General features: G+C 42.2%; 1 protein-coding gene across 1 annotated transcript; it reads left to right on the forward strand.

Moving 5' to 3' along the window:
• The first annotated feature begins 21,514 nt into the window (after nt 1-21,514).
• Nucleotides 21,515-51,711, forward strand: bahd1 (bromo adjacent homology domain containing 1). The gene is made up of 7 exons (XM_014210038.2): nt 21,515-21,677; nt 35,361-37,014; nt 44,759-45,156; nt 47,656-47,815; nt 48,224-48,303; nt 49,120-49,211; nt 49,937-51,711. Exons 2-7 carry the CDS (start codon nt 35,865-35,867, stop codon nt 50,124-50,126), a joined length of 2,070 nt encoding a protein of 689 aa, XP_014065513.2. The 5' UTR covers nt 21,515-21,677; nt 35,361-35,864; the 3' UTR covers nt 50,127-51,711.
• Nucleotides 51,712-72,089: the final 20,378 nt, after the last annotated feature.

Here is a 72,089-nt window from a genome sequence, read left to right on the forward strand (position 1 = left end):
CAGGGGGAGGTTGAAAATGTCAGTGAAGACACTTACCAGTTGGTCAGCGCATGCTCGGAGTACACGTCCTGGTAATCCGTCTGGCCCTGCGGCCTTGTGAATCTTGACCTTGTTAAAGGTCTTTTTCACATTGGCTGCGGAAAGCGTGATCACACAGTCGTCCGGAACAGCTGATTCTCCCATGCATGTTTCAGTGTTACTTGCCTCGAAGCGAGCATAGAAGTTATTTAACACTTCTGGTAGGCTTGTGTCACTGGGCAGTTCTCAGCTGTGCTTCCCTTAGTAGTCTGTAATAGTTTGTAAGCCCTGCCACATCTGACGAGCATCGGAGCCGGTGTAGTACGATTCGATCTTAGTCGTGTATTGGCGCTTTGCCTGTTTGATGGTTCATTGGAGGGCATAGCGGGATTTCTTATAAGCTTCCGGGTTAGAGTCCTGCTCCTTGAAAGCGGAAGCTCTACCCTTTAGCTCAGTGTGAATGTTGCCTGTAATCCATGGCTTCTGGTTGGGGTTTGTGCGTACAGTCACCGTGGGGATGACGTCATCGATGCAATTATTGATGAAGCCAGTGACTAATGTGGTGTACTCCTCAATGCTATTGGAAGAATCCGGAACATATTCCAGTCTGTGCTAGCGAAACAGTCCTGTAGCTTAGCATCTGCGTCATCTTACCACTTTGTTATAGACCAATCATTTAAATGATTCAACCAGTGTGTGCCCAGTTGGAAAATTCCACACAAGTTCCCATGTGGTTCTCTATAAATGGTTTGACTTCTCTGTTATCCTGTTTAGGATAGGGGGCAGTATTGACACGGCTGGATAAAAAACGTACCCGATTTAATCTGGTTACCACTCCTACCCAGTAACTAGAATATGCATATACTTATTACACATGGATAGAAAACACCCTAAAGTTTCTAAAACTGTTTGAATGGTGTCTGTGAGTATAACAGAACTCATTTGGCAGGCAAAAACCTGACAAGGTTTCAGGGAGGAAGTGGCCTGTCTGACAAGGTGTCGTTCTTCTTGTCTCTGTTTATTGAAGAGTGAGGATCTTAGCTGTCCCGTGACACTTCCTACGGCTGCCATAGGGTCTCAGAAGGCGGCAAAAAGCTGAATCGTGGCTTTGCAGGCTCTGGCTGAAACAAAGTAGAGCGTTTGGGTAGTGGCTGGTTACAGTACTGTGAGACTCAGGCTCGTGCCCGCGTCGACCGAAAGCTTTGTTTACTTTCCTCAGTTTAGCTAAATGGACATTCCCGGTCGGATTATTATCGCTTTTCTACGAGAAAAATGGCATAAAAATGGATTTTAAACAGCGGTTGACATGCTTCGAAGTACGGTAATGGAATATTTAGATTTTTTTTGTCACGAATTGCGCCATGCGCACGACCCTGATTTACCATTTCAGATAGTGTCTGGGACTCACGAACAAAACGCCGCTATTCGGATATAACGATGGATTATTTTGGACCAAACCAACATTTGTTATTGAAGTAGCAGTCCTGGGAGTGCATTCTGACGAAGACAACAAAAGGTAATCAAACTTTTATAATAGTAAAGCTGATATTGGTGAGTGCTAAACTTGCCGGGTGTCTAAATAGCTAGCCCGTGATGCCTGGGCTATGTACTTAGAATATTGCAAAATGTGCTTTCCCCAAAAAGCTATTTTAAAATCGGACATATCGAGTGCATAGAGGAGTTCTGTATCTATAATTCTTAAAATAATTGTTATGCTTTTTGTGAACGTTTATCGTGAGTAATTTAGTAAAATGTTAGCGAATTCCCCGGAAGTATGCTAGTTCTGAACGTCACATGCTAATGTAAAAAGCTGTTTTTTGATATAAATATGAACTTGATTGAACAAAACATGCATGTATTGTATAACATAATGTCCTAGGGTTGTCATCTGATGAAGATCATCAAAGGTGAGTGCTGCATTTAGCTGTCTTCTGGGTTTTGGTGACATTATATGCTAGCTTGAAAAATGGGTGTCTGATTATTTCTGGCTTGGTACTCTGCTGACATAATCTAATGTTTTGCTTTCGTTGTAAAGCCTTTTTGAAATCGGACAGTGTGGTTAGATTAACGAGAGTCTTGTCTTTAAATAGCTGTAAAATAGTCATATGTTTGAGAAATTGAAGTAATAGGATTTTTAAGGTTTTGAAAATCGCGCCACAGGCTTCAAGTGGCTGTTACGTAGGTGGGACGAATTCGTCCCGCCTAGCCCATAGAGGTTATGTCAGTTCATGGCAATATTTTGGGAAGGCTCAAAAATGTTTGTACACATTAACATGAATTAGCTTAATTCCGTTCTCAGGACATGAAGAAAACTTCACATAAAAACCACAAGAAAACATTCTTAGAACATTCTCTGAATATTACTAAAGTAATTTAAAAACATATGCATTCCGTTCTTAGCATCAACAAAACTCTCTCTATCCTCTGTCTTGTTAATGTGTTTGCTGCGCCTACTAATTGGCCACACCTGATCTTAATGAGTTATTGTTTCTATTGAAATTAGGTCTGTTTGAATAGACTAAACTGAACAGCTTTGTATGCGTAAAAAACATTGTACGCTAGCTCCATCCTGGTGGCGCAGTGGACTAATTCCATGGATAGAACATAGGTGCTGTGTCACATGTCTTTTCTCTATGTGTCCTATCTGTGCTTGGAGTTCAAAAAAGTTTACCCAAAATAAGCTAGCAGTGTTATTAAAAGTCTTATTGAAACATTCAGTGAGAGTTTTAAGGAAGTTATTCTTTTGTTCAATCAAGTTTATATTTATATCAAAAAGCAGCTTTTTACATTAGCATGTGACGTTCAGAACTAGCATTTCCACCGAACACTTCCGGTGAATTTACTAAATTACTCACAATAAACGTTCACAAAAAACATAACAATTATTTTAAGAATTATAGATACAGAACTCCTTTATGCAATCGCGGTGTCTGATTTTAAAATAGCTTTTCGGTGAAAGCACATTTCGCAATATTCTGAGTAGATAGCCCGGCCATCATGGCTAGCTATTTTGACACCCACCAAGTTTGGTACTCACCAAACTCAGATTTACTATAAGAAAAATTGGATTACCTTTGCTGTTCTTCGTCAGAATGCACTCCCAGGACTTCTACTTCAATAACAAATGTTGGTTTGGTTCCAAATAATCCATAGTTATATCCAAATAGCGGTGTTTTGTTGTGCGTTCAAGACACTATCCGAAGGGTAAAGAAGGGTGACGCGCCCGACGCGTTTCGTGACAAAAAAATTCAAAATATTCCATTACCGTACTTCGAAGCATGTCAAACGCTGTTTAAAATCAATTTTTATGCGATTTTTGTCGTAAAAAAGCGATAATATTCCAACCGGGAAACCCTGTTTTCGTTCAAAGACTGAAAATAAAAACATGGAGTCGTCTCGTGCACGCGTGCGCCAGTCTCATTGTTCTCAGATCGACCACTTACCAAATGCACTACTGTTTTTCAGCCATGGCCTGCAAAGTCATCATTCAACGTTCTGGCGCCTTCTGAGAGCCTATGGGAGCGTTAGAAAATGTCACGTTACAGCAGAGATCCCCTGTTTTGGATAGAGATGATCAAGAAGGCCAAGAAATAGTCAGTGAGGGCGCTTCCTGTTTGGAATCTTCTCAGGTTTTGGCCTGCCAAATGAGTTCTGTTATACTCACAGACACCATTCAAACAGTTTTAGAAACTTTGGAGTGTTTTCTACCAAAAGCTAATAATTATATGCATATTCTAGTTTCTGGGCAGGAGTAATAATCAGATTAAATCGGGTACGTTTTTTATCCGGCCGTGAAAATACTGCCCCCTATCCATAACAAGATAACATAATGTCCTAGGAGTGTCATCTGATGAAGATCATCAAAGGTTAGTGCTGCATTTAGCTGTGGTTTTGGTTTTTGTGACATTATATGCTAGCTTGTGTGATTATTTCTGGCTGGGTACTCTCCTGACATAATCTAATGTTTTGCTTTTGTTGTAAAGCCTTTTTGAAATCATACAGTGTGGTTAGATAAAGGAGAGTCTTGTCTTTAAAATGGTGTAAAATAGTCATATGTTTGAAAAATGGAAGTTTTCGGATTTTCGAGGAGTTTGTATTTCGCGCCACGCCCTATCATTGGATATTGGAGCGGTGTTCCGCTAGCGGAACGTCTAGATGTAAGAGGTTAACGAGAAGTGTATCTTTAAAATGGTGTAAAATAGTCGGATGTTTGAGAAAGTTGAATTATGACATTTTGTTGTTTTTGAATTTTCCGCCCTGATATTTCACTGGCTGTGTCCCGCAGACGCTAGCGTCCCACCTAGCCCATAGAAGTTAAATACCCACGAACCATTCCCACATTCTCAAAAATATAAATATTGTTTAATTCTCCAATTTTGGGGATTAGGAGTTTTGGCAAGAGAAGCTCTTTTTTCTCCATAGGCTCTCTCCCTCAATACCGCATGGCAGTGAAGAGTTTTCAGACAGGAATTTACGAACGAGGTAATAAAACCTGTGGTGGGAGAGAGAATGAAGAGGGGGGCACAATATACACCCAAAAGGGCCACGTCGTGACAACCGTTAGCACCAGATTCAAGTCTTCGTGGACTCCGAGGCTGCAGAGAATTTCATTGATCAAGACTAAACCAGAGAATTACAAATCCCCTGCGTGAAATGTCCCATCCCTCTGCAGATTCAAGTTCTCGATGGACACCCCAAAGGCTCTGGCCAGGTGGAATATCAGACCAAGCCTCTTCTACTGCAGGTTGGGGTGAATAATTCACTTTTAGTTTCATTTGATCATGGCTCCCGAGAACCCCCTTATTCTAGGGTACCCCTGGCTAGCGCTACATAACCCACTATTCTCCTGGTCCACGGGACACCTACTAGACTGGGGTAAGGACTGCCAGACCAAATGTCTAAGAACCCCACCATGAACCTCGCCGTGTCCTCCTAAATCCGTTGAAGACCAAGACTTTTCTCCCTCCCAAGTACTCCAAACCTCCGGGAGGCCTTCAGTAAGAGGCAATCCGCCACCCTCCCTCCCTCATCGTCCATACGACTGTGCCATAGAACTCCTAACCAGCTCCACCCCATTCCCAGGGCCGTCTGTACTCCCTCTCGATCCCTGAAGTAACAGTCATGGACAATTATATCCGGGAGTCACTGAGGCAGGTTTCATTTGCCCCTCTACATCCCCAGCTGCTGTAGGCTTCTTCTTCGTGGGTAAGAAGGATGGAGGCCTGCGTCCCTGCATTGATTACAGAGGACTGAACTGGATTACGATCAAGAATCGTTACCCCCTACCCCTGATGTCCCCCACCTTGGAGTTGGCCCAAGGGGTCCAGTTCTTCACCAAACTGTACCTCCGCAACGATTACAATCTGGTGAGAATCAGGGAGGGAGATGAGTGTAAAATTGCCTTTAACACACCTAGTGGACACTATGAGTATTTAGTCATGCCTATCGGATTATCGAACTCACCGGCAGTCTTTCAAGCATTGGTCAATGACACTTTTAGGGATATGTTGAATAGGTTCGTCTTTGTTGACCTTGGCAACATCCTGATCTTCTCCAAAATCCTTCTGGAACACTGCATGTTCGCCAAGTCCTGAGACACCTCCTGCAAAATCAACTATATGTCAAGATAGAGAAGTGTGAGTTCCACGTATCCCAAGTTTCCTTCCTGGGTCACATTATCTCTACCGCAGGCATCCAAATGGACCCCGTAAAGGTTGAGGCGGTTGCTGACTGGCCCCATCCCACCTCACTCAAGCAGGTCCAGTGGTTCCTCAGGTTTTCCAATTTTTACAGGTGTTTTATACGCAACTTTGGTGCGGTGGCAGCACCTCTCACGGTACTAACCCAACCTGTTTTTGCTGGACTCCTGAGGCTGACATGGCATTCATGGAGCTCAAGGGACGTTTCACCTCTGGACCCATCCTTGTTCATCCTGGTCCTATTCGTCCCTTTGTGGTAGAGGTGGACGCCTCGAACACCGGAGCAGCGGCCCTTTCACAGCGGAAAAAGGAGGACAAGATACTGCACCCATGCGCCTTTCTCTCCAAGCGGTTCTCGCCAGCTGAACGCAACTACGATGTAGGCAATCAGGAGCTCTTGGCAGTTAAGTGGACCCTTGAGGGGTGGAGACACTGGTTGAAGGGGGCACCTCATCCTTTCGTGATCTGGACGGACCATAAGAACTTGGTCTCCATTCAAGAAGACAAGAGGTTGAATGCTCGCCAGGCTAGGTGGGCTCTGTTTTTTAACAGGTTCAACTTCACACTAGCCTATCACCCAGGATCCTAGAATCAGAAATTAGAAGTCCTGTCCCACAAACACGATATCTCTAACAAGGAGAGGGACTCTGAGCCCATCATCCCCAGCTCCTGCATTGGCCCCTGTGATATGGAGTATTGACACCACGGTAAGACAAGCCCAGACCCAAGAACCTGACCCTGGCGGGGTTCCCACAAACAGACTTTATGTTTCGCGATCAGCCCGTTCTCGAGTGCTACAATGGGGACACTACACTAAATTAACTCGGCATCCAGGGGTTAATCGGACATTGGAGTTACTGAGGCGCAACATTATTGAGGACACTGAAATTCTTGTGGCAAACATGATTGAGGATGTGAGATCCTTTGTTGCGGCTTGTTCCACCTGTGCCCAAAGCAAGTCCTCATGATAGTGACCGGCTGGGTTGCTCCAACCTCTGCCCATCCCCAGCTGGCCCTGGTCCCACCTGTCCGTAGACTTTATCACATGGTTACCTCCACCCCAAGGGCTTACCACTATCCTGGTGGTCGTTGATGGGTTCTCCATGGCAGCCCATTTCATTGCCTTACCCAAGTTGTACTCAGCGAAGGAGACCGCTGATTTCATGATTACCCATGTCTTTCGACTACATGGACTTCCCCAAGACATTGTCTCAGATTGTGGGCCCCAGTTCGTTGCACGGTATTGGAAGGCCTTCTGCTCCCTGTCGGGTGCGTCGGTGAGTCTCTCCTCAGGGTTCCACCTATAATCTAATGGGCAAACTGAGCGGGCCAACCAGGAGCTGGAGAAGTTCCTCCTCTGTTTTGTCTACACTCAGGCCAGCATCTGGAGCAAGTTCCTCGTCTGGGTGGAAAATGCTCATAACACACTACCGAAATTGTCCACGGGACTGTTGCCGTTCGAGTGTTAGTTTGGGTTCGCCCGCCCCCTGTTTCCTGAACAAGAGGCTGAAGCGGGGGTGCCATCAGACAAGGCATTAATTTTACAATGTCACTGCACCTGGATCAGAGCGCTTTCCTCCTTGCTCCGCTCCTCTGCCAAACACCATTTAAACCGGAGGCCTCCTTGGCTCTTCCGACCGGGTCAACGGGTGTGGCACTATCCCCGTGATCTTCCCTTAAAGGTGGACTTGCGGAAGCCTTTCACCAGAGGGCCGCAGAGACTGTCCTAGAGATATTAACCTGTTAGGGCTAGGGGGCAGCATTTGCACGTCTGGATAAAAAAAATGTACCCGATTTAATCTGGTTACTAATCCTACCCAGTAACTAGAATATGCATATACTTATTATATATGGATAGAAAACACTCTAAAGTTTCTAAAACTGTTTGAATGGTGTCTGTGAGTATAACAGAACTCATTTGGCAGGCAAAACCCTGAGACATTTTCTGACAGGAAGTGGATACCTGATGTGTTGTATTGACTTTAAACCTATCCCATTGAAAAACACAGGGGCTGAGGAATATTTTGGCACTTCCTATTGCTTCCACTAGATGTCACCAGCCTTTACAAAGTGTTTTGAGTCTTCTGGAGGGAGATCTGACCGAACAAAAGCCATGGATGTCCCATTAGACACCTGGCGCGCGAGTTCATGTTGGGTACCCTCGTTCCAATACGTTATAAAAGAGTATGCATTCGTCCACCTTGAATATTATTCATGTTCTGGTTAAAAAAGGCCCTAATGATTTATGCTATACAACGTTTGACATGTTTGAACGAACGTAAATATATTTTTTCCCCTCGTTCATGACGAGAAGTCCGGCTGGCTTAGATCATGTGCTAACAAGACGGAGATTTTTGGACATAAATGATGAGCTTTTTTGAACAAAACTACATTCGTTATGGACCTGTGATACCTGGAAGTGACATCTGATGAAGAGAATCAAAGGTAATGGATTATTTACATAGTATTTTCGATTTTAGATCTCCCCAACATGACGTCTAGTCTGTATCGCAACGCGTATTTTTCTGGGCGCAGTGCTCAGATTATTGCAAAGTGTGATTTCCCAGTAAGGTTATTTTTAAATCTGGCAAGTTGATTGCGTTCAAGAGATGTAAATCTATAATTCTTTAAATGACAATATAATATTTTACCAATGTTTTCTAATTTTAATTATTTAATTTGTGACGCTGACTTGACTGCCGGTTATTGGAGGGAAACGATTTCCTCAACATCAATGCCATAGTAAAACGCTGTTTTTGGATATAAATATGAACTTGATAGAACTAAAAATGCATGCATTGTCTAACATAATGTCCTAGGAGTGTCATCTGATGGAGATTGTAAAAGGTTAGTGCATCATTTTAGCTGGTTTTATGGTTTTGGTGACCCTGTCTTTGACTTGACAAAACATTACACACAACTCTTGTAAATGTACTGTCCTAACATACTCTAAATTTATGCTTTCGCCGTAAAACCTTTTTGAAATCGTAAAACGTGGTTAGATTAAGGAGATGTTTATCTTTCAAATGGTGTAAAATAGTTGTATTTTTGAAAAATTTGAATTTTGACATTTATTTGGATTCAAATTTCCTGCTCTTGAAATGCACCTGCTGTTGATGGAGTGCACCACGGGTGGCACGCTAGCGTCCCACCTAGCCCATAGAGGTTAATGACACGTTACTCATTATGAATTCCCTGTTAAGAGGTGTGTTTGCTTTGCAGAAGCTTGAATTGTTTACCATGTGCGTTTGTTTCCTCAGTGAGCTTTCGAGAATTAGTGTTTGTTGTTTTCTCCAGTGTACTGTGATCCTGCGGCTACTGTTTATCAGTAATTATGTTTATCCTTAACCACTGATTCCTCGCCTGGTCTCTTCTCTGTACCTGAGTCCACCCTCACATCTACAAGGAATCGATGACAACACTTGGTATGTAAAGAATAAAACAACACGTTTTGATTATTTAATTGACCTCCAACATGATTGGCACTACTTTTATTGATCTCACATTATTTCTGTATTTAGGTACATCTAGTCGGGCTGTATGTTATCATTTTAACTTCCAGTTTCCAAGATGATGTTTCTGTATGCAGTGCTGCTGCTCTGCACATTTGTAGGTAAGTGAAACTTACCTGATAATGATGCATTAAAAAATGATATTATGTTTTATGTTACATTTTCTTTTCATTAACTTATCTTAATGTTCTTTTGTTGTTTGCAGGTGCATTACCTTCCTTACCCTATTCAGCCAGGTCTCATCTACTTTTAACTCCACGCAAGTGTGGCTTGTTTGGTGTCTGCTGTGAAGGAATACCACAACATGTTAACTACTTGATTGATGAAGGCATGTCAAATCAAATTTTATTGGTCACATACCCATGGTTAAAAGATGTTAATGCAAGTGTAGCGAAATGCTTGTGCTTCTATTTCCGACAGTGCAGTAATATCTAACAATTCCCCAACAACTACCTAATACACACAAATCTAAAGGGATGGAATAAGAATATGTGCATATAAATATATGGATGAGTGATGGCCGAGCGGGATAGGCAAGATGCAATAGATGGTATAAGGTAAAGTATATATATACATATGAGATGAGTAATGTACGATATGTTAACATTATTAAAGTGGCATTGTTTAAAGTGACTAGGGATCCATTTATTAAAGTGGCCAGTGATTTGGGTATCTATGTAGAAAGCAGCCTGTCTGAGTTAGTGATTGCTGTTTAGTAGTCTGATGTCCTTGAGATAGAAGCTGTTTTTCAGTCCCAGCTTTGATGCACCTGTACTGACCTCGCCTTCTGGATGGTAGTGGGGTGAACAGGCAGTGCTTCGGGTGGTTGTTGACCTTGATGATATTTTTCGCCTTCCTGTGACATCGGGTGCTGTAGGTGTCTTGGAGGGCAGGTATTTTGTCCCCGGTGATGCGTTGTGCAGACCGCACCATCCTCTGTAGAGCTTTGCGGTTGAGGGCGGTGCAGTTGCCGTACCAGTTGGTGATACAGCCCGACAGGATGCTCTCGATTGTGCATCTGTAAACGTTTGTCAGGCTTTTAGGTGACAAGCCAAATTTCTTCAGCTTCCTGAGGTCAAAGAGGCGCTGTTGCGCCTTCTTCAAAACACAATTTCAGTTTCTCTGTGATGTGTATGCCGTGGAACTTAACTTTCTACCTTCTCCAATATTGTCAATGTGGATAGGGGGTGCTCCCTATGCTGTTTCCTGAAGTCCACGATCATATCCTTTGTTGATGTTGAGGGAGAGGTTGTTTTCCTGACACCACACTCTGAGTGCCCTCACCTCCTCCCTGTAGGCTGTCTCGTCGTTGTTGGTAATCAAGCCCGCTACTGTTGTGATGTCTGCAAACTTGATGATTGAGTTGGAGGTGTGCATGGCCACACAGTCATGGGTGAACAGAGAGTACAGGAGGGGGTTGAGCACGCACCCTTGTGGGTCAGCAAAGTGGAGATGTTGTTTCCTACATTTACCACCTGGGGGAGGCATGTCAGAAAGTCCAGGACCCAATTGCACAAGGTGGGGTTGAAACCCAGGGCCTCCAGCTTAATGATGAGCTTGGAGGGTACTATGGTGTTGAATGCTGAGCTGTAGTAAATGAACAGCATTCTAACATACAGTAGGCATTCCTCTTGTCCAGATGGGATAGGGCAGTGTGCAGTGTGATGGCGATTGCATCGTCTGTCGACCTGTTGGGGCAGTATGCAAACTGAAGTGGGTCTAGGGTGGAAGGTAAGGTGAAGGTGATATGATTCTTGACTAGTCTCTCATAGCACTTCTTGATGACAGAAGTGAGTGCAAAGGGCGGTAGTCATGTAATTCAGTTCTTTGCCTTCTTGGGTACAGAAACAATGATGGCCATCTTGAAGCAAGTGGGGACAACAGGCTGGGATAGGGAGCGATTGAATATGTACGTAAACACACCCGACTGGTGTTTCGGCCTCATTAAGCAGCGCTTCAGAAAGACCAGAGTGAACACTGTCTGAGATTGCTGGTGTCGTGAAGGACAGCACTGTGACAGGGGCCAACATCCCACAGCTGGTTGGACTGGAGGATGGTACGGTGCTGTTTGAAACCTATGGCTGGCAACAACACCTGACTCCGTACTTCAGGCCACAGTTCAAGCAATACCAGCACTTCAGGTGATTATCATTTTCATTGCATTGTATGAGGTCATTCTTCTTTTCTAAACTTGGGAGGTGAATTGATGTTGCGCAAGGTTGTAATGTCTTCATTTTTTTTGTTATTTCCTGTTTTACAGCTTCGTTGTTGTTGCCAAGAAGCGATCAGACTCAGTCGGGACCAGGTTTCAGCTGTTGCGCAACGCTGACATCCTTCCTCCCATAGATGGGTTGCCTGTACAAGCACCACCTGGACTGGACACAGATTGACAAAATTATGTTTTTGAGAAAATCAGGGAGTTTTCGACAAAGAGGCTATGGACATCACATGCCCTGCACCAAAGTCAAGGGCAGGACAGAAACTCTCAAAATATAGATTCCCTTGTTCATGCGTGGTTCAGACGGACCAGTCATCATCACTATCTGCAGTGCCTCTATTCAAATGACTCTCTCCTAGCACATGCCATACGTTGTTGCTACTATTATTTTTTTATCCTGCTGCTCAGCCACTTTACCCCTGATTGTATGCATATAACAACCTCATCTATCATTGATATTGTTCTTCTACATACTGTATATTATTTATATTGACACTATCTATTTCTGATATTGCTACTATGCAAGTAACCATTTGGCTGTACCGTTTACAGCTTCTGTAGAGACCCATCCTCTTGGCAATATGTTGCTGGGTGTTATAAATCTTGTTATGGCTAGGGTCCTTTTTTCAGAATTTCCGCCTGACTGACATGCCCAAAGTAAACTGCCTGTTACTCAGGGCCAGAAGCCAGGATATGCATATAATTGGTACCATTGGATAGAAAACACTTTGACATTTGTAGAAATGTTAGAATAATGTATGAGACTATAACACAATTGATATGGTAGGAGAAAATCCAAAGAAAAACCAACCGGAAGTTGTTTTGAGATCCCATGCTCTTACAATGGAAAGCTATGGGTCCTATGCAATTCGATCTCCCAGATTGCAATTCCTATGGCTTCCACTAGATGTCAACAGTCTTTGTTCAAGGTTTCAGGCTTGTTTCTTCCAAAACGAGGAAGAAATTTGAGTTTTGGTACAAGGAGTCAGAGTGGGAAATCTTTCTTTCACATGACCCATCAGTTTAGACAAGTGTGTATGGGTAAGCATCATCTAATATTTATATTTTTATCTGGACACTTTCTGTTTACCTGGAATTTTTCCTTGTTGAGGCTACTACTTTTACCACTTTTAGTCTTAATCTTTACTACACTACTCACTGTTTAGCACATTACCTCACATGTGAATCCTAAAAGAGATGGGTGAGGCTGGCTTAACCTCTCTGGGCTAGTGGGACGAAATCGTCCCACCTACGCAACAGCCAGTGTAATCCCGTGGCGCGATATTCAAATACCTTAGAAATGCTATTACTTCAATTTCTCAAACATATGACTATTTTACACCATTTTAAAGACAAGACTCTCATTACTCTGACCACACTGTCCGATTTCAAAAAGGCTTTACAACAAAAGCAAAACATTAGATTATGTCAGCAGAGTACCCAGCCAGAAATAATCAGACACCCATTTTTCAAGCTAGCATATAATGTCACATAAACCCAAACCACAGCTAAATGCAGCACTAACCTTTGATGATCTTCATCAGATGACAATCCTAGGACATTATGTTATACAATACATGCATGTTTTGTTCAATCAAGTTCATATTTATATCAAAAACCAGCTTTTTACATTAGCATGTGACGTTCAGAACTAGCATACCCCCCGCAAACTTCCGGTGAATTTACTATATTACTCACGATAAACGTTCACAAAAAACATAACAATTATTTTAAGAATTATAGATACAGAACTCCTTTATGCACTCGCTATGTCCGATTTTAAAATAGCTTTTCGGTGAAAGCACATTTTGCAATATTCTGAGTAGATAGCCCGGCATCACAGGGCTAGCTATTTAGACACCCACCAAGTTTAGCCCTCACCAAAGTCAGATTTACTATAAGAAAAATGTTATTACCTTTGCTGTTCTTCGTCAGAATGCACTCCCAGGACTTCTACTTCAATAACAAATGTTGGTTTGGTTCAAAATAATCCATAGTTATATCCAAATAGCGGCGTTTTGTTGGTGCGTTCAAGACACTATCCGAAAGGGTAAAGAAGGGTGACGCGCCCGACGAGTTTCGTGACAAAAAAAATCTAAATATTCCATTACCGTACTGCGAAGCATGTCACCCGCTGTTTAAAATCAATTTTTATGCCATTTTTCTCGTAAAAAAGCAATAATATTCCAACCGGGAAACCGTGTTTTAGTACAAAGAGAGAGAAAATAAAAACATGGGGTCGCCTCGTGCACGCGCCTCAGTCTCATTGTCCTCTGATAGACCACTTACCAAAGGCGCTAATGTTTTTCAGCCAAAGGCTGCGAAGACGTCATTCAGCTTTTTTCGGGTTCTGAGAGCCTATGGGAGCCGTAGGAAGTGTCACGTTACAGCAAAGATCCTAAGTTCTCAATAAAAAGAGTCAAGAAGCCCAAGAAATGGTCAGAGAGGGCACTTCCTGTACAGAATCTTCTCAGGTTTTTGCCTGCCATATGAGTTCTGTTATACTCACAGACACCATTCAAACAGTTTTAGAAACTTTAGGGTGTTTTCTATCCAAAGCCAATAATTACATGCATATTCGAGTTTCTGGGCAGTAGTAATAATCAGATTAAATCGGGTACATTTTTTATCCGGCCGTGCAAATACTGCCCCCTACCCTCAACAGGTTAAAAGGGTGTGAACAATCCTGAATGGGTGTAAACAAAGGAGAGCTCTCCAGTAGGTACCAAAACATTCAGGAACATTTTCTCAATGGTGAGTTTACAAGTTTATCAACTTTCAAAGCAGAATTACTTTCCCATTGTTCCTCAAATGCAGTGTGTGATATACCATTTTGTAGCTCTGAGTCTCTACTTGAATCCAATCTTAAAAACAATTTCAAATTTTGCTACATAAGACCGATTTGAGCCGGTCAGTCACAAATGTCTTGTTTGCTGCTGCATAAATTATGTAATATGCCAGGGAGATATGTATACTGTAGCTATGAAAGTAATACGTGTATGTTATGTAGTAAGCTCTTAGTAGCCCATGTGCCTTACCCTAATAATTTGGGCCCTTTCCCCCTCATAACTTAGCCTACTGTTCTGACTTGGTGGTGCACATGTAGCCTGTTTTAGATAAATGACATTGAATACTGTGTTTGGTTCTGATTTCTTGACTTATGAAATATACTTATTCCTTTCAACTGAGGGAGAGAGGGTCATTCATAAAATGTACATTATGTCAAGATATGTTATTGTTAGCCATCAGGGATCCTATGGGAGGAGAAAAGACACTGTCTTGTATCAGTCAACATGACAGCCATGAGTTGGGGAGGAGTGTGCACTTTGGGGCAGAGGTCAGGTCAGATGAAGTGAGGAAGAACAGGTATCACTAAGGTTCTGTCTAACAACAGAGATGCATTGGCTGTTCAGATATGTAGGAGTAGACTCAGCATAGGAGAAAGGGTTAAATATCAGTGCTTGTGTGAATATCTTTTGTGTGAATGTCTCTTGATGTTCGATCCTTTGGGAAGAATAAACTTTGATTAAAAATTGTGGTGAATCCTGTCGACAATGCCAACTGTTAGGTTCTAATTATCAGAGTAAGAACTCGGCGGACACCATGAAAGCTTAAACCAACCAGAGTCCAGATCAGTGGAACAGGAGCCGGCACAACAAATAAGGTAGGCACAGTGCCTACACTCATTTTGACATCTTGGGGAGATGAGAATCGTGGGCTGAACAGCCAGGAGGTTATCTTTGTAATAAGCTGTTCTCTAAAGATGAGAAAACCACCTTGAGTCAAGAAATACAGCATGGGAGTAACTTCAATGTAGCTGAAGTTATATTGCTATGATGCCTACTCACAAAAAAACTCAGAAAGGGCATCAAAGTTGTATACACTGATGGCTAAATAGTGTTGCTTGTTTTCATGTACTATACCGAATAAAAACCTAAAGTTCAGTGTGTTTCCATCGCATTCTCAACTCTACCTATAGTTTTGTCACAAAAAAATGGTTGCATTAAATAGCAAATGTGCCTACTCTGGTCTTGGCACATGCACTGCTGTGGTGCTGGAGATAATGAATATGATGTTGAAAACTGGCGGAATTGCCCTTTAACATCCACTGAAAAGCACAGAGCACATTGCATAAAGTGTCCTTAAAGTGACAGATGTTTAAAAAGCATCACTGAAATTGGGCACCTCCCTGCTTCGGAAAGTAAGGCCCCACTAGTTCCACTTTATCAGAGAGCCATTGTTCCTGATGTTTTTTGAGAGCCATGTCAACCTTTTTACTAGCGTATAAAAGCTGTCAACGAAGGGCAGGGTTGCGAGTAAAAAATTGCCATATGAGTTTATGATTTACTGTGCAACTGGATGAGATCTAAAGTGCTCACCGCCGGAAGACTCCCCGTCTCTCTCTCTCTCTCGCTGTCTACTCTCTCTCGCTGTCTACTCTCTCACACACATTGGTTAGTTTCAAACCCCCTCATTTTCTCTCTCTCTCAGCTCTCTCTGTCACTCTCCTTGGCATCTTGCCCTGTATTCCCCTGCTCTTTGAAGATGAGCCGTAGCAGCAGCTAACTAGACTTCCTGTGTCATCTCCTCTGATCAGAGGTTGTGAACTGTCATCTACAAATCTGTGTCCACGAAGGTGTACAAATGAGCATTTCTCTACACCCGCAAAAAAATCTGCTATAAATATGTGACCAATAACATTTGATTTGATTTGATTTGAATGCAAGCATTTGCTGTCTGTTAGGTTCATGGCAAGCATCAAACAGTTTGAAGTTTGTGTACTTCAACTGTACATTCAAGCGTTCAACACATGACATGCTCTGTCATATTAATGTTATAGAACTGTGGATGTAGTAACTACAGTACTTTAGTGACTGATTTTGAAGCTTTTGTAAACTTATTGAATTGTTATCTATATAGCCTAGCATAATCATATCCTGTTTGACAGTGATTATGAATGTACTTGTCACTTTGTTTTAAAAGGGATGGTAAATGACCATTTGTTTCTCATGGCACATGGGTCGGGTTCAATAAGGCCCGTAATGGAAAAGGTTTTTCAATGGAAAACTAAAATGTATGTTTCTTATTGGAAAGATCCAGGTAGTCCCTTGCTGTTTCAGTCCATTTTCTTTTGTTTGGTGCTTAATGAACACACCCTCATGTGTTGGTTTTTGACTAATTTGAAAATGTGAAGGTTGTTTATTTGCTTGTTCATATTCACTCATTCAGAATGGAGGAATTTCTGCATGATATTGTCTTGTTAAAACTGGAGTCGGAATGAATCTCAGCTGCAATTCAAAACCGTTGCATGAAGAGATCATTTTCAAGTTGGTTCCAGAAAGTATGGGCTAGGACCTAGCCGCTAGGTGTTAAATGTCTTCCTAAACAAGGAGCAAGTGCAGCTCAGAATGCAATGTAGGTGCTGATATAGTGTAGGAGGTCATGCTCTCTGCAGTCTGCCTACTTAGCAGCTTCTCACCATTTTCATGCTCCATTAAATCATACATGAGGCCGTTTACAGCAGTTAATTACACACTCCAAAGTTAATATTGATGAGGCCAATGATTTACCCCAATAAGTGGGATTTTGACATGATGCCAACATGATAATAAAATGACCATAAAATTGTCTCTCAGTTAGCCTAATTATTAGGCCATCGTCAAACCATTTACTTGATTTACATTATATATACAAAAGTATGTGGACAACCCTTGAAATTAGTGGATTCGTCTATTTCAGCCACACTCGTGAAATCGAGCACACAGCCATGTACTCTCTAGAGACAAACATTGGCAGTAGAATGGCCTTACTGAAGAGCTCATTGACTTTCACCGTGGCACTGTCATAGGATGCCACCTTTCCAACAAGTCAGTTCGTCAAATTTCTGCCCTGCTATAGGTGCCACAGTCAACTGTAAGTGCTTTTATTGTGAAGTGGAAAAGCAACAACGGCTCAGCCGTGAAGTGGTAGGCCACATGAACTCACAGAATGGCACTGCCTTGTGTTCTTTTATTTTGGTATTTTTAATCTACCTTTATTTAATTAGGCAAGTCAGCTAAGAACAAATTCTTATTTACAATGATGGTCTATCAGAAGGCAAAAGGCCTCCTGCGGGGACGGGTTTGGGATTAAAAATGTAAAATAAAATCTAAATATAGGACAAAACACACATCACGACAAGAGAGACACACCACAACATACAGAGAGACCTAAGACAACAACATAGCATGGTAGCAACACAACAACAACATGGTAGCAACACAACATGGCACCAGCACAACATGGTAGCAGCACAAAACATGGTGCAAACATTATTGGGCACAGACAACAGCACAAAAGGCAAGAAGGTAGAGACAACAATACATCACGCGAAGCAGCCACAACTGTCAGTAAGTGTCCATTGAGTCTTTGAATGAAGAGATGGAGATAAAACTGTCCAGTTTGAGTGTTTTTTGCAGCTCGTTCCAGTCGCTAGCTGCAGTGAACTGAAAAGAGGAGCGACCCAGGGATGTGTGTGCTTTGGGGACCTTTACCAGAATGTGACTGGCAGAACAGGTGTATGTGGAGGATGAGGGCTGCAGTAGATATCTCAGATAGGGGGGAGTGAGGCCTGAGGCCTAAGAGGGATTCATAAATAAGCATCAACCAGTGGGTCTTGCGATGAGTAGACAGAGCTGACCAGGTTACAGAAGAGTATAGAGTGCAGTGATGTGTCCTATAAGGAGCATTGGTGGCAAATCTGATGGTCGAATGGTAAAGAACATCTAGCTGCTCGAGAGCACCCTTACCTGTCGATCTATAAATGACGTCTCCGTAATCTAGCATGGGTAGGATGGTCATCTGAATCAGGGTTAGTTTGGCAGCTGTGGAGAAAGAGGAGCGATTACGATAGAGGAAACCAGGTCTTGTAACGGCTGTCGTAGGAGAGAGAGGACCAAGGCGCAGCGGATTGCGTGCTCATCATTATAATTTATTAAATAAACATGAACACGGAAAACAAAGCACGACAGACCGACAGTTTCACAGGCTAAATAATAACAGCAGTGCAAAATACAACTACCCACAATTAACAACCCCAAACACATACCTATATATAGGACTCTCAATCAGAGGAAAATAGAAACACCTGCCTCCAATTGAGAGTCCACACCCAAACCTAAACAGAACGTAGAAAATACAACCTAGAACATACCCAACACCCAGAACTAACAAATCACACACCCTAAACACAACCAACCACCCCGAACCAACCAAAACAAATACCCTCTGCCACGTCCTGACCAAACTACAATACAAATAATACCTAAACTGGTCAGGACGTGACAGTACCCCTCCCTAAAGGTGCAGACCCCGGATGCACCTCAACAAAAAAATAAAAAAATAAACCCCTAACTAAAGGGAGGGAAGGGAGGGTGGCTGCCGTCAACGACGGCACCTGTGCTACACCCCCCCTCCCCAACCCACCTATACTGGAGGTGGCTCAGGTTCTGGCCTCCAGACTGTAGGCAGGCTTTCTTGACTCCGGACCGTAGGCAGATTCACTCGGTTCCGGGCCGTAGGCAGACTCATTTGGTTCCGAGCTGTAGGCAGACTCACATAGTTCAAAGTTATAGTAAACTTCATTCTGATCCGGACCGCGGGCAGACTCACTCGGTTCCGAGTCGCGGGCAGTCTCCCCTGGTTCCGGACAGTGGGCCGTCTCACCTGTTGCCGGACACTCTGGACGAGGCACTGTTGCCGGACACTCTGGACGAGGCACTGTTGCCGGACACTCTGGACGAGGCACTGTTGCCGGACACTCTGGACGAGGCACTGTTGCCGGACACTCTGGACGAGGCACTGTTGCCGGACACTCTGGACGAGGCACTGTTGCCGGACACTCTGGCCTGGTCTGACGCACTGGAAGCCTGATGCGTGGGGCTGGTAGTGGAGGTACCAGCCTGGGGACACGCACCTCAGGGCTAATGCGGGGAGCAGGAACCGGCCGAGTTGGACTGGGCTGACGTACTGGAAGCCTGATGCATGGTGTTGGTACTGGACGTGCCAGCCTGGAGACACGCACCTCAAGGCTAGTGCGTATAGCGGGAAACACTGGACCGTAGAGGTGCACTGGTGGTCTCGAGCGCAGGACTGGCATCACCCCTACTGGCTGGATGCCCACTTTCCCCTGGCACATGCGGGGCGCTGGTACTGCGCATACCAGCCTGAAAATACCCGGCCTCGTCACAGCACCCATCACCCCAAAGCACGGGACCTGTCCAGTCAATGGTTGTTTGGAAAAAACACGGGGATTTGGCTTGGGACTTAATCCTCGCCCAGCCAACCTACCCGTGTGCCCCCCCCAAAAAAATTATTGGGGTTGCCTCTCCGGCTTCCGCGCCAGCCGTGTTCCCCAGTAGCGATTCCGGTCCTCCCCAGACTTCCTCCATGGGCCCTCTCCAGCCAGAATCTCCTCCCAAGTCCATGACTCACGATATTCCACCTGTTGTTCCCTCCTCCGCTGCTTGGTCCATTTTTGGTGGGTAGTTCTGTAACGGCTGTCGTAGGAGAGAGAGGACCAAGGCGCAGCGGATTGCGTGCTCATCATTATAATTTATTAAATAAACGTGAACACAGAAAACAAAGAACGACAGACCGACAGTTTCACAGGCTAAATAATAACAGCAGTGCAAAATACAACTACCCACAATTAACAACCCCAAACACATACCTATATATAGGACTCTCAATCAGAGGAAAATAGAAACACCTGCCTCCAATTGAGAGTCCAAACCTAAACATAGAAAAACTAAACTAGACAGAACGTAGAAAATACAACCTAGAAAATACAACCTAGAACATACCCAACACAATTTTATCAACGTTTATTATGAGTATTTTTGTAAATTGATGTGCTCATTCACCGGAGGGTTTAGGAGGGAATACATTTTCGGAACCTCACGCGCCAATGTAAAATGGGTTTATGGATATAAATATGAACTTTATCAAACAAAACATACATGTATTTTGTAACATTGAGTCCTGGGAGTGTCATCTGATGAAGATCATCAAAGGTTAGTGATTCATTTTAGCTGTATTTCTGGTTTTTGTGACGCCTCTCCTTGCTTGGAAAATGGCTGTGTGGTTTTTCTTGTTTAGGCGCTGTCCTAACATAATCTAATGTTATTCTTTTGCCGTAAAGCCTTTTTGAAATCGGACACTGTGGTTGGATTAAGAATAATTTTATCTTTAAAATGGTGTATAATACTTGTATGTTTGAGAAATTTGAATTATGAGATATTTGTTGTTTTGAATTTGCCGCCCTGCTATTTCACTGGCTGTTGATAGTGTGTACCGCGGGTGGGAAGCTAGCGTCCCACATGTCCCAGAGAGGTTTAATGAAGTGGTGATTAAAGAGCTCAGCCATGTGCTCCTTGTCAGTAACACCCACATTTATTCTCCAGGTCTTTAATTGTTTTCCAGAACTTTGGGTTAGACCCAGAGAGAGAACTGCTCCTTAAGGTAACTAACTTTGGGCACGTGCCCTACGTGCCCGGTCAATATTCTGCCATGATTACTATACATTTAGATAACGGGCTAGACTAATTTAACAATCCAAAAATTGTTAGCTGACATGGCTAGTTGAGTTACTGTCAGTGACTGATTAAACAAGGGCTCTAAGCGACAGTTTATGTCACTTATGCTTGGAGCCGGCCCTGCATGGATTTAATTTAGGTTTAAGTAGACTTATACTTTCATTGCAGGCTGTTGATGGGTGGACATTGGATAGCCTAAAACAATTAACTGAATTTGCTCCATCCCAGGGAGGACTTTGATTGGAAAATCTAGATGTCAAGGTAACACAAATACCATCGTTGTCATTGGTTTACATTTAGTAAGGAGTTGTTCCGATTGGGGTTGATTTAGGAAGAATTATCAACAAGTTGCCCATGGCAGAAATAATATTATAATTGTTATAATTCTGACTCTGAAATAAGCTATAATTGTGAAAATCGTGGCTCTTGGAACGATATTGTTCGTTGTCCCAGCGCAACAGCAGTCTCGCGAATGCAGCGCATGAATATTATCTCTAGCATTCCACTTCGGAAGTAGGTCACCGTTTTACCATGTCTCAGCTCTATTGGGTGCTCGTTATATTTCTCAATTACACGTCGACACTGTTCATCATTTATAAAAAGGTGTAATTTGAAGTAAGAGTGGACTCAAATCGACCATCTATCGTGACCTAAGGTAAAATTATATAGCGCATAATGCATCATATTTAATGTATAGCCTATGTGAGATACGTTGTAATAACATGTTTATAACTGCTTTATTATGCTTGCAGTCAGATATCACGGTTATTCCTCGCCTGCATCCACCTGAACCGTTACTTTTGATATTATAGTATAGCCTTAGAATAGCCCGTGTCGGGAGTCGAACTCAAGAATTTAGAACAGATTTTTGACAGTGCATTATCAATTTCATGATTTGCGTTTAACCGGATTATAATGACTGACTATAATGTTAGGCTAAATGTTCGATTAGTAGGCTAATCGCTCATCTAATTACTGAACACGCATTGAGTCATGTGTGAGTTGGCGGTCTAAACTCATAGCCTCGTTGCTCATGGTGGTAAATGAATCTGGTAAATCCAGAACCGTGATGGATATGAGAGTGGTTCAGGTTTATGTGATACGCCCTATGAGAACGGCACTGTAACGGAAGGTCGGTTTTAAAAAAAAATGTTTTATTGTCACATACACCGGATAGGTGCAGTGAAATGTGTTGTTTTACAGGGTCAGTCATAGTAGAACGGAGCCCCTGGAGCAAATGAGGGTTAAGTGCCATGCTCAAGGGAACATCGACAGATTGTTCACCTTCTCGGGCTCAGGTATTCGAACCAGTGACATTTTGGTTACCGAAGCAGCAACATTTTGGTTGCTGGTCAAACGCTCCGCTAGGCTACCTGGTTCCCTCATCATATCCATGGTCTTCCACCTCTTTCTCCCATTATTATTTTAATGTAGGCTTTGTGGGTTACACTAAATATTGTACCAAGTCCAACTTTAGGTGTTATTGAAAGTTAAAAAGAATATGATATTACATATCATAAACCATATAATATTAATATTATGATTGTTTTCTTTATCCAAGTTATCCATAGCTTTTTCCTTTTTCAGTACAACATTTCTGTAGAAAACAACGTGCTTCATTTACGCGTCATTCGTTCCATAGCTTGCTGTCTTATCTCAATGAAGCAACTTGATTTGATATCCATAGACAGAAACTCAAAGTGTCCCCTTCTGATCCCTCATTATCTCTAAATAAAAATGGTCTTTCTGATGTATTGCATTTCATGGTCCTCTGAGTCCACTGGAAATAATGTCCCTTTAAGTTGTGGGACGTTTGGAAATGCAAGGCTAAAAATGCAGTCCAGAATCAAGTCAACTGAGCATTATTCTGGTTGTCATTTAGAATAGGAAAATGCTGAAGAAGGAATAACATCATGCAGAGAGTTGTCTTATTTTTAGAAGGAAAATGACATTGCATTTTTGGGATTATTTTCTTGATACACATCTTAGTGTTGATTTGTAAATTAAATGATTATAACATATGAAAACAAGATTACCAGAACCACAGGCATCTGTTCAATTTGTTTTTTTGTCATATCTTATTCATATCTTGACTCAGTAGTGGGTGTTTGGAAAGGTTGATCTTTGGTTGTAAAAGATGAAACCAGTGCAATGATATTGTGAAGAAAAAAAAGGACCAGACCTGGGTTCAGTTAATATTTGTTTTCTTTCAAATACTGCACTTGATTGAGCTTGCTTGGCACAATGGACTCAATGGAATAGTCCCAAATGTGCAAACCCCACCTATCCGGCACTCAAGGCAGGCTCAATAAAAGGCATGTATTTGAGTGAACCCACATCTGTAAGAGTCTTGCATTTGGTAGCAATCATGCATATGATGCATATAGACAAGGGGTATTCTGCATTCCAAAAGGCAATTAATGTAGCCTACATCAAACCTCTGTTCTAACTGATGTGTGATGAATTTGTGTGAATAACAGAAAACTATATCCATAGAATGGCAGGCTGGGGTCCCATAAAGTGCCATACTGTTGGTGTGTATAGAGCCTACTGTTACAAAGTGGTATTTCATACAAAATCCAGCTCCTGTAGTCCTGTTATTGTTTTTAAGACCAGTTTTTCATTTGTGCGTAAAAAACCCCATCTCCATTCATGTCATAAGAATTTCCCAATACCTGTACTGGGGGTGACAAGTTAGTTTAGAGTTATGTGTGTTATTCTGCATTGATTTCAGTGGGTAGGCTAATTGTTAGGAAATTGTTTGCTTAGTAGTCACACCAACATTTGAATGGTTGCCGATTTGTATGATAGAAAACATGAATTGTCATAAGAGAAAGCAGTTAAAGAATGTCCATTCAGACTAGAGGTCGACCGATTAAACCTCTTACATCTAGACGTTCCGCTAGCGGAACACCTGCTCCAATATCCAATGATAGGCGTGGCGCGAATTACAAATTCCTCAAAAATCCCAAAACTTCAATTTTTCAAACATATGACTATTTTACACCATTTTAAAGACAAGACTCTCCTTTATCTAACCACACTGTCCGATTTCAAAAAGGCTTTACAGCGAAAGCAAAACATTAGATTATGTCAGCAGAGTACCCAGCCAGAAATAATCAGACACCCATTTTTCAAGCTAGCATATAATGTCACAAAAAACAAAACCACAGCTAAATGCAGCACTAACCTTTGATGATCTTCATCAGATGACACTCCTAGGACATTGTTATACAATACATGCATGTTTTGTTCAATCAAGTTCATATTTATATCAAAAACCAGCTTTTTACATTAGCATGTGACGTTCAGAACTAGCATTCCCACCGAACACTTCCGGTGAATTTACTAAATTACTCACGATAAACGTTCACAAAAAACATAACAATTATTTTAAGAATTATAGATACAGAACTCCTTTATGCAATCGCGGTGTCCGATTTTAAAATAGCTTTTCGGTGAAAGCACATTTTTGGGTTAACTGCCTTGTTCAGGGGGGATTCGTTTTTGCAACCTTCGGTTACAAGTCCAACGCTCTAACCACCTGCCTTACATTGCACTCCATGAGGAGCCTGCATGGCAAGCTGACTACCTGTTACGCGAGGGCAGCAAGAAGCCAAGGTAAGTTACTAGCTAGCATTAAACTCATCTTAGAAAATACTATCAATCTTAACATAATCACTAGTTAACTACACATGGTTGATGATATTACTAGTTTATCTAACGTGTCCTGCGTTGCATATAATCGATGCAGTGCCTGTTAATTTCTCATTGAGTCACAGCCTACTTCGACAAATGGGTGTTGATTTAACAAGTGCATTTGCGAAAAAAGCACTGTTGTTGCACCAATGTACCTAACCATAAACATCAATGCCTTTCTTTAAAATCAATACACAAGTATATATTTTTAAACCTGCATATTTAGTTAATATTGCCTGCTAACATGAAATTGTGTCACATCTCTAGCGTTCATTGCACGCAGAGTCAGGGTATATGCAACAGTTTGGGCCGCCTGGCTCGTTGCGAACTAATTTGCCAGAATTTTACGGAATTATGACATAACATTGAAGGTTGTGCAATGTAACAGGAATATTTAGACTTAGGGATGCCACCCGTTAGATAAAATACGGAATGGTTCCATATTTCACTGGAAAAAAAATGTTTTCTTCGAGATGATAGTTTCCGGATTCGACCATATTAATGACCTAAGGCTCGTATTTCTGTGTGTTTATTATATTATAATTAAGTCTATGATTTGATAGAGCAGTCTGACTGAGCGGTGGTAGGCACCAGCAGGCTCGTAAGCATTCATTCAAACAGCACTTTCGTGCGTTTTGCCAGCAGCCCTTCGCTGTGCTTGAAGCATTGCACTGTTTATGACTTCTACCCAGGTGGGTATAATTTGTGGAACGTCCCAACAGGAATCTATTCCAAAAACTTCGTAAAAAACAAGGTTGCCAAAAAACAACGCATACAAAGTTGTATAGCGGCAGAATAAGATATCAGGTAGGGAGTGGTCTATTTCATAGCATTTTTCACTCATCACATTTATTCCGAAAAATGTCTGTCCTCACTCTGGTTGCCTATGGACAAACATTAAGAATAAGCTACGTGGTGAGTTGATGCCTATTCGGCAGCTAGTTAGCTAGGTTTGTATGCGTTGCTACTTTGTATGCGTTGGCGGTTGGCAACCTTTTACTTTACATTTTTTGGAACAGATTCCTGTTGGAACGTTCCACAAATTATACACACCCCTTCAAGCCTATCAACTCCCAAGATGAGGCTGGTGTAACCAATGTGAAATGGCTAGCTAGTTAGCGGGGTGCGCGCTAATAGCGTTTCAAACATCACTCGCTCTGAGACTTGGAGTAGTTGTTCCCCTTCCTCTACATGGGTAACGCAGCTTCGAGGGTGGCTGTTGTCAATGTGTTCCTGGTTCAAGCCCAGGTAGGAGCGAGGAGAGGGACGGAAGCTATACTGTTACGCTGGCAATACTAAAGTGCCTATAAGAACATCCAATAGTCAAAGGTATATGAAATACAAATCATATAGAGTCCTATAATTCCTATAATAACTACAACCTAAAACTTCTTACCTGGGAATATTGAAGACTCGTGTTAAAAGGAACCACCAGCTTTCATATGTTCCCATGTTCTGACCAAGGCACTTAAACGTTAGCTTTCTTACATGGCACATATTGCACTTTTACTTTCTTCTCCAACACTTTGTTTTGCATTATTTAAACCAAATTGATCATGTTTCATTATTTATTTCAGGCTAAATTGATTTTATTGATGTATTATATTAAGTTAAAATAAGTGTTCATTCAGTATTGTTGTAATTGTCATTATTACAAATAAATAAATAATTTGTAGGGAAAAAAATTGGCTGATTAATCGGTATCAGCTTTTTTTGGTCCTCCAATAATCGGTACCGGCGTTGAAAAATCATAATCGGTCGACCTCTAATTCAGACAGTAACTATTTGAGTTTTTCAAGCAGACTATGGATCATATCAGCTTTTAGGTTTTATCTCCATGCAGCCAGTATTGGAAAAAATACTTAAATCCAGATTGTATGGCATGGATGATCACTTCAGTGAGTCTAAGATATGGATGGCCTCTGTGGAAAGTTGTGGTTCTTTGGAGTGTGAAGGACAATTTACTCTAGTGTTCTGTGCCAGAGAGGACATACAGTGCGTTCAGAAAGTATTCAGACCCCTTGACTTTTACCACAATTTGTTACAGTACATCCTTATTATAAAATTGATTAAATAGTTTCCCCCCCATCAATCTACAGACAATACCCCATAATGACAAAGCAAAAACAGTTTTTTTATAAATTTAAGCAAATTTATTAACAATAAAAAAAACGAAAAAAACATATTTACATACAGTTGAAGTCGGAAGTTTACATACACTTAGGTTGGAGTCATTAAAACTCGTTTTTCAACCACTCCACAAATTTATTGTTAACAAACTATAGTTTGGGCAAGTCGGTTAGGACATCTACTTAGTGCATGACACAAGTAATTTTTCCAACAATTGATTACAGACAGATTATTTCACTTATAATTCACTGTATCACAATTCCAGTGGGTCAGAAGTTTACATACACTAAGTTGACTGTGCCTTTAAACAGATTGGAAAATTTCAGAAAAGGATGTCATGGCTTTAGAAGCTTCTGATAGGCTAATTGACATAATTTGAGTCAATTGGAGGTGTACCTGTGGATGCATTTCAAGGCCTACCTTCAAACTCAGTGCCTCTTTCTTGACATCATGGGAAAATCAAAAGAAATCAGCCAAGACCTCAGAAAAAAATTGTAGACCTCCACAAGTCTGGTTCATCCATGGGAGAAATTTCCAAACGCCTGAAGGTACCACGTTCACCTGTACAAACAATAGTACGCGAGTATAAACACCATGGGACCACGCAGCCGTCATACCGCTCAGGAAGGAGATGCATTCTGTCCTAGAGATGAACATACTTTGATGCGAAAAGTGGAAATCAATCCCAGAACGACAGCAAAGGACCTTGTGAAGATGCTGGAGGAAACAGGTACAAAAGTATCTATATCCACAGTAAAACAAGTCCTATATCGACATAACCTGAAAGGCAACTCAGCAAGGAAGAAGCCACTGCTCCAAAACTACCATAGAAAACGCCAGACTACAGTTTGCAACTGCACATGGGGACAAAGATTGTACTTTTTGGAGAAATGTCCTCTTGTCTGATGAAAAAAATATATAACTGTTTGGCCATAATGACCATCGTTATGTTTGGAGGAAAAAGAAGGATGCTTGCAAGCTGAAGAACACCATCCCAACCGTGAAGCACTGGGTTGGCAGCATCATGTTGTGGGGTGCTTTGCTGCAGGAGGGACTGGTGCACTTCACAAAATAGATGGCATCATGAGTTAGGAAAATTATGTGGATATATTGAAGCAACATCTCAAGACATCAGTCAGGAAGTTAAAGCTTGGTCGCAAATGGATCTTCCAAATGGACAATGACCCCAAGCATACTTCCAAAGTTGTGGCAAAATGGCTTAAAGACAACAAAGTCAAGGTATTGGAGTGGTCATCACAAAGCCCTGATCTATATCCTATAGAACATTTGTGGTCAGAACTGAAAAAGCGTGTGCGGGCAAGGAGGCCGACAAACCTGACTCAGTTACACCAGGTCAGTCAGGAAGAATGGGCCAAAATTCACCCAACTTATTGTGGGAAGCTTGTGGAAGACTACCCAAAACGTTTGACCCAGGTTAAATATTTTAAAGGCAATGATACCAAATACTAATTGAGTGTATGTAAACTTCTGACTCACTGGGAATGTGATGAAAGAAATAAAAGCTGAAATAAATAGTTCTCTCTACTATTATTCTGACATTTCACATTCTTAAAATAAAGTGGTGATCCTAACTGACCTAAATCAGGGAATTTTTAAATGTCAGGAATTGTGAAAAACTGAGTTTAAATGTATTTGGCTAATGTGTATGTAAACTTCAGACTTCAGCTGTAGACATTCAGACCCTTTGCTATGAGACTCGAAATTGAGCTCAGTTGCATCTTGATTCCATTGATAATCCTTGAGATGTTTCTACTTGATTGTAGTCCACCTGTGGTAAATTTAATTGATTGGACATTATTTGGCAGGTGCACTCCTGTCTATATAAGGTTGACAGTGCATGTCAGAGTAAAACCAAGCCATGAGGTCAAAGGAATTGTCCGTAGAGCTCCAAGACAGGATTGTGTCGAGGCACAGATATGGGGAGGGGTACAAAAACATTTCTACAGCAATGAAGGTCCCCAAGAACACAGTGGTCTCCATCATTCTTAAAAAGGAAAACGTTTGTAAGCATCAAGGCTCTTCCTAGAGCTGGCTTCCCAGCCAAACTGAGCAATCGGGGGAGAAGGGCCTTGGTCAGGGAGGTGACCAAGAACCCGATGGCCACTCTGACAGAGCGCCAGAGTTCCTCTGTGGAGGTGGGAGAACCTTCCAGAAGGACAATCATCTCTGCAGCACAATACCAATAAGGCCTTTATGTTAGATTGGCCAGACAGAAGCCACTCCTCAGTAAAAGGCCCATTACAGCCCGCTTGGAGTTTACCAAAAGGCACCTAAAGGACTCTAATACCATGTGAAACAATATTCTCTAGTCTGATGTAACCAAGATTGAAGTCTTTGGCCTGAATGCCAAGCGTCACGTCTGGAGGAAACCTGGCACCATCCCTACGGTGAAGCATGGTGGTGGCAACATCATGCTGTGTTGCAAATGCAGGTGTGCCCAAGAATACTCAAGGCGGTAATCGCTGCCAAAGGTGCTTCAACAAAGTACTGAGTAAAGGGTCTGAATACCAACGCTACCAGTCAAAAGTTTGGACACACCGACACATTCAACTGTTTTTCTTTATTTTTATTATTTTCTATGTTGTAGAATAATAGTGAAGACATCAAAACTATGAAATAACACATATGGAATCACGTACTAACAAAAAAAGTGTTAAACAAATCAAAATATATTTGAGATTCTTCAAAGTAGCCACCCTTTGCCTTGATGACAGCTTCGCACACTCTTGGCATTCTCTCAATAGCTACACTGGAATGCTTTTCCAACATTCTTGAAGGAGTTCCCACATATGCTGAGCACTTGTTGGCTGCTTTTCCCTCACTCTGCGGTCTAACTCATCCATAACCATCTCAATTGGATTGAAGTCAGCTGATTGTGGAGGCCAGGTCATTTGATGCAGCACTCCATCACTTTCCTTCTTGGTTAAATCGCCATTGCACAGCCTGGATGTGTGTTTTGGGTCATTGTCCTGTTGAAAAACAAATGATAGTCCCACTAAGCACAAACCAAATGGGATGGCATATTGCTGCAGAATACTTTGGTAGCCATGCTGGTTAAGTGTGCCTTGAATTAAAAATCAATCACCAACAGTGTCACCAGCAAAGCACCCTCACACCATCACACCTCCTCCTCCATGCTTCACGGTGGGAACCACACATGTAGAGATCATCCGTACACCTACTCTCACAAAGAAACGGAGGTTGGAACCAAAAATCTCAAATTTGGACTCATCAGACTAAAGGACAGATTTCCACCGGTCCAATGTCCATTGCTAGTGTTTCTTGGCCCATGCAAGTCTTCTTCTTATTGGTGTCCTTTAGTAGTGGTTTCTTTGCAACAATTCGACCATGAAGGCCTGACTCACACAGTCTCCTCTGAACAGTTGATATTGAAATGTGGCTGTTACTTGAACTCTGTGAAGCATTTATTTGGGCTGCAATTTCTGAGGCTGGCATATCTAATGAACTTATCCTCTGCAGCAGAGGTAACTCTGAGTCTTCCTTTCCTCAAATCAAATCACATTTTATTGGTCACATACAGTACACATGGTTAGCAGATGTTATGCGAGTGTAGTGAAATGCTTGTGACACTAGTTCCAACAGTGCTGCAATATCTAACAATTCCACAGCAACTACCTAATAGAAACAAATCTAAGTAAAGGAGTGGAATAAGAATATATACATATACATATATGGATGAGCAATGACAGACAAGGCAGGCAAGATGCAGTAGATGGTATATAAGACAGTATCTGCATATGAGATGAGTAATGCAAGATATGTAAACATTATTAAAGTGGCATTATTAGTGACTAGTGATCCATTTATTAAAGTGGCCAATGATGTCAAGTCTGTATGTAGGCAGCAGCCTCTCTGTGTTAGTGATGGCTGTTTAATGGTCTGATGGCCTTGAGATATAATCTGTTTTTCAGTTTCTCAGTCCCAGCTTTGATGCACCTGTACTGACCTCGCCTTCTGGATGGTAGCGGGGTGAACAGTCAGTGCCTCGGCTGGTTGTTGATCTTTTTGACCTTCCTGTGGCATCGGGTGCTGTAGGTGTCCTGGAGGGCAAGTAGTTTGCCCCGGTAATGCGTTGTGCAGACCGCACCACCCTCTGGAGAGCCCTTGCTGTTGTGGGCGGTGCAGTTGCCGTACCAGGCGGTGATTCAGCCCGATAGGATAATCTCAATTGTGCATCTGTAAAAGTTTGTCAGGGTTTTAGGTGACAAGCCAAATTTCTTCAGCCTCCTGAGGTTGAAAAGGCGCTGTTGCGCCTTCTTTACCACACTGTCTGTGTGGTTGGACCATTCCAGTTTGTCCGTGATGTGTACGCCAAGGAACTTAAACATTTCTGCCTCCTCCACTACTGTCCCGTCGATGTGGATAGGGGGGTGCTCCCTCTGCTCTTACCTGAAGTCCAAGATCATATTATTTGTTTTTTGGATGTTGAGTGAGAGGTTGTTTTGATGGCACCACACTCTGAGTGCCCTCACCTCCTCTAGGCTGTCTCGTCATTGTTGGTAATCAATCCTACTACTGTTGTGTCGTCTGCAAACTTGATGATTGAGTTGGAGGCGTCATGGGTGAACAGGGAGTACAGGAGAGGGCTGAGCACGCACCCTTGTGGGGCCCCAGTGTTGAGGATCAGTGAAGTGGAGATGTTGTTTCCTACCTTCACCACCTGGGGGTGGCCCGTCAGGAAGTCTAGGACCCAGTTGCACAGGGCGGGGTTGAGAACCAGGGCCTCTAGCTTAATGATGAGCTTGTGGCGGTGGTTTTTACGACTGCAATTGAAGAAACTTGAAAAGTTATTGAAATGTTCTGCATTGACTGACCTTCATGTCTTAAAGTAATGATGGACTGTCGCTGCTCTTTACATATTTCAACTGTTCTTGACATAATATGGACTTGGTCTTTTACCAAATAGGGCTATCTTCTGTATACTACCCCTAACTTGTCACAACACAACTGATTGGCTCAAACGAATTAAGAAGGAAATTAATTCTACAAATTAACTTTTATTAAAGGCACACCTGTGAATTGAAATGCATTCCAGGTGACTACCTCATGAAGCTAGTTGAGAGAATGCCAAGAGTGTGCAAAGCTGTCATCAAGGCAAAAGGTGGCTACTTTGAAGAATCTCAAATATAAAATATATTTTGATTTGTTTAACACTTTTTTGGTTACTACATGATTCCATACGTGTTATTTCATAGTTGTTATGTCTTCACTATTATTCTACAATATAGAAAATTGTTCAAATGAAGAAAAACCCTTGAATGAGTAAGTGTGTCCAAACTTTTGACTGGTACTGTATGTAAAAGTGACATTTCAGTCTTTTATTTGTAATAAATGTGCAATTATTTCTAAACCTGTTATTGCTTTGTTATTATGGGGTATTGTGTGTAGATTGATGAGGGGGAAAAAATTGTTTAAGTTTAAATTTTAGAATAACGGTGTAATGTAACATAATGTGGAAAAAGTCAAGGGGTCTGAATAATTTCCGAATGCACTGTAGATGTTAAAGTAGTATCTTTGCCCTTCTAAGAGGTTGTAATAAGCATATGATTTGAATCTTTTTCCATTGAATACACTTTCCCGGTCTGTTCAGTGTTATTGTGCACCTACCTGATAATACGAAGCTTGATTGATGAATTTGACATTTTAGTCATTTAGCAGACACTCTTATGCTTCTTGACAGCTACTTACATGAGCAGTTAGGGTTAAGTGCCTTGCTCATGGGCACATTCACCTAGTCAGCTCGGGGATTCGAACCAGTGACCTTTCAGTTACTGGCCCAACACTCTTTAAAAAATATATATTTTCTACCCCCAATTTTGTGGTAGCCATTGGTTGTTACAGTCTTGTCCCATCGCTGCAACTCCTGTACGGACTCGGGAGAGGCGAAGGTCGAGAGCCGTGCGTCCTCCGAAAACACAACCCAGCCAAGCCGCACTGCTTCTTGACACAATGCCCGCTTAACCCAGAAGCCAGCCGCACCAATGTGTCGGAGGAAACACACAGTACACCTGGCGACCATGTCAGCGTGCATTGCACCCGGCCTGCCACAGGAGTCACTAGTGCGCGATGGGACAAGAACATCCCAAAGATTAGTTTATACCTCCCTTGCCTTGGATGTTCTCTGTCAGTAACTAAAATGGTTGATACTAAATTATTTAACTTCATATGGAGGAATAAACCTCATTATTTAAGAAAAGAGGTAATATGTAGCACCCAAGGTGAGGGAGGGTTGAATGCTCTGGATTTTAAAACCTCTACTATAATATTTAAGATTAAATGGATATTTATGGATATCTATTTAAGAAATAAGGATTGCATTTGGAATATCATCCCTAATTTTATATTCCAACAGATTGGTAGTCTAGAATTCTTACTCAAATGCAACTTTGATATGGGTAAAATCCCTATTAAGCTTGCAAACTTTCATAAACAAGTACTTCTAACTTGGAACCTCATGTACAAACACAATTTTTCACCACATAGGTATACAATCTGGAATAATAAAGACATAAAATACAAAAACAAGTCTTTGTTTCTCCAGAACAGGTTTGACAACAACATTATTTGGGTTAAACAATTATTGAATAATGATGGACAACTGTATGATTATCCAGAATTTATTAGAACACACAATGTTACATTCACTCCTGAGGAGTATCAAATTGTTGTTAGAGCTGTCCCTAAAGGTCCCAAAATATAACAATATTCCAAGTGCAACTATTGAGGATTTTGTAGCCTCAATACAATTAGAAGGAATTTACTTTTTAAACTATAAATGTAATAACATGTATATAAGGAAACTATGTCAATATGTTACGATTCCCTCTGCTAAAATGTACTGGAATGCAGCCCTAGGACAAGTGAACTGGAACAAAGTTCCGTTGTTATCTGGTAAATATTGTATATCTAATAAGGTGAAAGAAGTATCATACAAACTCATTCATAGACTCTACCCTGTAAAGACCTTTATTATACACAGATTTAAAATAGCTATTGATAACAAATGTGTATTTTGACCATTTATTTTGGGACTGTTCTTATGTCAGAAGATTTTGGAGTAAGTTAGAAGATTTTATTTTAAAAGGAACAACTATTAATGTTAATTTGAAAGACTCTGATATTATGTTTTATTTTGATCCAAATGATATGGACCCTGATTTAACTTTCATTGTTCATTTGTTTATTTTTCATGGAAGACTCTTTGTCTATAAAATGAAGTGGGCAGAGAACAAACCCCTCTTCACATTATTTAAGATAGAATTGAAATATTATTTTGAAATGATCAGTAAATGTAAAAACAAAAAGCAATACGCACCATAAAAGTATTTGACAAATTGAAAATGAATCTTGTAATACCCCTGTCTTTTAGGTTTATGTACTCTTGTTTGTATATTTCAGTTTTTTTTGTATTAGTTGTGTTCATAATTAAAAAAAAAAACATTTAAATTTAAAATTAAAAAAAGAACATCCCAAACCCGGACGACACTAGACTCAAACCAGGATGTCGGCGGGCAGAATGGTGAACTTACTAAATGAAATGAGAGTTTGACTGTGTGATAATAGGTTGCTTCTTGTGTAAATATTTTCTGTCTGGATTTTAATGAGACAAATACCTGCTGTTAACTTTAAAATGTTTGGAATGAATTATCCAAAAAGAGTATAAAGAAGATTTTCAGTAATTGTTTGAATGGGACAAGGTCAGAAGGGTACTGCTGCTGACTTCCATAGGATCATCTCAATAGATTAATGATTTTAATGAGACAAATACCTGCTGTTAACTTTAAAATGTTTGGAATGAATTATCCAAAAAGAGTATAAAGAAGATTTTCAGTAATTGTTTGAATGGGACAAGGTCAGAAGGGTACACAGCTACAGAACAGCCAATGGAGAGTTGTTTTTAGAATACGGAGGATGCGGCGTGGTTTATCCAGTGTAGCTGTGCTAGCTGTGCTAGCTGTGCCTTAGACCACTGCGCCACTCAGGAGGCCTGGCCCAACACTCTTAACCGCTAAGCTACCTGCCGAATCACTTAAGCATGATTGGAACTACACAATGGGATAGGGCAAGTTTTTGCTTTCCATGACTCAATACTGTGTGTGTTGTGTGTGTGTGTGTGTGTGTGTGTGTGTGTGTGTGTGTGTCTGTCTGTCTGTGTCTATGTGTGTGTGTTTCCACCTGATTGGAAATTAATCTATTGAGATGATCCTATGGAAGTCAGCAGCAGTACCCTTCTGACCTTGTGGCTTATTTAAAACCCATATCCCCTCTGTGTTGATAGCGTCGTAATGGTTTGGGCTAGAAACTAATATGACCTCACTATGGAAAGCTGAGACTCTCACGAACATGTACCATAATAAAAACTATATTGAGACTTACTTTCTTAATGGGCGTGCATTCACTGTCATGTCGGCTAAGTTTCTGCAAAAAAACTCCCCATTCATTGATATTTCTATGTCTCCTCCCCCAGGGTCTGTATGAAGGGATGTGATGACCCATGCACGACAGAAGGACTCTCTGAGCAGATACCATCCCGGTAACTCCTGGGAACAGGTAGGGGGGGTGCCACATGCTGAGGCCATGGTGGGGGGAGCCTGGCCTGATCGCCCAAAACTAAAAAGAGGGAGGCCCAAGAAGATCAAGAGGGGCAGAGCGAAAGAGCGCAAGGATCTGAGAGTGGTGGAGAAGAAGGAGGAGAAGGACAGGAAGCTGTACCCTCTCAGGGCCAGGACACTGGATCAATGTGAGGGGGACACCTTTGACTGTCGCGTCCTTCTCACCCGTCTGGAGGAGAGTGGTGATGAGGACAAGGCGAGCTGCTTGAAGGGTCGAATAGAGACCAAAGAGGAAGGGAGCCATAACCTGGTGTGTGGAAGGACCAAGCCCTGCAAGTCTAGACAAAAGACCTTCAAAGCTTATCGGAAATTGACGGAATTAAACAAAGCAATCAAAAGTGTTATGCACATTACCTGTCATGGACCCTCGCAAACGGAGGCTGGCCTCTCTGAATGCGGAGGCTGTGAATAGTCTGCTCTTATATAGAGAATATCCTCAAGGGACCAGACTCACAAAGAAGCTACAGTCCAATGGGAATCTGGCAAAAGATGCGGTAATTTTGGGACACAACACCCCAAGGGGTCCTAAAGTGGCAAAATCAGACATTTATGTAACTGGAAGTTCCAAACAAAACAAAAAGTCTCTGAAGATGGAGGACATGGATCTGCTGAGTCTGTACGGTCCCACCCCCCGGCGTCAGGCCAGCCTCAACGCTGCTGCTTTGCTCAAAATCACCAGCACCTCCTTCAAAGCCAAACACCGGGTGGCCAAGACCAACTGCAAGCAACTGAGTGCAGTACTGAGGACCAAACAGTCGCTGCACCCCAAGCTAAAGAAACAACAGTATCATAAACTCCAACACGGGAAATCCCAAACCCATCCACAGCTGGTTCAGAGATGCTGTAATCTCTATAAGAGGGAGTCATTCCACCCCGAACCCCAGTGGGAGGGGATTACAGGGGGGAACAGCTCCATCAGATCTGGCTTCCAGTGTCGAGCCTTGCTGGGCTACCCGATGAAGTCTGTGAAGGAGGAACAGGTCGAGGAACAGGTCGAGACGCAGTTGACTCCTTCTTTCTACTGCTGCTCCCAAGAAAGGTCAGTGGAGTATTGCCACCAACTGGCCCTGTTCCTCAACCAGAAAAGCTTCGGTGAAGACAAACTTGAGGAGCATTCGCTCTCCAATAGCTACCTCCCCTCTCCCCATTCCCTGTCCCACCCACGTGCCCTAACCATAAGCCCCCACCCTTACCCGTGTTTCTCGGGCTACTACGTCCACTTTTGTCACCATGAAACCTCCTCTACCCTCATGACCTCCGTGAGCTCCATCCCCATGCCCTACCCTCCCTCCTCTGTGGCCCCAATCACGTTGTGCTCTGGTGAGGTTCAGAGCCCCAAGCTGCTGTCCCCGACAGGCTCTCAACCCTCAGGAATCGCCCACCCGGTCTACTGCTATGGAGAATCCTGCCAAATCAGTGGATATGCAAATAGAGCAGTACCGACCCTAGCCAGCAGGAGGTGCTGTTATAAGGCAGGCTGCTCCAGCTGCAGCCACAAGATAAAGATGGGTAAGGGGAGGCAGAAATGCCTATAGATACAGTCACCTCCAAAATTATTAGCACCCTTGATAAATATGAGCAAAAATACTGTATAAAATAAATGAAAGTAATACTGAGCTATAATATATGCTTATTTTTTAAAATATTATTTTATACAAATACAATTGCTCAGAGAAAGAGATTTTGCTAAACAAGTAAGTAAAACAAATAAGTTATTGGCACCTCTAAAGATTATTATAAATAAGATGTAACAAAATAAAATCTGCATTAACATTCTACTTTTAAAAATTAATCTCAGTTTAAGGAACTGTATTGTGGCCTTCCATGGCTTCCTATTTCACTGGGGTATAAAAATGAGGTAATACACACATATATAATCCCGTTGTCATTCATCGTGTGAAAAGGCAAAGAACCCACAAAGGAAAAGAGATAAATGGTTGTTGACCTTCAAAAATCAGGCAATGGGAGAAAAAAAAATGGCAAAAAAAACTAATATACCACTTACCACTCTTTGGGCAACAATTAAGAAGTTTAAAACCAGTGGAACAGTGGTAAACTTGCCTGGTATTGGACACAAGTGTATCTTGTCCCCACGCACAGTGAGGAAGATGGTTCTGGAGGCAAAGAAAAAACCAAGGGCCAAAGTTGGAGAAATACATTCACCACCTCCATACCAATATGCTCTTTGGAAGGGTTGCCTTTATTATTAAGAGCAACCAACAATTGTAAATGCCAGGAGTTCGCAAAACGCATTGGCACTTGGTTTGGAACCAGTGCTATGGTCAGATGACATGAAAATAGAGCTCTTTGGCCACGCACACCAGTGGTGAGTTTGGAGACAAAAGCATGATGTGTATTCAGAAAAGAAACTCATACCCAGCTAGCAAATAACATTCTGAGAACCATATGTTTCTTAGAGCTTGGTGAGAGTGTGGTTAATTATTTTCTTGGTATTTTATTACTTTAACAGAAGTTTCCTAAAAGTTCAAACATGGTTGGATTTAATAAAAATGTTGATAATGTTTTAGGAATGCTCTACAACTGGTTTGACATTGGGAATGTTCTCACATTGTTTGTAATGTTCTCAGAACAATGTTCTTCTGTGGAAATGTCAGTAACTCAGCATAACATTTCCTACAGGTTTCCTCATGGTTCTATTTAAAGTCTTGTTCTCAAATTGTTCTGAGAAAGTTAAGATAACTTTCCATAAGAAAACGTTAGTAACGTTCAGAGAACGTTCGAAAAATATTATTTAATATTATTTTAAAACATACACATTCCGTTCTCAGCATCAACAAAACTACATATATCTCGATCCTCTATCTTGTTAAGTGTTTTCAGCTGTGGCCACTAATTGGCCACACCCGATCTTAATGAGTGCTTGTTTCCTTTGAAATGGGTTCTGTTTGAATACACTAAAATAAACAGCTTTGTATAAGTAAAAAAAAAAACATGGCATGCTATCCTAACCCTCCATCCTGGTGGTGCAGTGGACTAATTCCATTGATAGAGAACAGAAGATCATAGGTTCAAATCACACTGACATAGTGCCACAATAAAAAAGAAATGTGTTTCCATGATTAATGCCTAAGCAAATGAATTTCCATGTGTGCTTGGAGTTCAAAACAGTTAGCCAAAGCTAGCAGTGTTATTAAAAGTCTTATTGAAACATATTCTCAGAACGTAATTAACTTCAAATAACCTATACTTTCTGTTCTCAGATCGTTAATAAAGCCTCCCAGGGAACCTTAGTAAAACGTTATCAGAATCTACCTGCAACCTAAGAATTAATGTTGACAGAACAGGAAAGAAAATCAATTTTACCAGTCAGGAAACTTATGGCTTCGTTCCCAGAACTAGTGAGAAACCTAAAACGTATGTTCCCACAGCTTCCAAGGAACCAAATCTGCTAGCTGGGTACCTACTTTAAAATATGGTGGTGGATCTTTGATGTTATGGGGCTGTTTTGTTCCACTGGTCCTGGGAACCTTGTTAAGGTCAACGGCATCAAGAACTCTACTATGTACCAGGACATTTTAGCCAACAAACCTGGTTGCCTCTACCAGGAGGTTCAACTTGGCCACAAGTGGCTCTTCCAGCAAGACAACAACCCCAAGCACACATCAATATCTACAAAGAAAGGATTAATTGACCACAAAATCTAAATTTTGGCAATGGTCATCTCTGTCTTCGGACTACAACCCCATTGAAAAACTTTGGTTTGAATGAATTGAAGAGGGCAGTCCATAAGCGCAGACCAAAGGATATCAATGATCTGGAAATATTCTGTATGGAGGATCCCTCCCAATGTGTCTCCAATCTCAAAAAAACATTTTAGAAAATGGCTCAGTGCTGTTATCCTCGCAAGGGAAGGCTGCCGGAGTATTAAAAACAGGGGTGCCAATAATTTTTAGATGTATTTTTATCACTTGTTAAACAAAATCTCTTTCTTTGAGCAATTGTATTAGTCTAAAATAATGTATTTTTTTTGTTTCCAATATAGCTCACTATTTGTCAAATTTACAGTATTTTTTGCTCCTCTTTATCAAGGATGCTAATCATTTTGGAGGTGACTGTATACAGTGATAATGATGTGAACGGGCCATGATTGTTGCAGGGTGTGAACCACATGTTTGAGATGGCTCAGTGTCCTTTAAGTCGATCAGTCAAACCAGCAACAATCTGTGGAGAATACTCATGTTTTGACCTTTAGAATACTCCTCACAGGAATGGCAGTTATAGGAAAATGTTACAGAGAATCAGAAATGTCACATAGGAGGCAAGAATCAAAATTTTACAAGAAATTTGTTCAGTCATGTTCTCCGGATTCATTCAGTGGGGTCTAAAAGCCTGGTAGGGTTTAACATCCACAGTCCTGAGCTGAACTTTGTTTCTTTATCCCTGCCCCCCACTCAACGTACATGGTCAGTGGAGTGCCTTAACTACTGTATCTAGCCACTAGTTGTATGAGTAATCATCACAGATGGTTTAGATAGAATGTACTGTATTTACTACTGAAGCTGAGTAGTATTCATGCAGAGATGCCAAGCTGTGGCATTTGATCAACTGAAGACCAGTTACTCCGAAATCCCAATTGCTCCCAGTGGTCCTCTATATAGGGTCTGTTAATCTTTGTAGCAGAGCTTGGTACTGTACACACAAGATGAAGGAAAAAGGAAACCGCACACTGCTCTTGATAGTATCACTGATCTTTATTAAGCTTTACGTATTGGCCTCACGGCCTTCGTCAGAGCTTTTGTGAGTTTTTAAAAAGAATTAGCACCCTTATGTAGACCTAGCCCCACCCACATCCGTTCCACACATCGAAAGGGGTTGGAGGCCAAGGAAAAACAAATAAGTGTTACCAAATATAACAATATGCATTTCATAAATATTTGAATAAAGTGTGTAAATAAGACGTTTTAAACACGTCTGTAAAACCACAATGAGGACATAGACCTACCGAGCAAGGTTTCATTAATCATTGGGTACATCGTACGAAAAAACATCAGAGTAATCTGATATAGGGGCTTAATTCATGTTCAAATTCACAACATAACATACATAGGTATTTCATCATTAAGACCATTAGGAAATAATGTCTGGAGGGTGAAAATCCAAAAACATTCTCTTTTGCTCAGAGTATTATTAATATCACCTCCCCTGTCTGATATCTTAACTTTCTCTATGCCACAAAATCTAAAGGTAGAAATGGCATGCTTTAGGTCATTAAAATGTACTGCGACTGTATAATCCCTGTCGTTTATCCTGATTGAACTTTTATGTCCACTGATTCTCTGTTTGAGAGAACGAGAGGTTTTACCTACATAGCACAGCCCACATGGACATGTAATAATGTAAATAACATGGGTGGTGGAACACGTAATAATGTCATTTATTTGGAACAGTTTTCCTGTATGTGGGTGGTAGAAATATTCACACTTCATCATATTGTTGCACTGTGCGCATCCTCTGCATTTATAGCTGCCATTTGGAAGAGGGCGTAAAAGAGCCTGGCTGATTTTCTTTTGTGGCTGGCAGTTGTCATGAACCAATTTATCGCGTAAATTGTGACCTGACCTATACACAATAAGTGGTGGATTTTTAAATTCAGCCGGCAAAGCTGGGTCCGATGATAAAATATTCCAGTGTTTCTTGACCGCATCTCCCACTTTTCGCGAGTTCAAAGTATATGTGGTTGTGAACATTACGAAGTGTTCTTTAGCTTTAGCGGGTCTTTTTTTGTAGCAGTTCATCTCGTGTTTTTCCCAATGCCAAATTAAGAGCTTCATCCACAGAGGATGCGCACAGTACAACAATATGATGAAGTGTGAATATTTCTGCCACCCACATACAGGAAAATGGTTCCAAATAAATGACATTATTACGTGTTCCACCGCCCATGTTATTTACATTATTACATGTCCATGTGGGCTGTGCTATGTAGGTAAAACCTCTCGTTCTCTCAAACAGAGAATCAGTGGACATAAAAGTTCAATCAGGATAAACGACAGGGATTATACAGTCGCAGTACATTTTAATGACCTAAAGCATGCCATTTCTACCTTTAGATTTTGTGGCATAGAGAAAGTTAAGATATCCTCTATGGGCTAGGTGGGACGCAAGCGTCCCACCCGTGGTGCACTCCATCAACAGCAGGTGCATTTCAAGAGCGGCAAATTTGAATCCAAATAAATGTCAAAATTAAAATTTTTCAAACATACAACTATTTTACACCCTTTGAAAGATAAACATCTCCTTAATCTAACCACGTTTTCCGATTTCAAAAAGGTTTTACGGCGAAAGCATACATTTAGAGTATGTTAGGACAGTACATTTACAAGAGTTGTGTGTAATGTTGTGCCAATTCAAAGACAGGCGTCACCAAAACCATAAAATCAGCTAAAATTATGCACTAACCTTTTACAATCTCCAACAGATGACACTCCTAGGACATTATGTTAGACAATGCATGCATTTTTAGTTCTATCAAGTTCATATTTATATCCAAAAACAGCGTTTTACTGTGGCGTTGATGTTCAGGAAATCGTTTCCCTCCAATAACCGGCATTCAAGTCAGCACCACAAATTAAATAATTAAAATTAGAAAACATTGGTAAAATATTATATTGTCATTTAAAGAATTATAGATTTACATCTCTTGAACGCAATCAACTTGCCAGATTTAAAAATAACCTTACTGGGAAATCACACTTTGCAATAATCTGAGCACTGCGCCCAGAAAAATACGCGTTGCGATACAGACTAGCCGCCATGTTGGGGAGATCTAAAATCGAAAATACTATGTAAATAATCCATTACCTTTGATTCTCTTCATCAGATGTCACTTCCAGGTATCACAGGTCCATAACGAATGTAGTTTTGTTCAAAAAAGCTCATCATTTATGTCCAAAAATCTCCGTCTTGTTAGCACATGATCTAAGCCCGCCGGACTTCACTTCATGAACGAGGGGAAAAAATATATTTACGTTCGTTCAAACATGTCAAACGTTGTATAGCATAAATCATTAGGGCCTTTTTTAACCAGAACATGAATAATATTCAAGGTGGACGAATGCATTCTCTTTTATAACGTATTGGAACGAGGGTACCCAACATGAACTCGCGCCAGGTGTCTAATGGGCCATCATCGTTCCATGGCTCTTGTTCGGTCAGATCTCCCTCCAGAAGACTCAAAACACTTTGTAAAGGCTGGTGATATCTAGTGGAAGCAATAGGAAGTGCCAAAATATTCCTCAGCCCCTGTGTTTTTCAATGGCATAGGTTTAAAGGTAATGCAACACATCAGGTATCCAATTCCTGTCAGAATCTGTCTCAGGGTTTTGCCTGCCAAATGAGTTCTGTTATACTCACAGACACCATTCAAACAGTTTTAGAAACTTTAGGGTGTTTTCTATCCATATATAATAAGTATATGCATATTCTAGTTACTGGGTAGGATTAGTAACCAGATTAAATCGGGTACATTTTTTTATCCAGCCGTGCAAATACTGCCCCCTAGCCCTAACAGGATATCAGACAGGGGAGGTGATATTAATAATACTCTGAGCAAAAGAGAATGTTTTTGGATTTTCACCCTCCAGACATTATTTCCTAATGGTCTTAATGATGAAATACCTATGCATGTTATGTTGTGAATTTGAACATGAATTAAGCCCCTATATCAGATTACTCTGATGTTTTTCGTACGATGTACCCAGTGATTAATGAAAACTTGCTCGGTAGGTCTATGTCCTCATTGTGGTTTTACAGACGTGTTTAATACGTCTTATTTACACACTTTATTCGAATATTTGTGAAATGCATATTGTTATATTTGGTAACACTTATTTGTTTTTCCTTTGCCTCCAACCCCTTTCGATGCGTGGAACGGATGTGGGTGGGACTTGGTCTACATAAGGGTGCTATTTTTTTTTTTAAACTCACAAAAGCTCTGACGAAGGCCGTGAGGCCGATACGTAAAGTTTATTAAAGATCAGTGATACTATCAAGAGCAGTGTGCGGTTTCCTTTTTCCTTCATCTTGCTCAACTTTTACCATGCACCTGGAAAAAAGATTGCTCAGATGTGCAAGTGCCTTTTGCATTTTGAATTACTGTACACACAAGACAGGCCGACATGATTCCACATGTTGTTACTATCAACCAGGAGTCCCAAAGTATCATAGCCCCTTTACGGTTCTTTAGTCACTGCCTCAGGAGGACAGCAGAACCACTGTTACTGAGGGTATTTGTTCTCAGATGGTCTGTGGTCAGGTCTTAATTGTCAGGGACCACAGCAGCATTCACAACCTCATTAAGTAGGCTGATTACAGATCAAGATGGCATATCATTGGCATTGCACAGTCAGAGGCGCTATTAGCTGAAGTAAATTGGTATTTGGTAGTGTCTTGTTGCCTCTGTTGAGCCGCCTGCTTTGAAGTGACAGAGAAATGGACCCTTTTCCCCAAAGAAGTGATCAAGACATCTTTTTTCTTTTCAGCTACAACAAGATTGAGATGATTTATTATAATGTGACATTTATTGTATCCTCTCTCATCCTAGCTGGCCTTAATGGTCAGGTGAAGCTGCCCCACAGCTTGGTTGATTCCTATGTTTTTATTAAAGACTCTACATTACATTAGAGTACAATACAGCATCTCCACTACCTTTGTGCACAGATCCAATCATGCATCAGATTATGGAATAATATACTTCCAGAAATAAACAGAAGTGGTAAATGAGTGCCGATTGAGATGAGAGTCAAGGAGCATAAATGTTATAATACAACAAAAAAACACATTTAGCGTAATAGGTGACTAAACACTATTCACAAAAAAAGGTGCATAAAAGGCTTTGACCTCAACTGACTGCATCACTTTGTATATTACAGTATCATATCAACTTTAACCAGTTCTCTGATTCCACACTGCCGGTCTGTGGTCCATCAGACCACAATAAATGGACATCTCTGTCATTCTGATATGCATTTGTGGCCCGCTGTTGCAGCCTTGTGCCTCACAGCTACAATTAATACAGGGGATACAGATAGGCAGTGTTCTAATCTCTACTGCATGCAGCGTCGCTGTTTCTATATCAGTGGTGCTGAAACAGAGTGGGCTCACCATGACAGGAAAGGAGAGGATGAGTCTGGAGGTTTTGTGAGGGTCTATGTGAGGGTGTGTGTGGGTACGTGTGTGTGTTTAATAAGAGACTGATCACTCCAGTGTCTGACAGCTCCAATTTTCCCCACAGAAGACTACTCCTCGTCTCTGGAGGACCACAGCTCCTCCTCTGTCCCAGCCTCCCCCGCACCCCGGCCCCTCTCCGGCTGCCCCGCCAGCCCCAGCACTCCCCCAGCTGCCCAATCAGTGTCCTGCTTTCAGACCTCTCTATCAGACCCCAGCCAACTGCAGGTCCCGCTGCAGGTGGTCCGGGAGTGCCCTCAGAGTGCCAAGCCACCGAGCGGCTCTCTGTCTGGGGTGAGCAGCGGCTCGTGGTCCGTCTGCCCCCACATTCAAGACAAGCAGCAGCTGGGGCCCGCCGGCCTCGCAGCCTGCAGAGCTGCCAAGCAGCAGAGGATCACCCGTCGCCGGGCAACCAATGGTTGGCTGCCCGTGGGCGTGCCCTTCGAGGGGGAGGTTTTCACTGTGGTATGTATTGCTGTGTTAAAGGGATAATCCACCCCCAGAAATAAAAATCATGAAACTCCTGTCAATTTGGTGAAAGCCTATGTTTAATCAGTAGGTAAAGTAATAATATTCCAGTGATTTAAGTTCTAAGTGGTCCGTCTGTGAAATCAGGAAATCGTGTAGGAACGCATCATAGCTACTGTACATGGTTCTTGTCACTGGAGATTGGGGATCACACTATCACATTCAATAACGCTTTTAAAACAATTACCTGCACTCCAGATCGCCAAATCAGCCAATAGATGGTATGGGCATACTTGTCTAGAACAGCGATTCTCAACTGGTGGGAGGATTTGAATGGGTTGCGGTTGTCATTTTTTAAAATAAATAATAATAATAATAATAATGATTTTATGAAACAATACTCCAGTCTGAACTTGAGTGACTTAAACCAGGTAGAAAGTTTGTAGAAATTATAATGAATTTACATTTTAAAATAATTTTCTCTGAACAATCTTTCTTTAATAACTGTATTTTTAATATAGAGCTATTAGCAGTGCCATTTTGGTTGATTTTGTGGTCTCAAACTATAAGTTTATTAACATTCTTCATCAACAATTAGCAGTACCATTTAGGTTGATTTTGTGGTCTCAAACTATGAGTTTATTAACATTCTTCATCAACAATATGGGCAAAATGTAATTATTGACAATAAAAGTGGTGGGAATGTTGTTCCCTTGTCATGTAATTGCTACATTTAATATCAATATAGCATTTAAAATATACTGAAAAAATGTATAAACACAACATGTAAAGTTTTGTTCCCATGTTTCATGAGCTGAGATAAAAGTCCCAGAAATATTCCATATTCACTAAAAGCTTATTTCTCTCAAATGTTGTGCACAAATGTGTTTACATTGCTGTTAGTGAGCATTTCTCAATTTGCCAAGATAATCCATCTACCTGACAGGTGTGGCATATCAAGAAGCTGATTAAACAGCATGATTATTACACAGGTGCACCTTGTGCTGGGAATAATAAAAGGCCACTCTAAAATGTGCAGTTTTGGGGGAGTGTGCAATTGGCATGCTGACTGCAGGAATTTCCACCAAAGTTGTTGACAGATAATTGCATGTTAATTTCTCTACCATAAGCTTCCAACTTCGTTTTACAGAATTTGGCAGTACGTTCAACCGGCCTCAAAACCGTAGACAACGTGTAATCACGCCAGCCCAGGACCTCCACATCCTTCTTCTTCACCTGCGGGATCGTCTGAGGGGGTGCTGAGGAGTATTTATGTCTATAATAATGCCCTTTTGTAGAGAAAAACGAATTCTGATTGGCTGGACCTGGTTCCCCAGTGGGTGGGCCTATGCCTTCCCAGGCTGTCTCATGGCTGCGCCCTTGCCCAGTCCTGTGAAATCAATAGATTATGGCCTAATTAATTTATTTTAATTGACTGATTTACTTACATGAACTGTCAAATCTTTGAAATTGTTGCATGTTGCGTCTATATTTTATATCAGTATAGGTTTCCAGATTGTGTTTTGGCGCTAATTTTTTTGCGAATATTGGGTCACGACTGAGACAACCTGGTTCAATTTGGGTCCCGAGGCAAAACCAGTTGAGAACCACTGGTCTAGAACACATCCAACCGTTTATATCGTTACAACAAAGTATATTTCGATTAGATGTGCTCAATCTAAACAGTGCACCAAATGTTCTATTCAGTTTCTCCTTCAAGTACCATCTCGCAATGCGCCCTGTTTGCCTGTGGGAGTGTGGGAAAGGGCCGTTGTTCCCATAGCAAAGTACTCTGCACTCGCTCTGGGCAGAGAGGAACTGCAAGTTGAACTCAGTGAGATAGACTTCTAAATGGATAGAGCAGTTTGTTTAGGTCATTTTCCAGCTAGCTAGCTACTTTACATGCTGATATTTACTTTGGTTTTATTGTGCGTAGCTACATTTGCTAGCTAGCTACCTAGCTAGCTAGCAATCCCTACCCCTATTTTTATTTTTTTGCAATTTGAAAATTGTTGTGGAAATCTGTTGTAGCTCAAGTCGACTACAAAACCAACATTGCAATGCTCTCTCTCTGGGCTAGCTACAATGTTGGTTTTGTAGTCGACTTGAGCTGCAACAGATTTCCACAACGATTTTCACGTTGCAAAATATATATATATATATATTTCACATGTTGCTACCAACCTTTGTTATAACAACAAAATGAAACATTTCTTCACCCAAAAATATTGTTTTCACATTTTAGTGTTATTTAACACTGTTCAACACTGGAATTAGGGGTTTGGGGTGGATTATTCCTTTAAGAGATATTGATTGTACCTTGTAAGGTAACTAGCTGAGGCTACAGAATATTATATTTAGAACTGTAAAGACAAACTTTGTCTGTATGCATGTATGATATTATTACACATCATGTGCTTAGCATGTGCTTGCATGTACCAATAACATTGCTAATAGTATGTGGCAACAATGGTGACATATTGACTATGTTTCCAGGGGGAAGAGACAACAGTGTTGCGCAAATGTTTTGAAGGGGTCAAGCGGGATGGGGAGATCATTTGGGTTCGAGACACAGTCCTGTTGCGCTCTGGCTCCAGGAAGAAGTCTCTGCCCTACATAGCCAAAATCTCAGCCCTATGGGAGGACTCAGAATCCGGTGAGGCACCGCCTTTTTTTACACAAAACTAAACTATAGTCATGTTTAAAACCATAGACCCACAGGTTCAAATACTATTGATTTTGTTTGAAATACTTCAGATTGAGCTTGCCTTGCACAATGGAACTAATGGAATAGCCCCAAAAGTACAAAACCTGCCCATCTTTTGTTCCAGGCAAGAATCAAATGCTCAAAACATTAGAATGAAAACAAATACCATTTGAACCAAGGTCTGTTAAACAGACCATTGTTTGCTGCATAATCATTTAGAGAATGTGACAAAACGTGAAATATTATGAATAGGATCCCTACCCATCACCGGATGGAATCCCTACCCATCATAATTCGATACAACTTCAGTTATCCTCCTATCACCCTGAAAATTGCACTGTCTGTGTGTATCCTCAGGAGAGATGATGATGAGTCTGTTTTGGTACTACCGCCCAGAACACACACAGGGAGGCCGCAATCCCAGCACACACTGTGAGGTGAGTTCGCAGAAAGCTGAGTTCACACTGTGTGGCTGCAATCCACAATGTTTGTCCAGCCCCAGCCTGGTTCTCCATAGGGAATGAGATGGCAAACACATTACTTCTGTTGAATTATGTATTTCCTGGAGAAATAGGCTACAGGTTTCCCGTTGTCAATATCCCTCAGGAACAAACAGACTTTGTTCACCCAGGCTAGAAATAATAAACAGCAGCCTTATTCACAACCCACTGGGCACAGATGTCAATTCAACGTTTATTCCACGTTAGTTCAACGTAATTAAATTGAAATGACGTGGAAACAACGTTGATTCAATCAATGTGTGCCCAGTGGAAATTATCTGCGAGAGAGCTAGGTTGTGCGGGAGAGCTAGTAGGGAGAAAAATGTTTTGAAACAGGGAGGCACTAACTGAACTTGTCCAATGAAAACACAGATTTTCATGACCTGTTGTAAAACATTTTGCTGCAGTGTGCCCTACTTAATACCCTAGGCTTTGAGAAGACCAAAGCGAGTGCTTTGCTCTACTAAAGCCTCTGTAAGGATAACTATCTAGGATTAAAACAAGACACACTTTTTTGATCTCCCATGACTGTGTGATTTCCTGATGGTAATTGGGTCTTGGTGATGATGTCAGATACACATAGTTACGAGATTTCTCTTCATATTAAAGGGATAGTTCAGTTATAACATATTTTGATACATGTACATATGTAAAATTGCTGAAATATCCCTTTAAGCAGGGTATTTGTTTTGGTTCATAAGTGAAGATGCATGCATCATTTTCTTCCGCCTTGTCACCTGACTTTGTTTCCAGAATGAGATTTTTGCATCTCGGCATCAGGACCAGAACAGTGTGGCCTGCATTGAAGACAAGTGCTACGTTTTGACGTTAGCACAGTACTGTAGGTAAGGTGTCTGTTTTTCGCTGATGGGAGCTGGGGCGTGAGAATCAATAGGATGTGGGAGCCACATGATGTTGAGTGGATTGTATTACATTATATCTGTTGCATTGTATTTGTTCACTTATTTTTCTCTGTGATCTATTCTAAGATGTTAAAGGGAAATTCCGCCACTTTTCAACCTCATATTCATTATCTCCAGCACCATACTCGGCACCTTATTCATTATCTCCAGCACCATACCATACAGTGATGCGCAAATGTTTTGAAGGGGTCAAGCGGGATGGGGAGGTCATTTGGGTTGGAGACACAGTCCTGCTGCGCTCTGGCCCCAGGAAGAAGTCTCTGCCCTCTAGATATGTAAAAACGATGTGTTTCTATGATCTGTGGTTAAAAAGACAAGAAAAAAATGCTTCTCTGTGTCATCACAGGGTAGTATTAAAAGTACGAAACCATCAACGAGTTCCTAGCCAGAGGGAGGGTATTTTCATGCTCTCCATGTCACTGCGAAACTCAGTTTTTGAAAATCACTGTTTTCACAAATGTTTAACTTCTGATGAGGTCATCGGGAGGAACATTTTAAATGTTATATATTTTTCTACAAAACATAGAAATGTGCCGTTTTCACATATGTAGACACTGGTATTTTGCTGGAGATAATGAAAATGAGGTTGAAAAACAGTGGAATTTCCATTTAAGCATTTGGGTGGTCTTCTTGACATGGTATTTCAGATTTTGTGCCTTCGTGAAATGTCGCGGGGAGGGTCTCCCTGAAAGTGCCACCAGAATGGTACCGCCTTGTGTTGAATACAGCACCTCTGCCCACCGCTGTGTGCCCACGGACATCGACCCCAACCTGGTGTTCGTCTGTCGCCACGTCTACGACTTCCGCTACGGGCGCATCCTGAAGAACCTGCAGTAGCACTTGTGAGGACAGTGGTAGATGGAAGGAATATTAAACAGTGAAAGAAGAGGTTAAAAAGACACTATTTAGTTTTTTCCTCAGAATCCTCACCAAAAGCGCCAGTTGAGACAGACCAAGCCACTCTGTTTTGAGAGGGGCGTGAGATGTCAACAGTTTTAGGCTGAGTAAGTCTCGATGTCTGGAAGTGTTTTTGCTCAATGTCTCTCTATCTCTCTCTCGCGCAAATCCTGTGGGTCACACTTGGTCAATGAGGAAATGTTTTTTATCATCACAAGTACAAATCCACTTTTTTGTTTTTACTACTTTGCCAAATTATGATTTTATTTTTGCATCATCCCATTCCTTTGCCTATATATATGTGGGTTATATGTATATATGTGAGTTAAGACTTGTTTTGGATTTAATGGGATGACTCATAAATTAAATGAGGGCTTAACACTTTTATCTGTAATGATTTAGTCTTGAATTTAAAGTTTAATGGGCTTAAGTGCATAGAGAAATATGTATTTATATATGGAGAAAATCTAATTTATTTTTTAAGTAATTTAAGAGTGAATTATTTTCACTTTTCAAAGCGAGAAATTATCCAGGCGTTTGCCAACACTGACTCACTGTCTGCACTGTCTTAGAGGTGAAGTACCTGTGAATCCCAAACCAGCCCCTCTCCCCTACCAACTCACTCAGAGGTGCCCTTCGTTGTCACGTCCTCCGTTGTCACGTGCTGCTCAAGAAATTCCTAGGGGGACTTCTAGAGTGGAGAGGTGATCAAATAAACCCATCAACTTTGGTACACACTTGTGACTTGAATTGTGCAATTCATGTTTCACATTTAAATAATTATTTAAATAATTATATAAGCAGGAAATTCTAATTAACAAATTCCCCTTGTCGTCTTAGAAGATATAAACCTCAGTAACAGTTAACAGATTACATTTAATTTGTGAGGTAATTTATTTGGTATTTGCTCAAAATCAGACACATATGAATGCATATTGCGCAAACTCCAAACATATTGCGCTGTGTGTTGGGATAGCACTTCGCTCTGGAGCCGGCAGCCTTGCTGGCTCGGTCAAAGTGGCTATCACTTTGATCATTTTAACTCCCTCAGTTTTTGGACATGTGTGCATATGGCGGAGGCGTGCATGAATGTGCAAATGGAGGGCAGAAAGGAAGGGACTGTTTTTTTAGATTCAGCATATGAATGACCTGTGACTCTTAACTGGAAGGGCCACCACCAAGATAATGTTTTTTCCCTACTACCCTGCCTTGAATTGACCAATGAACAAGTGTTCTGCCGTTCTGCCCTTGAGCAAGGTAGTTAAGGTCAATTCTGTTAATTGATAACAAATGGATTTACCAAAAAGGGAATAGAAGGAGTGTAAATTGTCACATTCAACTCATTCCCCGGTGTAGAATACTCTGAATTTCAATTTTCTTATGTGCATACGTTACAAATTTTAGCATGGAGTTTCTGTGAATTCTTGGAAAGGATATTCATAGCACAGAGTGTTTGTATCATTTAACATGGACCTGTGTAATATAAAACAATATTTAAATGGAATAAATAATATATGATTTTGAATCCAAGAGTTTAATTTGATGAGATTGCAAAGTCAGTCTGACTCATCTTTGCATGTGCATGACATTGTGTCAAGTTCTTACAAATCAACATCAGTAACTGACTCTTATCTAGGTCCTGAACGGAGTTGACTTTCTAATAAAAATCTTTCTCCATTTAAAGGGCAACTCCACCACTTTTCAACCTCATTTTCATTATCTCCAGCACCATACCAGTGTCAACGTATGTAAATTAAAAAAAGTTTTATAGAAAAAATTACACGAAGTTACAAAGTTCTACCCAATGACATCATTAAAAATTAAAACATTTTAAAACCGTGATTTTCAAACACTATGAAATTTCAAAGTGATGTGGGGAGCAAGAAAATACCCTCTCTTACGGTATGACTTCATTCGCATTTAAAAACTGGATGAAAGGTGGTTACAGAGAAGCATATGTTAGGACCTTTCTTATTATCTTTTTAACCACAGATCATAGATACTGGTTTGGTGCTGGAGATTATGAATATGAGGTTGGAAAGTGGTGGAATTGCTCTTTAACTTTCTCCTGGTTCAGTGAGATGAGCTGTTGCTAGGAACAACCTGAGAAGCGTACTAAGACCAACCCACCACCTGCTAGTTCTGCTTTCAGTGTTTCATTCAACATAATTTTGTCTTCTGACAAATGCAATAATGGATGTCTCCATAGGCCGTATGTATCAAGCGTCTCAGAGTAGGAGTAGTTTAAAGATAAGTTTTGGCTTTTAGATTACAGTGAATAATGTTACATGGACGGGGCAAGCTGATCCAAGATTAGCACTTCTTCTTTGAGACAACTGATATATATGGACACAGAAGTTTACATTCAATTCATGAATATTGATCCTCAAATCCGAAAAAATATTGGAACGATAAAAGGTACTCTTTTATCATATGTTGACCTTTCACAGTTTCCTCATGACACCTTTTTGAGTGTCACAAAAAGGTAATGCCCCGTGCTTACAACAGCCCTTTGATGTCTTATGCCACTTTAATGTGTAATCCACCTTTCCTTGTGAATTAATGGTGGCCATTAATATATCAGGAGGGTTCAAGGACTCTTGAAGATCCAATGTAGTAATTAACAACCCAGTATCACAGATTATTGTGAAATAGACACAAGTTGGAACTTCGTGACAAGCACACAAAGATGTTATTTTTTTGTTGTTGTGTGCATTACACAATTTTGTATACAGTTAATTTCAATCACAGATAAAGAGAGTAGGTTACTTAAGACGGAAACAATAAGAAGAAGGTTGGTTGGGCTTATAACGCGAATGTCTAGCAACAGAAATGTTTTTCTCTCATTACGGACAACTTTAGCTTATTAGCAACTTGGCAGCTACTTAGCATGCTAGCTAACCCTTCCCCTAACCTTAACCCTTTAACCTAACTCCATTTGCATGTCGAACAGCCTCCATGTTTGATAAAAGCTTATTAAGGGTAAACTTCTTACAGTTTAATCCCCTTGTACTGTATTGATCTATTACCTTGGGGTTGTTTGTGTGTAGGTCTGTGTGCATGTTCCCTCACTTGTGTATGTGTCCATGTGTGTTCATTCCCCTCATACCTCGCAAGCTACTGCAGTGAAATACTTTTACAAGTTCCCCAGTGAAAATTGACTTCAGTCAGTCTGTTTCCGTGCACAGATGTTGTACACAGTTTAAGTGAATGACAGTAGAACTCTATCTACACTTGAGATAGAGTACACCTGCAAGAAAATGGAGTACACCTGCAAGGTCACTCATCCCATTTTCAGCTGTCCCTAAGATCTTCAATTTGGAGTGGCTGTCTTCGCTTTCTTTAGAAAAAACATTGGTCCATCGATTCAATCGTTTGCGACTTAGAGTGCATTTTATTTCCGGATGCTCTTGAGGCTAATTCAAGGTCGGTAAACAAAGGCTGGTGGCCTGGTTTCCTTCTGACCCCATCAAAAAAGTACCATACAGCAGATTGCTCAGTTCTTAAGGCTTGCACACATAGCACCGATTGTGGATCTAGCATTTGTGTCTGACTGCCACATTTCTTCACGTGATTGTACATGTAAAAATCGGTGTGCACTCGGTTCAGACTTGGGGGGAGTGAAGGAGGGTACAGACATAATAAGGCATTTAAGATATTTAAATATTTTCTTTCTCGATGTGGCCGATTAATTTGTCATAGTCACGGAAAGTAAGTAAATTATGTGATCTGTAGCAATTGATTTCTCCATCCTAATGCATGTGGTATAGGCTACCAGACATTAAATGTGTCTGATAATGATAGCTTTCTGAACTATAATGGAAGGGTTGGCGTAGGATAGAAATCCATATAGCTCAGACACACTGGTAGGATTGTCAAATGTTTGCCTGCCGACAGTACTTAGGACCTCCGTACAGAGTGTCAGCAGTCAATATTTATTGTATTCACACAGCAAAACCTTGAAGTAGTCAGCCACTCGGCCTTGTTAAAATACTCCAAACCAGAAGGGGCCAGTAGCGTTGTTTGGCAATGCATGTCTGTGTGTGTTGCTTAGTTCATGGTCTAGATGACAATGTTATCAAGCTGGCTACAGTAGCTGTGCTAATGTTGCTATTTTGTAGAAAGCCCTTGTTGATACTAGCGAGATGGCCACAGCTCGATAACTACCTAGCAAGATGACAAATACAGTGTTTAATTCACTCTCCATAATCCACTACCAACAGTGCCAGCCCATAGACAAATGTTTAGGTAGCTAGTGAACATTAGCATATTCGCTAGCTAGCACAACATAGCTAACTAGCTAGCCAATGACATTGCACTAACTCACCAGCTGACACGGGCAGTTTTTTAATGGAAACGAATCCATTGTGATTGAATTATAATGAATTGTAGGAAGTATTTAGTGTTGTGTCGTTGTGTGTTGTTTAGTGTCCTTTAGTGTATTTAGTGTTGTTTAGTATCCTTTTTGTTGTCACTTCTGTTGGCTCCCACTGAGGGTTGGGTAGTTACTTTTTAAATGTAATCCGTTACTAATTACCTGTCTAAAATTGTAATCGGTAACGTAACTTTCGGATTACCTAAACTCAGTAACGTAATCTGATCCTTTTATTCAGATTACAGCTGCTCACTTTTGGTTGTTTGAAAAGTAAATAATCGGCAAAATATCGTTATTTTTTAAACAAGCCTTATAAAGTTGTTTGCAATTTCAGTTTAATATTATTAATCCACCTGAAAAGACAGAACAAATAATACAACAAATATTGTGGTTAAACTCAAATATACTAATTAAAAAAACATATTTTTCGAAGAAATGTATAGAAAAGGTATAATTTTAGTGAATGATATCATAAATAGGACTGGTGCAGCTAACACAGACATATGGAAATGTCTGCTCTACCCAAAATTACAACCAACGAATTGCAGCATTACCACAAAAATGGAAGAGGCAAGTAAAAGGGGAAAAAAGTAAGGAACATGTCGGCTCTGTGTTAAAGAACATAAATGGTTAAAGAAAAGTGTGATAAATTAAAACATATACCAATTTCATTTAAGGACTAAAAACTGACAGCTGTGCCGCATAAATTGCAAAATAGTTGGGAAGAGATTTTCGATGTACCCATTCCATGGCACATATTTTATGAATCGATACGCAAAACAACGCCTGATTCAAAACTTCGAATTTTTCAATTTAAATTACTATACAAAATTCTTTCAATCAATAGAATGTGATATATATTGGGGATACAATCTTTCCAGCTGTGCAGATTTTTCTGTGAGGAGGCAGAGTCATTAGATCATTTATTTTGGTATTGTCCATATGTAGCTCGTTTTTGGTCACAAGTCCAGGAATGGCTGAATAATTGCAACATGTGCCTAGAACGAACTCTGCTGTCACAACATCCACAGAAGGGGGCGCCTCTCCTCGGTCGAGCGGCGCTTGGCGGTCGTCGTCGCCGGCCTACTAGCTGCCACCGATCTGTGTTTCAGTGTCTATTAGTTATGTCTGGTTTTTGTTTGCACCTGTTTTGTGTTTTGTCATTAGTGGGGGGATTATTTAGTCTGTCTGTGTTTAGCTAGGATTTTGTGCGGGATTGTTCGTTGTTACGTGTGGTGTTACTTATATTATCTAGGCATTAGGGTTGCCGGGCTGCGCCCCGTCTGCCTTTTGAACGGAGCTTCTTTTTGTCAATTTTTCTGACTGTTCTGCTCCCAGCCGTATGTGAAACTTACCCGTGGATTTATTAAATTAAGATTGTTCCAACGGACATCAGTCTCCTGCGTTTGACTCACTCCTTAAACTGTTCATTCCGCTCGTGACAGAATCCCGCACCACTTATGGAGTCAGCAGGGACAGGAACATTGTCAATGGAGGAACAAGTCGGCCAACATGCCAGTCTCCTCCAGCGACTGGGCACGGCCATGGACCAGGTGCTGACCCGATTGGAGAGCTGGGAGCGAGTCGGTCCATCACCCCCACCAGGACCAATTCATCGCCCTGCGCCCCTACCGAATCCAACCGAACCCAGTACAAGCGGGATACGGATAATGGCGCCCAGGGAGTTCGATGGGACGGCCGCTGGGTGCAAGGGGTTTTTGCTCCAGTTGGACCTGTACCTGGCGACCGTCCGGCCCTCTCCCTCCGATGAAGAGAGGGTGAGTGTCCTCGTCTCGTGCCTCACGGGTAGAGCCCTGGAATGGGCCAACGCCGTCTGGGAGGGCCCAGACTCAGCAAAGGACAACTACCCAGAGTTCGCTCGCCGCTTCTGGGCGGTATTCGATCATCCCCCGGAGGGCAAGGCGGCGGGCGAGCGATTATTTCATCTGAGGCAGGAGACGAGGAGCGCTCAGGACTTTGCGCTGGAGATTCGGACTCTAGCCGCCGGATCGGGGTGGAATGAGCGGGCCCTGATTAACCACTACAGGTGTAGTCTACGTGAGGACGTCCGCCGGGAACTGGCTTGCCGGGACCATACCATCACTCTGGACCAGTTGATTGATTTGTCCATCAGGCTGGACAACCTGCTAACTTCCCGGGGACGTTCCGATCGGGGCCTATTCATTCCACCTCCCATCCCTCCTGCTCCAACGCCCATGGAGCTTGGAGGGACCGCTGCTAGGAGGACCGGAGGGGGGGGCCTCTCCTGCACCCACTGTGGCCGTAGAGGACACACTGCGGACCGGTGCTGGAGAGGTTCTCCCGGGAACTCAGATGACAGGCAGAGCACTCCATCGACCCCCCAGGTGAGTCCGCACCAGCCTCACCCAGACCCCCCTGTCGACCACATGTATGTCTCTGTTTTCTTCCCTGGTTTTTCCCCTCACTCCCAGTATAAGGCACGAGTCGATTCAGGCGCAGCTGGGAGTTTCATGGACCGAAGTGTTGCTGATAAGTTAGGGATCCCCCTGGTTAAACTGGACAAACCCTTCCCCGTGCACGCGTTAGATAGTCGACCACTAGGGTCTGGCCAAGTGAGGGAGGAAACAGTGCCACTGGTCATGGTAACGCAGGGGGGTCATGAGGAACGTATCAGCCTGTTCCTTATTGATTCCCCGGCGTTTCCGGTGGTGCTGGGACTTCCCTGGCTAGCCTCTCTCAATCCTCTGATTTCGTGGGGGCAGAGGGCTCTTAAGGGGTGGTCGAGGGAGTGCTCAGGTAGGTGTATAGGAGTTTCCATCGGTGCAACCACGGTGGAGAGTCCAGAGTCTCCACTGTACACATTCCCTCTGAATATGCCGATTTGGCTATCGCCTTCAGTAAAATGAAGGCGACTCAATTACCACCCCATCGACAAGGGGATTGTGTGATAAACCTCCAGGCTGGCGCGGCCCTTCCTAAAAGTCACGTGTATCCTCTGTCGCAGGAGGAGGCAGTGGCAATGGAGACATACGTCACTGAATCCTTGAGACAGGGATACATTTGGCCATCTAAATCACCCGTCTCCTCGAGTTTCTTTTTTGTGAAGAAGAAGGGGGGTGGCCTGCGCCCGTGCATTGACTATAGAGGTCTAAATTCTATCACAGTGGGGTTCAGTTACCCACTACCTCTCATTGTTACGGCCGTGGAGTCATTTCACGGGGCGCGCTTTTTCACCAAATTAGATCTCAGGAGCGCTTATAACTTGGTGCGTATCCGAGATGGAGACGAGTGGAAGACCGCATTTAGTACCACATCGGGCCATTATGAGTACCTCGTCATGCCATATGGGTTAAAGAATGCTCCCGCTGTCTTCCAATCCTTTGTGGACGAGGTTCTCAGGGATATGCTCGGGCAGGGGGTGGTCGTGTACATCGATGACATCTTGATCTATTCCGCCACTCGCGCCGCGCATGTGGCTCTGGTGCGTAAAGTGCTTGGGCGGCTGCTGGAGCATGACCTATACGTCAAGGCTGAGAAATGTGAGTTCTTCCAACAAGCTGTTTCTTTTGTGGGATCTCGCATTTCCACCACAGGGGTGGTGATGGAAGATGACCGCGTTACGGCTGTGCGTAATTGGCCAACCCCTACCACTGTGAAGGAGGTGCAGCGGTTCTTGGGGTTCGCCAATTATTAGCAGAGGTTTATCCGGGGTTTTGGCCAGGTGGCAGCTCCCATTACCTCACTGATGAAGGGGGGTCCGGTGCAATTGCGGTGGTCGGCAGAGGCGGACAGAGCCTTCCGTTGTCTGAAGGTGCTGTTTACCAACGCTCCGGTGCTGGCGCATCCGGATCCCTCTTTGCCATTCATAGTGGAGGTGGACGCGCCCGAGGCTGGGGTGGGAGCTGTGCTTTCGCAGCGTTCGGGCGCTCCTCCGAAGCTCCGCCCCTGCGCTTTCTTTTCTAAGAAGCTGAGCCCGGCGGAGTGCAACTATGATGTGGGGGACAGGGAGTTGTTAGCCGTGGTCAAGGCTTTGACAGTGTGGAGACATTGGCTTGAGGGGGCACGTCATCCTTTTCTCATCTGGACCGACCACCGTAACCTGGAGTACATCCGGGCAGCGAGGAGACTTAATCCTCGTCAAGCCAGGTGGGCCATGTTCTTTATGAGGTTTCAGTTCACCCTTTCGTACATCCCGGGTTCTCGGAACCGGAAGGCCGACGCACTGTCACGTCTCTACGACACCGAGGAGCGGACCATCGATCCCACTCCCATACTCCCTGCATCCTGTCTGGTGGCGCCGGTGGTGTGGGAGGTGGATGCGGACATCGAGCGGGCGGATCGGCTCGAAACCACTCCACCTCAATGTCCCGCGGGTCGGAAGTTCGTTCCGCTGGGTGTTCGCGATCGTTTGATCCGATGGGCCCACACTCTACCCTCCTCGGGTCACCCTGGGGTGGAACGGACAGTGCAAGGCCTGAGGGGGAAGTACTGGTGGCGCACCTTGGTAGAGGATGTAACACACTATGTCTCTTCCTGTTCGGTGTGCACCCAGTGTAAGGCTCCTAGGCACCTGCCTCGAGGGAAATTACAGCCCCTCCCCATTCCACAACGACCTTGGTCTCACCTCTCGGTGGATTTCCTTACGGATCTCCCGCCATCTCAGGGAAATACTACCATCCTGGTTGTTGTGGATCGGTTCTCGAAGTCCTGCCGTCTGATTCCGTTGCCCGGTCTTCCTACGGCCCTACAGACCGCGGAGGCCCTATTCACCCACGTCTTCCGGCACTACGGGGTGCCCGAGGATATCGTATCTGATCGGGGTCCCCAGTTCACGTCCAGGGTGTGGAGGTCGTTTATGGAGAGGCTGGGGTCTCGGTCAGCCTGACCTCGGGTTTCCACCCCGAGAGTAATGGGCAGGTAGAGCGCATTAACCTGGATGTAGGCAGGTTCCTGCGGTCATATTGCCAGGACCGGCCAGGGGAGTGGGCGCGGTTTGTACCCTGGGCCGAGATGGCCCAGAATTCTCAGCGCCACTCCTCTACTAACCTGTCACCCTTCCAGGTCGTGTTGGGGTATCAGCCGGTCCTGGTGCCATGGCAACAGAGCCAGACAGAGGCTCCTGCGGTGGAGGAATGGGTCCAGCGCTCTAGGAAGACCTGGCAGGCGGTCCAGGAGTGTATAAAGAAGGCTGGAGAACGACACAAAGAGAGCGCTGACCGCCACCGCAGTGAAGCCCCCGTGTTTAACCCGGGGGATAGAGTCTGGCTTTCAACCCGGAACCTGCCCCTCCGCCTGCCCTGCCGGAAGCTGGGTCCGCGATTTGTGGGGCCATTCAAAGTCCTGAGGAGAATAAACGAGGTGTGTTATAGGTTACAACTTCCTACATAGTACCGTATTAACCCCTCGTTTCATGTGTCTCTCCTCAGGCCGGTGGTAGCTGGTCCGCTGCAGGACGCTGAGGTGCGGGAGGCCCCCCCGGCCCCCTGGACATCGGAGGGGCCCCGGAGTACACAGTCCGGGCCATCTTGGACTCCCGACGTCGGATGGGGGGCCTGCAGTACCTCGTGGACTGGGAGGGGTACGGTCCGGAGGAGAGGTGCTGGGTCCCGGCAAGGGACATTCTGGATCCAGCCATGTTGCGGAATTTCCACAACCTCCGCCCGGATCGCCCAGCGCCTCGCCCTCCGGGTCGTCCTCGAGGCCGGCGTCGGCGCGCTGCGGGACCCGCGCATCAGGGGAGGGGTACTGTCACAACATCCACAGAAGGGGGCGCCTCTCCTCGGTCGAGCGGCGCTCGGCGGTCGTCGTCGCCGGCCTACTAGCTGCCACCGATCTGTGTTTCAGTGTCTATTAGTTATGTCTGGTTTTTGTTTGCACCTGTTTTGTGTTTTGTCATTAGTGGGGGGGTTATTTAGTCTGTCAGTGTTTAGCTAGGATTTTGTGCGGGATTGTTCGTTGTTACGTGTGGTGTTACTTATATTATCTAGGCATTAGGGTTGCCGGGCTGCGCCCCATCTGCCTTTTGAACGGAGCTTCTTTTTGTCAATTTTTCTGACTGTTCTGCTCCCAGCCGTATGTGAAACTTACGGACCTCAGTCTCCTGCGTTTGACTCACTCCTTAAACTGTTCATTCCACTCGTGACAGCTGCAGATAGCAATACTGGGTGATTTGAAAAGCCATAGTCAATCAATCAATAATTATTTTAGCAAAAATGTTTTTTTAATTTGCAGTCTGTAGAAGCTATGATAATAGAAAGGTTCAGTACTTTTGTGAAGCATCACAGCACAGTTGAAAAATATATGGCAAATAGAAATCTAAAATGGATGGTGTTGAGAGATAGATGGGAGGGGTTGAATGGGGCTGAAGGGTGGGACTAATAACAAGATAACCAATGTAAAACATACGGGGTCTGTAAAATGTATATAGGTTCAGAAATTCTGTGAAATAGCACATTTACAAATATAAATCAAACTGGATGGACATCAGAAATAGAGGAAGGACTAAAAACAAACCAAATATAACTATTGTAAAATAGATTGTGTCTGTAAAATGTGTATAAGATGTATAAACTGAAGGTAGAAGCCTAAGTGTTATTGTTTATTAGTTTACTCCAATTGGGGGAAGGGTGGTAGGGTTTGCGGGGAATAATAAAGGTATATTCTAAAAAAAAGTATGTATATCTATATAGGTATGTTTATGTATATATGTGTATATGTATGCATATGTGTATGTATATGGATATTTATTTTTTTAAAAAGATATGGGGGATTGGAAATGATGCAGACAATTACATTGATGGAAGCAACAATCTTTCCGCAATATTAAGCTGATCCACCCTTTAAAAAAACAAAACATAATGTGATTACTTTCCGGTACTTTTGGATACACATAATAAAAATTATTATTACCAATTTAACAACATTTATTGCAGAATGTTTGAGCCACACATTGAATAATAGAGGCATTTATTTGGGTTGAAAAACAATTGAACAGCAGGAAAATTGCAGTGTGGCTTTATTGATTTGGGAAGCATGTTACTCTGAAACCATAGCAACCCTGACAGTGAGCATATTGTTATGTTGGGCTACAGAGTGCAACTAGCTTTCAAAATGTTTTTATTTTTACTTTTGATGTAGCTAGCTAGCTATACTATGTAGCGAAGTCAATGTCACCCAATTGTCTACAACTGATTTATCTTACTTAAAATAGATTTAATTAGCAAAATTGTGAACTAATTAGCATAATAGCATACTTGCAATAATATCTTGCTGACTACAGTTTCTAGCAACCAACAGAGCAACCTTAAGTGAGCAGCATACCACATAGTGTAGGAAAGTTGGCAAGCAAATTAGAAAACTAAAAAGGTTAGCTAGCTAGAAATATGATTGACTAACTAGCTAGCTAGAACTCTCTGAAATCAGTCAAAAGTTTGGACACACTGTCACGTCCTGACCAGTAAAGGGGTTATTTGTTATTGTAGTTTGGTCAGGACGTGGCAGGGGGTGTTTGTTTTATGTGTTTCGGGTTTTTTTGGTTAATGTTCTATGTTAGTATATTTCTATGTTCGTTCTAGTTTTTCTATTTCTATGTTTAGTTTATTGGGTTGACCTTCAATTGGAGGCAGCTGTTCCTCGTTGCCTCTAATTGAAGGTCCTATTTAGTAGGGGTGTTTTTTCATGGGTTTTTGTGGGTAGTTGTTCCAAGTGTAGCTGTGTGACTCACAGGACTGTTTCTAGTCGTTGTTTTTGTTTAAGTGTTTATTTTGGTTTTCTTCATAATAAAGAAGATGAGCATACACATTCCTGCTGCGCCTTGGTCCCATCTTTACGATGAGCGTGACACACACATACTCATTCAAGGGTTTTTCTTTATTTTTGCTCTTTTCTACATTGTAGAAGAATAGTTAAGACATCAAAACTCTGAAATAACAAATACAAGTGTTAAACAAATCAAAATATATTTTATATTTGAGGTTCTTCAAATTAGCCACCCTTTGCCTTGATGACAGCTTTGCACACTCTTGGGATTCTCTCAACCAGCTTCATGAGGTAGTCACATTTAAATTAAAATGTGCCTCATTAAAAGTTAATTTGTGGAATTTATTTTCTTCTTAATGTGTTTGAGCCAATCAGTTGGGTTGTGACAAGGTAGAGGTGGTATACAGAAGATAGCTCCATTTGGTAAAAGACCAAGTCCATATTATGGAAAGAACAGCTCAAACAAGCAAAGAGAAATGACAGCCCATCATTACATTAATGGAGAGATAACATATTATGTCGTGGAGTAACAATATAACCCTTCTCTGCAAAAGCCTACTTTTACCTGGGGGCATGCTGTGTAGACCATTCAAATACGTTCTGATACCTGGTCCCCCTGAAAAAACCCACATGCTATGATAGCTTAGAAACAGTAGTAGGCAAATGAAGGGAAAAATGTACAATAATATGATGATGGTGTAACATTTCTAGTGTCTATTTGCTGGTATTTGGAAACATGTGACATTCGAATTGCGTCCCCCATTCTTAAACACATCCATCCTATAGTGTAGGTTTTGAAAGTTCATAATCTATACTTGTAGTCATCAGAAGAAGATTGAGGAATGGTTGATGGATCCAAGAAGTACAAGCCCCCACACCATTCTCCAACCTCTGAAATCGTGTCTTTGGTGTGTGCATTTTTAGTACCCCTTAACATTTTGACTCTGTCTGACTGGTAGAGTAGTGGTTATGGTGGTTCATCTTCAAACGAGGGTTTGAGAGTTCAAATCCCAGAGGAGCAACAATTTTCTTGTTGCCTTTGCGGGCCTGAAAGAACAAACTTGAGGTGTGTAGGGGACAGGGGCTAGTTCCTATCAAATAGCATGAATGAAGTGACACCTTGTATAGAATTTTAAGACATGAAGGTCAGTCAATGTGGAAAATTTCAAGAACTTTGAAAGTTTCTTCAAGTGCAGTCACAAAAACCATCAAGCGCTATGATGAAACTGGCTCTCATGAGGACCGCCACAGGAAAGGAAGACCCAGAGTTACCTCTGCTGCAGAGGATACGTTTATTAGAGTTACCAGCCTCAGGAATTGAAGCCAAAATAAATGCTTCACAGAGTTCAAGTATCAGCCACATCTCAACATCAACTGTTCAGAGGAGACTTCATGGTCGAGTCAGGCCTTCATGGTCGAATTGCTGCAAAGAAACCACTACTAAAGGACAGCAATAAGAAGAAGAGACTTGCATGGGCCAAGAAACAGTAGCAATGGACATTGGACCGGTGGAAATCTGTCCTTTGGTCTGATGAGTCCAAATTTGATATTTTTGGTTCTAACCGCCGTTTCTTTGTGAGAGTAGGTGAACGGATGATCTCTGCATGTGTGGTTCCCACCGTGAAGCATGGAGGAGGAGGTATGATGGTGTGGGGGTGCTTTGCTGGTGACGCTGTTGGTGATTGATTTTGAATTCAAGGCACACTTAACCAGCATGGCTACCAAAGCATTCTGCAGCGATACGCCATCCCATCTGGTTTGCTCTTAGTGGGACTATTTTATTTATTTTTATTTATTTCACCTTTATTTAACCAGGTAGGCAAGTTGAGAACAAGTTCTCATTTACAATTGCGACCTGGCCAAGATAAAGCAAAGCAGTTCGACAACATACAAAAACACAGAGTTACACATGGAGTAAAACAACATACAATCAATGATACAGTAGACAAAAATGAGACTATATACAATGTGAGGAAATGATGTGAGATAAGGGAGGTAAAGGCAAAAAAGGCCATGGTGGCAAAGTAAATAAAGTATAGCAAGTAAAACACTGGAATGGTAGATTTATAATTTGAAGAAAGTTCAAAGTTAAAATATAAATAATATGGTGCAAAGGAGCAAAATAATAAATTAAATAAATAAATACAGTAGGGGAAGTGGTAGTAGTTTGGGCTAAATTATAGATGGGCTATGTACAGGTGCAGTGATCTGGGAGCTGCTCTGATAGCTGGTGCTTAAAGCTAGACTATAAACTATAATTTGTTTTTCAACAGGACAATGACCCAAAACACACATCCAGGCTATGTAAGAGCTATTTAACCAAGAAGGAGAGTGATGGAGTGCTGCATCAGATGACCTGGCCTCCACAATCACCCGACCTAAACCCAATTGAGATGGTTATGGTTGAGTTAGACCGCAGAGTCAAGGAAAAGCAGCCAACAAGTGCTCAGCATATGTGGGAACTCCTTCAAGATGGTTGGAAAAACATTCCAGGAGAAGCTGGTTAAGAGAATGCCAAGAGTGTGCAAAGATGTGTGTGTCCCAAATAGCACCCTTTCCCCGTATGGGCTCTGTAAAAAAGAAGTGCACTACATAGGGAATATTGTGCCATTTGGGATGCTGCTGTCTTTATGCAGAGCCTAATTGGCTACTTTGAAGAATCTAAAATCTAAAATACATTTTGATTTGTTTAACACTTTTTTGGTTACTATATGATTCCATATGTGTTATGTCATGGTTTTGATGTCTTCACTATTATTCTACAATATAGAAAATATTAAAAAGAAAGAAAAACCATTGAATGAGTAGGTGTGTCCAAACCTTTGACTGGTACTGTATGCTGGAACATTGGTAACATTGTAAAGACAACCTGTCTGTCTCTAGAGACTAGCTAGCTAAGCAAGCTAGCATGCCACATCTGCCAATGATCATCCTTATCTCCAAGTGTTTCTTCAGGTTCAAAGTCGAGTCTCTGTATGTCGAAAGCAGCTTTACCGTGGGCAAACATAGTTTGCATTCCTTCCCTTTTCTTCTTTGAACACAATTTGTTATTTGAAACGCTATCCAAAATATGCACTGTCTTGGCGCACCATACCTTTTTCTTTTGTGACCGTGTATGTTGCTCAGGCGGAAAGCTCAAAGTAGCACTCGGTTAATGACTGATGTTATTATGAAAGGTAATTAAGAAAACAGGCAATTGTTTCATGGACATTTTTTTTCTGCCAACATCCCTTCTAAATTTGAAAGTAATCCCAGAAGAATTAGCAACTTTTTCAAAAGTATTGGTAATCCGGTTACAAATATTTTTGCTGGTAATGTAACAGATTACAGTTACAGGTTTTTACATGTAATCCGTTAATCCCCAACCCTGCTCCCGATGCAGGGGTTTGTGCTCTCTGATTAGCTCAAAGTCAAGTTGTTGGCCACTATCGAGCATTGCGATTTTACAAGTAGAAACGTCAGGAACGTTGCTACCGGGTCGGCTCACAGCAGGTACCGCTTTTGTTCTAGCAAGAGAAGGAACGACCTCCCACTGTGATAAGTACCTATCAGCAGTCTATCGGCAGTGAGATTCATAGTTTGTTTACAGGAACCATTCATACCATTTCAGATTGAGTCTCTCTTCACAAGCAATCAAAACGAGGACCGCGTTTGAGAAACACTGCCTTAATCCATAATGCCATAACTTTCTCATATGGTCCTGAGAATGCTCCATCTTTGTTATTTGTCTTCTCAGCCTCTACCAATAAGAGATTGACCACCAACTGTAAAAAAAAAGAATGGCGCTGCAATGGATAGCTGCTGTTTTACAGGCTCGAAGACCAATTCTGCATATTTTTTTTTTCTTCCGCTGTTCGTAACTGTTTTTGCGCATAATGTTTCCCCCATCGTATCCTATGACCGAAAAGAGGTTCTGGACATCAGAACAGCGATCACTAACCTTGATTTGGATGAAGATTTCTACTTCAACGAGTTGGAGGTGCGGGACATACTGCTCACCCTGGACCATGCCCTAATTGCCAAAACTGAAAAAGGCGAAGTAAGAGAGGTTGACATTTGGGCTCCCTGACAAAACTGCCCTCACCCGCCGCACTATTGGCGAACGTAGAATCAACGGAGACAAACTGGACTAGCTCTGTTTGAGACTGTCCTATCACTAAAGGAGGAGTGTGTGTCTTATGGCTAGGTGTCCCTTCAGTGGGACACCTGTCGACAATTTCCGGTGAAATTGGAGGGCACGCAATTCAAATAAATATTCGTAAGAATTATGGATATTAAACATGTAGGTACATACAAGTGTCTTATATCGGTTAAAAGCTTAAATTCTTGTTAATCTAACTGCATTGTCCGATTTACAATAGGCTTTACAGTGAAAGCATGCCATGTGATTGTTTGAGGACGGCGCACCACATCAAACATTTTCAACCAACACAGGCTTCATAAAATCACAAATAGCGATAAAATAATCACTTACTTTTTGAAAATCTTCCTCTGATTTGCAACCCAAAGGTTCCCAGCTACAACATTCATGTTTGTTTTGTTAGATAAATCCTTATTTATATCCCAAAAAGTCTGTTTAGTTGTTGCCATCGATTTGAGTTCAACATGCAGACAAAGGAACCCAAAAAGCTACCGCTAAACTTTGTTAAAACAAGTCAAACTACATTTCTATTAAATCCTCAGGTACCCTAAAATGTAATTAAACTATAATATTTCATACTGAAAGAAGTATGTTCAATAGAAAAGTAAAATTAGCAACTGTGCCTCCTCTTCGTCGCGCGCCCACAGACTGATTTCCAACTGACTCCTTGTACCAAAACTCAAAATTCTTCCTCATTTTGGAAGAAACAAGCCTGACCTTGAACAAAGACTGTCGACATCTAGTGGAAGCCATAGGAATTGCAATCTGGGAGATGGAATAGCATAGGACCCATAGCTTTCCATTGTAAGAGCATGGGATCTCAAAAACAAAACTTCTGGTTGGTTTGTCTTTGGATTTTCTCCTACCATATCAATTGTGTTATAGTCTCATACATTATTGTAAACATCAAAGTGTTTTCTATCCAATGGTACCAATTATATGCATATCCTGGCTTCTGGGCCTGAGGAACTGGCAGTTTACTTTGGGCACATCAGTCAGGCGGAAATTCTGAAAAAAAGGACCCTAGCCCTAACAAGTTTTAACAACAGCTGGTGCGCAATCTGTAATATTAAGGAAGTCTCGAGGTTCTGCTCGCTTGAGTTAGAATACTTCATGATAAGCTGTAGACTATAATATTTATCAAGAGTGTTCATCTATATTTTTCGCAGCTGTCTATTTACCATCACAAACTGATACTGGTACTAGGACCGCACTCAATGAGCTGTATAGGGCCATAAGCAAACAAGAAAATGCTCATCCAGAGGTGGAACGCCTGGTGGCCAGTGAATTTATTGAATGAAAACTGAAATCCGTTTTATGTCATTTCTACCAGCATGTCACCTGTGCAACTAGAGGAGAAAAAACTCTAGATTACCTTGACGCTTCGAACACACCGACAGCGTCATTGCATTTTGGTACACCAGAATTACATTAATTTCCAATGAAACGCTGCGTTTGCCTTGCAGCATTGCGTTGCAGAGGCAGTTGCAGTGCGTTCGGTGTGGTGCATACGTTGAATTTATCGAACATATGCATCAAACTGTATGCCTAGACGGCTTGACAGAAATGGTAGCAAAAGGTGAATGTTGAACTTTTGTTGCATACATATCCAGATGATGCTGCATACTATTTTGCGCAATGACGCTATCGGTGTGTTCTAAGCATTACTCCACGCACAGAAATGCATACAAAGCTCTCCCTCGCCTTCCATTTGGCAAATCTGACCATAACTCTATCCTCCTAATAAGCAAAAACTCAAACAGGAAGCACCAGTGATGCAATCAATACGGAAGTTGTCCTATGAAGCTGATGCTAAGCTACAGGACTGTTTCATTAGCACAGACTGGAAGATGTTCCAGGATTCATCCAATGGCATTGTAGGGTTTACCACAGTCACCAGCTTCATTAGTAAGTGTATCAACGATGTCGTCCTCACAGTGACCGTACGTACATATCCCAACCAGAAGCCATGGATTACAGGCAACATCCGCACTGAGCTAAAGGCTAGAGCTGCTGCTTTCAAGGAGCAGGACATTAATCCGGACCCTTATAAGAAATCCTGCTATGGGTCATGTTTCAGAGGACGCTTGACTCGACCTTCGATTCTCCCGAACCTGTTGGGGAGTTGCAGCGATGAGGCAAGATCGTAATTGGATATCACAAAAGTGGGGAGAGAAAAAAATGGGGTAAAATACACAACAACAAAAAATAAATAAATAAATAATAATCCCGCTACGACCTCTGACAAACCATCAAACAGGCAAATCGTCAATAAAGGATGAAGATCAAATCCTATTCCACCGGCTCTGATGCTTATCGGATGTTGCAGGGCTTGCAAACTATCACAGATTACAAAAGGAAACCCAGCCGCAAACTGCCCAGTGACCCGAGTTTACCAGACAAGCTAAATTCTTTCTATGCTCGTTTCGAGGCAAGGAACACTGAACCATACAGGAGAGCACCAGCTGTTCTACACGACTGTGTGATCACGCTCTCCGTAGCCAATGTGAGTAAAACCTTTAAAACAGGTTAACATTCACAAGGCCGCCGGGCCAGACGGATTACCAGGACCCATACTCAGAGCATGTGCTGACCTGCTGGCAAGTGTCTTCACTGACATTTTCAACTTCTTCCTGAGCCAGTCTGTAATATCTACACCATAGTCCCTGTGTTCAAGAACGCCAAGGTAACCTGTCTAGATGACTATTGCCCCGTAGCACTCACATTGGTTGCCGTTAAATGCTTTGAAAGGCTGGTCATGGCTCACATCAACACCATCATCCCAGACACCATGGACCCACTCCAATTCACATACCGCCCTAATAGATTCACAGATGATGCAATCTCTATTAAACTCCACATTTCCCTTTCCAACCTGGACAAGAGGGACACCTATGTGAGAATGCTGTTCATTGACTACGGCTCAGCGTTCAACACCATAGTGCCCTCCAAGCTCATTACTAAGCTAAGGGACTGAACACCTCCCTCTGCAACTGGATCATGGACTTCCTGATGGGCCACCCCTAGCTGGTAAGGGTAGGCAACAACACATCCGCCTCACTGACCCTCAACACAGGGGCCCCTCAGGGGTGCATACTTAGTCCCCTCCTGTACTCCCTGTTCACCCACGACTGCGTGGCCTCGCACGACTCCAACACTATCATTAAGCTTGCTGACGACAGGACTGTGGTAGGCATGACCACCGATGATGATGAGATGGCCTATAAGGAGGAGGTCAGAGACCTGGTATTGTGGTGACAGGACAACAACCTATTCCTCAACGTCAGGAGCTGATTATGAACTATAGGAACAGAGGGCATGCACCCATTCGGCTGTAGTGGAGCAGGTCCAGAGCTTTAAATTCCTCGGTGTCTACATCCCTAAGGATCTATCAGGGACCACACACACCAACACAGTCATGAAAAGGGCACAACAACAAACGCCTGATCCTGTCAGGAGGCTGAAAAGATTTGGCATGGGCCCTCAGATCCTCAAAAACTTCTACAGCTATACCATTTAGAGCATCTTGACTGGCTTCTTGGTATGGAAAGTGCTTGACATCCGATCGCAAGACGTTACAGAGGGTAGTGCATACGGCCCAGTATATCACTGAGGCCGAGCTCCCTGCCATCCAGGACCTCTATACCAGGCGGTGTCAGAGGAAGGCCCTAAAAATTGTCAAAGACTACAGCCACCCAAGTCATAGACTGTTCTCTCTGCTACTGCGCTGCAAGCGGTACTGATGCACCAAGTCTGGAACAAACAAAACCCTGTACTGCTTCTCCTCCTGAGCCACAAGACTGCTAAATAGTTAGTTAAATAGTTAACTAAATAGCTACTTGGACTTTCTGCATTAACCCCTTTTTTCACAAACTTTTTTGACTCATCACATACGCTGCTGCTACTGTTTATTTTTCTGTCCTGTTTACTAGTCACTTTATTCCTAATTATATGTACATATCTACTTAAATTACCTCGTACCCCTGCACATCGACTTGGTTCTGGTACCCCCGTGTTAGTCTACACCTGTTGTTTACGAAGCATGTGACAAATACAATTTTATTTGATTTGTGCCCCCTTGTGAAAGCCAGACAAAAGCTGTCAATATCATCATATTCTGTCAGGTATATTGCCTCTGTGTGTCCAACACAGTTCAAATGGAATGACTGAAAATGTATTCCCTGTGAGCTCTTTGTGTAACACAGGAGGCTGCTGAGGGGAGGATGGCTCATAATAATGGCTGGAATGGCGCAAATGGAATGGCATCAAACACATGGAAACCATGCATTTAACGTATTTCATACCATTCCACTCATTCCGCTCGAACCATTACCATGAGCCCATCCTCCCAAGTGAAGCTGTCGCCAACCTCCTGTGTGTGACTATTACAAATGGGTATGGATTCATTTTCCATGTGCTCTGTGTCCAAGTCCCTTCTACCCCAGTCAGCTTTCACTAGTTCTCTCATTATAACAGACTCCTGCTTCCATGGAAGAGAAGGAACAGGTATTAGTCATGGCCACTCAATGGCAACCGACAGGGCTGCATTTCCATTCTCATGTGTAATTCTAAAGCCCTAAAATGGAGTCCCAGAAACTGGCAGCCAGCAGGGCCATAACTACACATGAGGACACAGAGGTACGGACTTCACATTTTTCTTTAAATGTAATAATAAATATTTATATATTTTGTATACAGAAAATCAATTATGGGTCAAAATCTACAGTAAATATTGATCCCAGCTGCTGCAATAACATTAAAGGGCTCTGGCTAGTATTACTTAGCCAGCTAGAAGGATGAAGTAAGAAGCTAAAGTTAAATGGAGCCTACACCAGCAGGATCAAACAATATGATACTAAGTTATCATAAAAACTTTGCTTAACAGAGAGTAAGCTACTGAGACAGACAGTGATGTGGTGCTCAGTGGTGATGCTGAGGCAGGTTGCAATACATGCAGGAGGAAGCAGAGGAGACAGCGAGAGAGAGGAAGCAAGCAGAGAGAGACGTTAGCATAGTGGTCACAACTTGCAGACTTGTTTACGCTGCTGTGCGTTTTGTTGCCGATCTTACTTTGCTACCTGACGGTTTTTTACTTTTTCATTACCGTATATTTTTACTTTTTCCCTCACTCAACTTTTTTCATTCAACTTTTTCATCCCGGAGGTTTTATCTGGACATGGTTCGTCAGGACTTCAAACAGCCGAAGCTAAGTAACATTAACATGATGCCTTCTAATTGCAGTCGTTGTACTTATAATATACAGGAGAACGATCGCCTTACGGCAAGGATAGCTGTGCTGCAAGCACAGCTCCAGACGCAATCGTTAGGCAAGGGTAATTTCAGTGTAGGAAAGGATGAAACAGCGTCTGTGCCACCAGTAAGTACAGATAGTAACGTTAGGATAAACCCCCTCGCACGGTCCCCGCAGCCGGACAACTTTCTCATGGCTTCTGGAGGGAAACGCTGTAGGAATGCTCAACCGGTGTCGCTTATTCAGCCGACAGAAAATTTCAACCGGTTCTCCCCATTAAGCGAGTCGGAGTCGGAGGCCGAGACTTCTCTGGTCTCTACTCCTCCCGTTGTGGGGTCTGAGACGCCGACGGCTCCCACCATTAGCTCTGACAAATTGAAAACCCTAGTCATTGGC

The sequence above is a fragment of the Salmo salar genome, chromosome ssa09, assembly GCF_905237065.1.
Source record: "Salmo salar chromosome ssa09, Ssal_v3.1, whole genome shotgun sequence".
Taxonomy (NCBI): Eukaryota; Metazoa; Chordata; class Actinopteri; order Salmoniformes; family Salmonidae; genus Salmo; species Salmo salar.

Bases quoted from the DNA above. Each gene is read 5' to 3' on its own strand.
- bahd1 (XM_014210038.2), top strand. From the start codon at position 35,865: ATGGACCCTCGCAAACGGAGGCTGGCCTCTCTGAATGCGGAGGCTGTG. The intron at 45,157-47,655 runs GTATGTATTGCT...CTATGTTTCCAG, and splicing joins AGGGGGAGGTTTTCACTGTG to GGGGAAGAGACAACAGTGTT. The intron at 47,816-48,223 runs GTGAGGCACCGC...GTGTATCCTCAG, and splicing joins ATGGGAGGACTCAGAATCCG to GAGAGATGATGATGAGTCTG.